The sequence below is a fragment of the Lacerta agilis genome, chromosome 1, assembly GCF_009819535.1.
Source record: "Lacerta agilis isolate rLacAgi1 chromosome 1, rLacAgi1.pri, whole genome shotgun sequence".
Classification (NCBI taxonomy): domain Eukaryota; kingdom Metazoa; phylum Chordata; class Lepidosauria; order Squamata; family Lacertidae; genus Lacerta; species Lacerta agilis.
This window is the reverse complement of record NC_046312.1, coordinates 11,893,363-11,964,402: the sequence shown is the minus strand read 5'-3', so window position 1 is coordinate 11,964,402 and position 71,040 is coordinate 11,893,363. Positions and strand designations below refer to the sequence as shown.

At 47.0% G+C, this 71,040-nt stretch overlaps 2 protein-coding genes and 2 long non-coding RNA genes across 4 annotated transcripts; all 4 read left to right on the top strand.

The window, feature by feature from the left end:
* Positions 1-40,374: 40,374 nt before the first annotated feature.
* Positions 40,375-48,835, top strand: LOC117040687 (inverted formin-2-like). The gene is given in 7 exon segments (XM_033138623.1): positions 40,375-40,446; positions 44,426-44,598; positions 44,601-44,774; positions 44,777-44,833; positions 46,017-46,132; positions 47,438-47,597; positions 48,798-48,835. Coding segments are annotated over 7 exon segments (768 nt in total). The 5' UTR covers positions 40,375-40,396.
* A 5,349-nt stretch (positions 48,836-54,184) lies between these two features.
* LOC117040696 (inverted formin-2-like) lies at positions 54,185-63,483 on the top strand. Its single transcript, XM_033138636.1, has 4 exons — positions 54,185-54,324; positions 55,726-55,871; positions 57,192-57,253; positions 63,386-63,483. Exons 1-4 carry the CDS (start codon positions 54,198-54,200, stop codon positions 63,438-63,440), a joined length of 390 nt encoding a protein of 129 aa, XP_032994527.1. The 5' UTR covers positions 54,185-54,197; the 3' UTR covers positions 63,441-63,483.
* A 2,069-nt stretch (positions 63,484-65,552) lies between these two features.
* LOC117040702 lies at positions 65,553-67,006 on the top strand. Its single transcript, XR_004425892.1, has 3 exons — positions 65,553-65,586; positions 66,654-66,761; positions 66,923-67,006. It is a non-coding gene; the product is annotated as an uncharacterized LOC117040702 (long non-coding RNA).
* A 1,346-nt stretch (positions 67,007-68,352) lies between these two features.
* LOC117040706 lies at positions 68,353-68,763 on the top strand. Its single transcript, XR_004425893.1, has 2 exons — positions 68,353-68,490; positions 68,598-68,763. It is a non-coding gene; the product is annotated as an uncharacterized LOC117040706 (long non-coding RNA).
* The last annotated feature ends 2,277 nt before the right edge of the window (positions 68,764-71,040 follow it).

Below are 71,040 nucleotides of genomic sequence, written 5' to 3'. Positions count from 1 at the left end.
AACGATGCTGGACTGGAAGGACTTTTGGTCTGATCCACCTCTCCTTATGCTCTTAAAACGCAGAGCCAAGTTGATCAAATTTCCCCACAAAAGGGTTTTGCAGCATCATAGGAACCGCACACTTCTGACCCCTGTTAATGCGGATTGTGTGACCTCCATCTAATGTCAAAAAGGTTTGGTTAGCCACAGAATTCATCATGCGTTATGTTACAGATGAAGTCTGCAACATCGCCTTTTTGGAGTCTCACTTCAGCTTTTCCTGCTGAAAAAGAAATGCCCTGGGAAATGCTATGGTGATCCGTCACCCTTTCAAAGGCAATGACTCAGGGGAACTCCGGGTATTCATGCAAACACTGGTTGCCTTAGTGCCTGGTTTGCAACTGCGGAAGGTTCCGGGTTCCCATTCCCACCATCTCCAGGTTTGCCTGGGGATATCTCCAGTCTGAAACCCTGGAGTGCTGCTGCCATACTGTGCAGGCAATGCAGAGCTAGTCCAGCATTCTCCTGTGACATCTGACTTGTGACAAGAAGTCCGCTCACCGCTTTTGATGCGGCGGTGTTGCGGGATGGAGGAGGCTTCATTGGGGCCCAGACGAGGGAATTCAACCTGCAGTGCCCTTCCTGATAGGTGGAGGGGGCATAAGCCCCGCTGCCTATCAGGAACGAGATCCTAGCCTGCACCCTGCTTTGGCAAATGGGGCTGCAGGGTGGGACTTGGGCTGTGCCAGGAGGCGGAGCCGATGGAGCCGGCGGTGGGCTTCCCTCTGATTCACCCCTTGCCCATTTAAGCAGCCTACACCTGGGGCACAGTCTGTTTGTTCCTACGCCTGGTTTCCCCGCCCGCCTGCCTGCCCACGGTTTACACCAATAGTCAATGACTTTGCTGTGGCTACGGTGGTCACCATTCTTTATGGGGCCGGGTAGGAATTTGCCCACTGGGCTAATTGGCACTGACCTGGTGGTTTTCCCTACCTCACAGCAATCGTCACAACTGGTTGGGCATTGGGACAATCCTTTGTTTTGGACGGAGAAAAGGTTGTAGTCTCCGCCTGCCCCTCCACACACTAGGGTATCCTGTTAAAGGGATCCGGGGGGAGTGGCCATGTCTGCATGCCCAGGGGGGCCAGGGCCGAAGGCACCCTCCCAAATAGTGGTTCCTGTTTGGGTCACCCTATTTGATGTAAGTCTTAGGAACCCCCACTTGGATTGACCATGCGGAGGGCCAGAAGTATTTAGATTGTCCCATGCCCAAGCCAAACCTCTTTCATCCATATTCAGTAAAGTTGTGTCCTGTTTTGACCCAAAACCACTCTTATTTGTCTCTTATTTATATGGGTTGGGGTATTGGAAGTCCGATGCCTGGTCCAGCAATTGGAAGGGTCCTCTGTGATGCAGGAATCACAGTTAGATCACACATGTATATAAGGGCCCTTGCTATGTTCCTAAGAATATACTTAATGGGGAAGAAGAAGAAGAAGAAGAAGAAGAAGAAGAAGAAGAAGAAGAAGAAGAGTTTGGATTTGATATCCCGCTTTTCACTACCCGAAGGAGTCTCAAAGCGGCTCACAGTCTCCTTTCCCTTCCTCCCCCACAACAAACACTCTGTGAGGTGAGTGGGGCTGAGAGACTTCAGAGAAGTGTGACTAGCCCAAGGTCACCCAGCAGCTGCATGTGGAGGAGCCGAGACGCGAACCCGGTTCCCCAGATTACGAGTCCACCGCTCTTAACCACTACACCACACTGGCTCTCAGACCCAGGATCTATCTAATCTAGCATTGTACCTGGTGCTTATGAGAATCTGCTTGGACTGGCAGCACCTCTCCAAGAGTTGCTTAGTGGAGCAAAGTCAAGTAGGGATGGAAGGTTGTTTTCTGCTGCTCCAGAGAAGCGGACATGGGGCAATGGATTCAAACTACAAGATTCCACCTAAACATTAGGAAGAACTTCCTGACAGTGAGAGCTGTTCGGCAGTGGAATTTGCTACCAAGGAGTGTGGTGGAGTCTCCTTCTTTGGAGGTCTTTAAGCAGAGGCTTGACAGCCATCTGTCAGGAATGCTTTGGTGGTGTTTCCTGCTTGGCAGGGGGTTGGACTGGATGGCCCTTGTGGTCTCTTCCAACTCTATGATTCTATGACTAGTCTCACAGCTGAGATTCATCGGGAGGCCTGTCACAGAGCTGCAATTCCCGGCACCAAACTACCAGTTCCCAGGATTCTTTGGAGAAAGCCATGACTATTAAAGTGGTCTATAACTGTATGGGATGGATGTGACCTAAGTCAACTGAGAAGGAAGTCCTAATTCAATGGGGGCTTTCTCCCTCATAGGTGGAGCTAGGATTGCAAGCTTAGAAGAGAAAGGGTGACTCGGAAGAAACAGGAGGTGCGTGAAATTAAACAGAGAATGTGGGTCTGGAAGTTGTGATGATTTCCAAGAAGCCTGGGGCCTTTCTGTTAGGTATAACTGGACCGGAGCTTCCAAAGGAATTGTTTAATTTGTTTCTGCGTGTAACGGCGGCGGCAAGACTAGTCTACGTGCAAAAATGGAAAGAGGAGGAAGTGCCAACAAAGAAAGAATGGCTTATGAAGATGATGGAAAAGGTGAGATGGCTAGACTAACCATGAAAATGAAAGAACACAATGGAGAGAGAGAGAAATTTGATGAATGGAAATATTCTGTAGAATATTGGGGGGGGGGGATCCATGGTTATGTTAAAATGTATGCAGGATTTGAAGCACAGCAGCAGATGAGAAGTGGCAGTTTAATCATTTATAATTAGCATATATAATGGGCAAAATATAAGAAATATAGCAGCTTTATAAGGTAAGAAAAGAACAGCATGGAAGGGTGGGCGGGAAGTCAACAGATATCAGATATATGTTCTGGTGGTTGTTTAAAAGAATTTGTAAAATATGAAAAGCTAATTTTAAAATGTTAAAAAAGGAATGTATTCAAGTTATTTCAATTCTACTTAAAGAACTGCTGTCAGATTCTACGCATGGAAATGGATCAGATCCCAAAACCTAGGTTGCCATGCTAACCATGGTCATTTGCACATGGTTAGGATTGTAGTATACGTTGGTTGAAGCCTTGGGATGCAATCCAGACCTCTCTCTCTCTCTCTCTCTCTCTCTCTCTGGCAGATTATTAGAGCCTGGAAGAATTCTAATGTCCAGAAGAGCAGGTGTGATGGTGGTTTAACATTTCCATACACCACCAATTAAATTAACTAAGCCACTGTGAGAACTAGCCTGTGGAAAGAAATCCGAATGAGTAAACCAGTGCCAAGGTGTCTGGAGAGATGCCAGTCCAGAGAATTTTGGCAATGTAAACTTCAAAGCCTACATTCTCCTAAAACCCAGAAAACACATTTTTTTTCCACTTCCAAATGGCGCACATTCGTAATAGGGATGAGGGAGAAATTTTATCTGGCTCACTTTTAAAGATGAACCTACAGGTAACTAATCTGCACTTTCTGAAGCATGTCACAAACTGAAACCCTGCCATGCTTCTAAATCTGCAGTTCTCTGAATTCTGCAATGCCGTTCTCAGGCCGATGCATATTATTAGTGAACATCCTCGGTCTGAAGGTTTTTAAAGTATTTGTTACCAATGGGGTAGGATCTGCTACACCTGTCTTTTATCTGTGTAGATGTGTTTGTTTGTTTTCTAGAAGACACAACACAAAAAGAAAAGGGGATGAGGAGGGGAGAAGAAATAAGCAAGCTCAGGCACTTTTTCATATAATCATAGAATCGTACAGTCCAACCCCCTGCAATGTAGGAATCTCAGCTAAAGCATCCATAACAGCCTCTGCTTAAAAACCTGCAAGGAAGAAGAGCCCACAACCTGCAAAACTTTGAGCACTACTTTAACATCTCAGCTTCTTTACTACTGGCAAAGAAGGCTTAATCATTAGGTTCCTAAGTCACGGAGGCGGGTGTTCAGTTTAATGCTTTTTTTTAAGGGAACTTGAAGTTGTGCAGGTAAAATGGTAGGTGGAGCCCCATAGCGTTGATAATTATTGAAAATTAGGCTTCTGCTTGTTCCTATTAAGAACGCCTGGGGAGCATGGTGACTCTGAATAGTTCCTGGCCCCTTTATTATTGATTTTTTTTTTTTTGCAGGATTTCAATTGTGGATTAGAGATTAGAAGGCAGGAGCCTTGAAAAGCATCAAGAACGAAACAACAAAACACTCTAGCAAGGGACGGGGAGGTGTGCGTCTGCCCACACAAAGGACAGGGCTGGAGGCTTCTAAAGGAAATCACCAGCAGAGCACAATTTTCCCTCTCCCTTCAGCTTTCCTGAGTTTCATGTGTCTTATTCCCACCCCCACCCCCTTCATTGGGAGAGCCAGTGTGGTGTAGTGGTTAAGAGCGGTAGATTCGTAATCTGGTGAACCGGGTTCGCGTCTCGGCTCCTCCACATGCAGCTGCTGGGTGACCTTGGGCTAGTCACACTTCTTTGAAGTCTCTCAGCCCCACTCACCTCACAGAGTGTTTGTTGTGGGGGAGGAAGGGAAAGGAGAGTGTTAGCCGCTTTGAGACTCCTTCGGGTAGTGATAAAGCGGGATATCAAATCCAAACTCTTCTTCTTCTTCTTCATTCAAAGGGCTGCCTCCAGCAGAATAATGCCAAAGGGGGCAGCTATAATTAGCATTCAAGGCACAGCACCCCACATTTGAAGGAGGCAACGATGAGTCATCCTTGGCTCAAAAAGGATTTGACAACCACGTGTGTTCAAACACGCTGCCTGGCCTGTTGACACATCATGGACCGCCACCAAAGCCAAGGAAGTTTAAATGTGCTTCCTTTTGGGCAGGAGTTTTGTTGCAGACATGGGGACGGGGGTGGGGTGGGTGTGATGGTGCAGTTGCATGCAGCTTTAAGAATGTCAACAAAGAGGGTTCGGCCACTTTCGGCTAATTAGAGGGAGCAGGGAGAAATGACTGAATCTGATAACAAGGGAAGAAGATGATGTGACTTGGGTGGTAAAGTCAAACTAGAAGACTGGCTACTGGTTTATTATGCATGCGGCGGAATGAGGGGGTAGAAACCTGACTGCAGACACTTCACAAAGGAGGTGAGAAGTACTATTGTGAAATGTTCTCCCACGTAGACCCCTTTTAAGGACATATCTAGTGGCAGAGAGTTCCATAGTAGGCAGAATGGCAAGGCCTGATATAGGTTCCGTCAGCTAAGACGGCAATTCGAAAGCACATCAAAGTGCAAGTAGATAAATAGGTACTGCTCTGGCGGGAAGGTAAATGGCGTTTTCCCGTGCGCTGCTCTGGTTCGCCAGAAGCGGCTTAGTCATGCTGGCCACATGACCCAGAAGCTGTACGCCGGCTCCCTCGGCCAGTAAAGCGAGATGAGCGCTGCCACTCCAGAGTCGTTCGCGACTGGACCTAATGGTCAGGGGTCCCTTTGCCTTTACCTTTAAGACTGCCTTATTCTGTAGTGGTGCAAAGGGCATCACTGGCAGTGGGGCGGTTATGCTGTGCAGGAACTGGGCGGGCTTTCATTCTCCCCTCTCCCCGATCATGTGTGGTTCAAAACTCCTATGCAGCGCCTCTGAACTTTCTTACTTTCCCTGTGCTGAAGGAGTTTGGAGTAGATGACCCTTTTGGCCCCTTCCAACTCTACAAGTCTATGATTCCATTACTTTCTCCTACAGTCCATTGTTCTGTGGTTAAGAGCCATTTGGGATCATTCAGGGGAACAATAAAGGAACTGCATGAGTTCAGAAATGCTTGCAGCATCTCCGCTGGGGTGGTGGTGGTGATTTGCGGCCCCCTCGATCTTATTGGACTATGGCCTCCATCACCCCTGACCTCTGGCCATGCCAGCTAATGGGAGTTAGAGTCCAGCAAGATCTGAAGGGCAACAGGCTTCCCATCCCAGACCTCACCCAAGCCCTTGCATTCACCCAAAAACATTTTCCAGGGCTGAATCGTAATGAAATCCCAGAATGGAAACCTCCAGTCCCAACGGCAACCCTCACAGTAAACAAGCAGTAAAACAGTGCTCCCACCAAATCAAACAACGTTGTGGTGATAATACAGTGTCAGCGCATGAAACGGCTTCGACTGGCTGGGTGAATCAGGTGAGGACAGCCAACGGGTCTCAAAACCTCGGTGCGAAGACAGTCTCCAACAGATTAAATGGACAAGTCCTTAACCCTAATCTTTGGGAGAAGAAAATGCTAAGGAGTCAACCCTACACAAATCTAGAGTGCGGGCCCTAAAAGTGTCCTTCCAGCAACTCCTGCAGCCAAGCTGGTGCCAAACTTACTGCTCTGCTTTCCTTTGGACCACATCAGCCAGGCCAAAGTGTGTGTGTGTGGGGGGGGGGTTCTTGTCATCTGGCCAGCCCAGGACCTCCACACACTGTTCACACAGTGGTTTGACTTCACGCCTGGAGGTGCAAGACAGACAGATGACAACAGCATGGCAGGCTGAATAAATCACATCGAATTATAGGATTGCAGAGTTGGAAGGGACCCGAGGTTCATCTGGTCGAACCCACGGTCATGCAGGAATGTTAACAAGCGGTCCCCCAACCAGTTTCAAACCATATCGGACCCTGCTTAGTTTTGCTAACGTGCAAGCAGTTTCATCGCTGCCCCAATGACTTCCGACTACCTAAACCCTTTGCGCTGCAGCCAAATAAAGTCTCCTCCCAGCGGGTCGCGCCGTGGGAACACGTCCGCGCCAGCGATTTCCCCATAACTAAAAAGAACGGGGCGTGTTGTGCAGGGTGGGAAGAAAAAATGTGACAATCGGGCCGCTTGGCAAAAAACAAAACAAAAACCAAATCCACCAAGCGAGGCACTTCCGAGGGGAGGCGTTCCTTTCAAGAGCAACCCGCGTGTCAGTCGCCACGTGTGAAGCGACCCTCTGCGCCCTCCCTTCGTAGGGGCCGCCTCCGGAACGCGCCTTTCCCTTCTCTGTAGCAGGCAGGACAAGTCACCTCCGGTGCAGCCGCCGAGCCTGCCTGCCTGCCTCGTAACCGGCTGCCAGGCAGCTCCAGGCCCCGCCTTGCGGGCGCTGCCGCCGGGCGCCCAGCCCTCCTCTTCCCCCGCGCCTTCCACGTGGGAGCGCGGGCAGGGCTCTCCGGCTCCCAGCGAGTTTCTTGCAGGGTGGAGACGCAGCGGAGGGTGGCTGGCGGCAGCAGCAGCGTCCCTGACCGGCTGCGTCTTGATTTCGTCCATCCTACAAGCCTGCCTGCGGGGGGATCCGCTGGATCCCTTCTCTCTCCCCCCCCCCGCCCTCGGCTTGTTATTTCCCCCTGAGCTTTTCGCGCTCGGTCCACGAAGGAGTCGAGGAGGAGCCGGCGGCGAAGGATGTGGCTGCCATCCCCGGCTGGATTGAAGAAGTAAGAAGCGGAGGAAGGAGAAACTAAAGAGGGGAGCGGTGCTCTCTCCACCCGGTAAGATCCCTCTCGGTTTCCCAGGGGTTGAAAAGGGAGCCTTTGGGTGGGAGGGATGGAGATCTGGACGTACGAAGGTTGTGTTTATCGACTATAGCAATTTGCAAATGATTAAATAATGATATAGAGAATAGATCCAAGGAGCCTTTTCTTCTTCTTCTTAATTCTTCTCGTTGTTGTTTTTCTTCCTCTCTTCAGTACTCTTTGTAACAGATTTATTTGCGGAATAAGCTCCCCTGAACTAGAACTCACTTGACCCGCTGTATCTCCTTCCCTTTGCTGCGACTTTTTAAACTCACTCCTAGTTCTGAGCCATCATGGAAGGGCTGGTTTTCCCAGCCTCCCACTCTGGCAGCCAAAGCAACTCCATCACTTTCACAATTCTAGGGCTGTTGCCAACTGTGGAGTTCCCTTGACTTGGATTTAGTTGTGCCTTAGTGCAAGCATGGGGAAATCTGTGGCCACCCTCCAGGTGCTCTAGAACTACAACTCCCATCATCCATGACCCATTGGCTGTGCTGACTGGGGATGATGGGAGCTGGACTCTGACAGCATCTTGAGGGCTGCACAATTGCCCTTGATATATTCACGTGTAGAGACGCCCGGTTTATTGAGCATTCATTCTTATTCCTATGTGAGGAAGTTATGTGGTGTCGTGTCAAGCAAACTGTTGTCTCTTACTTCGCAGTGTCTCTCCTTGTCATTTTCCTTAGCCCAAAAACTCTTACCTTTCTGTGGAATCGGGTTTGACATGCAAGACCTCCGAATCAGCTTTCATTGTGCAACAGGAATTTGCTGGCGTGGGATTGATTCCCGCCCGAAATTTGTGACAGCCTAGAAGTGCCAAGAGCGAGAGAGAGGCGGCACATTTTTCTTCTTCTCATTCATGGGCGTTCTGTTGGTTAAGTGATGACCAGTAAGAAACCTGTAGAGGATATTTGCTTAGTGTCCATTCATTTGCCCTCAAGGCTATAATCTCATGCGTATGGGTTCCAATGAGTATGTACTTTCTCCCACATGCATAAACTTAATGTATGTGTATTTACTTGAAAGTATCACTCACTTCAGCATGGCTACTCCCTCTCAGAATTACAGCCTTCAAATCCTTTCCCACCTTCGCTTTAGGGCAGGTTATGCAAATATATCTCTGAATAACTTTATCTTTGAAACAGCTGCATGAAAACGCTTAGGCTGAGGCCTTGCTCCTGTGTTACTGGGAGAGGTGTGGTTTTTCCACTCACTGCCCTCTGATTGATCCCAGACTGCTCCTAATAACACCTGCAACTTCTGCCCACCTGGCCAGGGCAAAATGTGCGGCTGGGTACACATGCTGCATGGTTGGAAGGGTGGGTTGCTAGTGTGGTAGGCAAGTAACACCGTGATCTTCCCCAAATCACATGGGCAGAAATTGCAGCTGTGACCCGGAGCTATTTATTTATTTAAAAACATGGATATCTCTCCCCTTAATTGGGACTGGTTTGCAAGGCAGCTAACAGTGGTTGTTTTTAAAATAAATCACAGTGCAGCTGAAACAAGAATAAGGTGTAGTTAAATAGGCAGTGGCATTGCCTCACATTTATAGAGTGGGGGATAACAGTATCAGTTAAAAGAGGGAGGAAGCACTGATTTTTGCAAGCTGAACAAACGGAGGAAGAACATTCATTGTGGAGCTGTCATGGGACAGTGACAGTCATGTTGCCCCCTTGCGCATATAGGCCTCAGAGACAGTGACTCAAGAGTATCCACAATCCAGCGAGCTTTGTAGGGATAAGAACAAAAGAGGAGCCTTGCTGGGTCAGAAGATGAGTCCATCGAGGCCTGCATCCTGTTTCCAGCTAACCAGAGAAGCCCACAGAGCATGGAGGTATCAGGCCTCCCCAAGCGACTGATATTTGGAGGTATCCTGCCCCTGAATATGGAGGTTCCTTTAAGATAGCTGATAGGCTTATCCTTCACAGTTTCGTTGAATCTGCGTAATAAAACTGAGTTGAGGCTGCCATAGATTGAGCCAGACCATTGGTCAGTCTAGCCCAGAGTTTTCCAAACTTGAGTCTCCAGCTGTTTTTGGACTACAGTTCCCATCATCCTTGACTATATATATATATAGAGAGAGAGAGAGAGTAGAGATGGACTTTGTGCAAATAGATCGTATGATCTATCACTGAGTTGCAAATTGTCTCCTAATTTTATTTGAACCTGTGTCCCTTGCTCTAAACCCAACACTGCTGTGCTGTGATGACTATTACGTTTTGATTTGCATAATTTGTAATATCACTGCATACTAGGAACTAGATGCTCATTCCAACCACTTCCCTCTGGTAGCAATGACTGGCACCCGAATCCTAAACCTTTGCTCCATCTTGTTGCCCCATATCAGAGCAATGCTTCAATGGTGGTAGGACGTGTGTATGAAGTTGCACAGGTACAATTAATAGCACGCCCTCTCCCAAATTACGAGCTGCCTCAGCGAGTTTTTTTCACCCCAACCATCTCTGTTTCTGACCGATGCAATTGAAATCTAAGAAGAGTGTTATCTCTTCCTTCCAATTTCGGCTGACGCATCTATCTCCTCTCTGCTTCGCACACTTGTGCCCTGAATAAAAGCTCGCATCCCCTTTCAGTTTGTTTTCCTTTGAATATGATCTGTACTTTAGCATGTGTACCAAATTACATCCGTTAGCTCTTATTTAAGCCAGAAATATAAGCCCAAGATTTTTATGATTAGCTTTTATTTTTGCAAAGTTGTTTACGCTGCAATTTGATAGCTGCTTCCCTCCCCTCCCTCCTTTCTCCCCAACTGCCCCTAAAAACACACGGCCTGACCCCAGAATCTACCGTGCAAGGCAACAAAAAGTGGAGAGAATCTAGTGCAAGACCCTTGTGCAGTTGAACACATAGGCTTCTCCATTACCCTGACTTGCTTCCCCGAGGCCTCGACGTTTGCTTGCAGACCAAGTGGGGGGGGGGGCATCAGTGGCAGGACAGGGGGATGGCTTTTGTCTGCACATTCCACCCTTGATGGCAGCAGCATCCCTTAGCGATGTGCACGTGTGAATGGGTCACCACAGATCTAACCCCATAGAGTGGCATGCCTATTCACTTGCATTGTCACAGATAAACCATTTGTTTCAACGGAGGAAGCTTGGCTATTTATCTGCCAGTCATCAGGTGAAGAAATATCAAGCGATGTACATACAGGCATAAAGCAACCCTAAGTGGAATCTTATCAATGTACCGTAAGTGGCCATAAAACATTAAAAGCTTCCTGAAACAGGTAAAAGTAAAGGTTCCCCTGACCGTTAGCTCCAGTCACGGACGACTCTGGGGTTGCGGCTCTCATCTCGCTCTACAGGCCGAGGGAGCCAGTGTTTGTCCACAGAAAGCTTCTGGGTCATGTGGCCAGCATGACTAAGCCACTTCTGGCGAACCAGAGCAGCGCACGGAGACACCATTTACCTTCCCGCCGGAGTGGTACCTATTTATCTATTTGCACTGGCGTGCTTTCGAATTGCTAGGTTGGCAGGAGCTGGGACTGAACAACGGGAGCTCACTCCGTCGCGGGGATTCGAACCGCCGACCTTCTGATCAGCAAGCCCTAGGCTCAGTGGTTTAGACCACAGTGTCACCCGCGTCTGCCTTCAAATGTCTACATTTTTTTTTCATTATTTAACTCATTGGCATCTGCCGTGAGGGCATTCCACAGGGTGGGTGCAACTACCCAAGAGGCCTTTGTACGCAGAAGGTTTCAGGATAGATAATCTGTTCTCAATCCTCCTAGTGATGCAGCAGTAAAACTGCCAGCACATTTGCAAAGCCGTGTCGTGTGTTGAGATTTCTGCAATGCAGGGGGTTGGATTAGATGACCCTCAGGGTCCCTGCCAACTCTATCGTTTTATGAATTCTAGGAATCCTCTAAGCTTCCGCTTCATTGGATAGCTCCAGTTTCTAGTTCTGTATAAGGAGATGAGGTTTGCCCTTGATTACCTTTCTCTGCATTGTGCATTATTTTTTTACACACCTGTCATGGACAGGGAACCATTGCATCCAGCCTTGATCTCCTCGGAGGAGATGCAGAATATAAATATGACGAATGAACATCATCACAATATTCATTACAACAAAAATCCTATACAGTTCTTTTCAACAAAAAACAAAATATGTTTTGATGCAAAAGTTTTCAACAGTTGCCTAATGAAATGGCCTATTAAGGTTCTATTATATAAGTATTTGTATATATGCTTAGTTACTTTTGGAAGAAAAGATTGGAATATTCACTTTGGTTTTTTTGGCCAAGTGAATTTTCATTAAAGAGGATTTTTGCTTTCAAAAAAAATAATATGACGAACGAAGAAATATACCGACACAACATGATCACAAAATGTGAACACGAAGCATGTGTGCGTATCAAGTTCCAAAGCCAATGTCGTCCAATCAGATTACAGGATGTCAGGAACAAGCTTCTCCCCCTTCCATCACTCATCCATTCAGAAGGAATAGAAGCAGCTGCTTGGAGGGTTTCAATGGCCGGTGATTGTAAATATAGCTGGGAAACTAACAAGCTAAAATATATTTTTGTACTTTCTCATGGAAAATGGGGTTGGGCTGCTTTCCTAAAAAAAATCACTTCCTGTGTTCTAAATGTAGCTTGTAAGATAGAAAATCAAAACCAGCAAGAACACTTCCTCCATATGATGGGCTCTTCACCCATATTATGGTTTGTCAATATGGTAGCCTTGCCACATCTGGTTAGAGCCTGGTGCTGTTAACGCCAAGGTTGCAGGTTCGATCTGCAGGTTTGCTCCCCACGGAGGCCATTCTGGTGCTGCTCACGCAGTGGCTTGACTTCACCACTGGAGGCACACTCTCGTGGCAGACGGATGCCAACTACAACAACTGGATGGCCCTCTGTCGTGGATGGTTTAGTTGAGATTCCTGCATTGCAGGGGGTTGGACTAGATGACCCTTGGGGGTCCCTTCCATGCTCCGTCTTTATGATTCTATGAAAATCTGAGGCAGGGAATAAATGGGAAAGGGAAAATGCAAGTCATGAGGCTGGTTGCCCATGATTTTCTCTCGTGGCAGCTGCAGTGGCGGCGGTTAAGGCTTAAGTTCTAAGTAGCTACACACCCAGTTGCCTCTGGCAAGTGAGAGATGACTTGTCAACATCCCGTTGGTGGACTTGGGAGGGACCAGTAAGAGCAGTGAAATTAACAGTGTGTAAAGGCATTGTTTGTGCCATCCCGTCAGGGAGCATGGCACAGCACAGAGTTGCGTAAGGTGGGGGGAATTACTGGGAAGTTTTTTAAAGGTGCAAACATGGACTACCATTGTACAAAATGTTACTCGGTTACTCTGACTGAAAAACTTACTGCCCCGCCCCCCAAACTTTGCACATTAAAAGAAAAGAAACATGGAGACATACACTGCAGATTGGTATATCTTTATTTCTGTACAGTATATTAGCAGAAATGTGAATATCAGAATGTAGCCCAGGATACAGCAGGATATCTGAACTGCATAGCTATATATCTCGATTTCCCCATTTGGACTCACAGATGTTGAAGTTTAACTGCCGTGAGAACTATAATAACCAGTGCTATTTTTCTAGAAAAAGAGGTGCCAGAATTCTTCATGTACAGCCCCTGGTTCTCTTAGACTGACAATGGCACCCGCCTGAGAGGTGCTGAAATTGAGTTCTGGCGAGTTTGGGCTGGGGGGGGGGGGGAAAGCCCCAATGATAATAATAACTGTGTTAAACAAACTGGTCGTATCTTCCTCCTAAAGTTGTATGTGATGAACGTTGCAAAGTTTTCGTTTTGATGAATAGAAAATTACACACACACTGGTACATAACCCCAACCAAATTAGCCAAAATGTATAGAACAGGAAATAAGAAATGTTGGAAGTGTAAGATGAAAGATGGGGACTTCTTCCATATGTGGTGGGGGTGTGAGAAAGTAAAGCAATACTGGGAAGCAATATATAATGAGCTAAAAAAGATGTTGCAATATACCTTTCACAAAATACCCGAAGCCTTTTTATTAGGATTAATGGGAAGTGACATCATAAAGAATGACCAAAAGATATTCCTTTATGCTACTACGGCGGCAAGAATTTTGCTGGCCCAAAAATGGAAAACGCCGGACTTACCTACAATTGAAGAGTGGCGAAACAAATTATTAGAATATTTGGAATTAGCTAGACTAACAGGAAGGATAAGAAACCAGAGAGACCAAAAGGTCACAACAGATTGGAGTAAATTTATTGAGTATTTAAAAAAGTCTGGTAATAAAACGATAACACCAACAGGATTTAACAAAATACTTGCAATGTGAAAATATTCGATAACAGATGTAGATAAGAACAAATTAAGAATGTACATATGGGGAATGAACAATAATTAAAGCGAGAGAATGAGGAGAAGGCTGAAAACCAGGGATGGAAGGGAGGGAAGTCACAATACTCGGCAGAGTATAGGGATACATAAAGAAAATATTTGAATACATAATTGTTTGCAATAAGTCACGGAATTATGTTTAATTTTATGTGAATTCGTTGATGTAATTAATAAAAGCAATAAAAACTTTGAAAAAAAAAAAAAAAGAAAATTACACACACACACACACACACACACACACCCCACTGGCCTAGACAGGTACCTGTCCCCAAGGTGCTCCCAAGTTAAAACAAAAACAAAAACCAGGCAGTGTGGAAAATAACAGAGGGAGGAAAAGGAGAGATAATGCTAAGGTGGGAGGAATGTGGGCCAAAGAAAATTGCAGCTGTGCGTCAGGGCCTTCCCGAGGTAGAGAGGAAGGCCACGGGGTGGGAGGGTGGGGAGTTGGTTGGGCCCGAAGACAGATCCCCACTGTGCCCTTCCCAATCGTGTAATTTCAGAGCAGTGTGTATTAATAACAGGTCCTAGGACACTCAGCCGGCACTGTTGGTTCTGCACTGTCTGTGACACAGAGGAGAAATCACAGACGTCTCCATTCAAAGGCTATTATTCCTCAAAATCAAGCTTGACGAGGAACGCAGGAAGCTGCATCGTATCTGGCCGGGCTCTTTAGTCTGCTTTGACTGTTGTGGGCTCTCTGGGGTCCCAGGGAGAGGAGGGTCTTCCCCAGGGCTATTTTCCTAGAAAAAGAACTCACCATGATGAATGCCTCCCTTGCTTTCTTATAATGTCAATGGCGCCCACCTGAGAGGTGAGTTCCGGCTGGAAAAAAAAAAGCCCTGGTCTTGCCCATCATCTGCCCCCTGGTCTTGTCATCCATGGAGATGCTGAGGACTGGGGTTCACCCCCCCCCCCGTACTTTGCAATTTAGCTACAGCCCCTCCCTAGAGCGGTCTATCATGGGAGCACAGGAAGAAATTGAGTCAGGCAGTTCATCTACCGGTATGTCAGTATTGTCTGCACTGACCGGCAGTGGCTTTCCAGCATTTGAGCCCTACGTGGAGACGCTAGGAATTGAACTCACGACCTTCTGCATGAAAAGCCAATGCTTCCCCCCCCCTTGATGTAGGGTGGGTGGGCAGAGTATTCATCTCTCTTATTCAGAGAATTACAGATTACTTGATTATTCTCTCTTGGATCTCGGATAGAATTGTAGAGGGGTGCCAAGGGTCATTCAGTCGAACCCCCTGAAGTGCAGAACTCTCGATGAAAACATCCGTGACAAGATGGCCGCCTAAACTCTGCTTGAAAATCTCACCCTCCCACTTTAATGAAGGTTATCTGAGGCCTTTGTTCCGCTTTGCCTTCAGAGGGATGGCTGGCTGGGATGTGAGGCAGGGCCTTGTCAGTAGGGGTGCCACAATTGTGGAATGCCCTTCCCCATAATGCCCTGTTGTTGTTGCTGTTGTTGTTTGTTGTTGTTGTTACTGTTATTACTATTATTATTATTATTATTATTATTATTATTACTACTACTACTACTATTATTATTACTATTATTAAAATTTATATACCACCCTATACCCGGGGGTCTGAGGGCAGTTTACAAAATGAAATCACAAAATACCACAATAAATACATAATAAAATATAAAATAATACAAAATAAAACACAGAATACATAATAAAAATAAAAACAACAACCCAGTTGGCTCCCTCCCTCTTACCCTTTGGGTGAACAGTTAATATATTTTTATTTTACCAGGCATTTGGGTTGCTTTAATTTTCTTCTTGCAACTATGGATGGTTTTAGTGTCGTTCCCATTTTTAGCACTTAGTTTCTCTGTGTGTTTCCTTACCGCTTTGATGTAATCGTGTGCTCTGTATTTGCTTTAATTACGTTACCGTGATAGCTCTGTCGTCGGAAGAGCATGAGGCTCTTAATCTCAGGGTTGTGGGTTTGAGCACCACGTGGGGGCAAAAGATCCCTACACTGCAGGGGGTTGGATTGGATGACCTTCGTGGTCCCTTCCAGCTCCGCAGTTTGTGTGATTCTTTGTTATAAGTCACCGAGACAGTGGCAGAGCAAATTCTTTGCACACGGAAGGTCCCAACTACAATCCATGGCCTCTCCAGCTCAAAAATGGAAATATCTCCCCATTCCTGAGACCATGGGGAGCTGTAAAAACAGTGTGGTGTAGTGGTTAGAGTGTTGGACTAGGATCTGGGAGAATCATGTACTTCACCTTATTGCAGCTAAAGGTGGATATAAATGCAATCTGTCAGTGAGTGCATGCAAGAATCTTTTTTTTAAAAAAAGTCTGACAGCTGCATTTACATAGCCATCTAAAAAGGCCAATTAGATCAAATAAAACCGCAATATACCGTTCCTGCTGTCATAGAAGAGCTATTTTAAGTTGAATAGCTTTTCTAACAATGAAGGAATGTTGGGTGAAGGCGGCCTCAAATAAATGGTTTTTTTAAAAAAAAAAACCTGGTTTGACATTTGCAGCATCCTATTTTCCTGTGCCACCCTTGCTTTCAGTTGTAATGGAGTGCTCCAAAAAAGGTGATCAGGGCAAGGAAAATCAAGTCACATTTTGAGACGCCCAAAGCTTTGCAGGATAAAACTTAGCAGCTTTGCACTGCAGCTCAAATCATATTTTATCTTCAATTGAGGCATTTGGGGCAGGGGGTGGTCAGATAACCTCCACTGCAACCCCCCCTCCCAATATTGGAAGAACTTGTGAGGCAGGCTGTGGGGCTGTGCAGACATGTGCGGTGGACATGCCTCCAACATCCCTGCATTCAAAGCACATAAGAAAGGGCTCTAGAGAGCCAGTGTAGTGTAGTGGTTAAGAGCGGTAGACTCGTAATCTGGTGAACCGAGTTCGTGTCTCCGGTCCTTCACAGCAGCTGCTGGGTGATCTTGGGCTAGTCACACTTCTTTGAAGCCTCTCAGCCTCACTCACCTCACAGAGTGTTTGTTGTGGGGGAGGAAGGGAAAGGAGAATGTTAGCCGCTTTGAGACTCCTTTGGGTAGTGATAAAGCAGGATATCAAATCCAAACTCCTCCTCCTCTTCTTCTTCTTCTTCTCCTCCTCCTCCTCCTGGCATGTATACTTCCCCAAAACACATACAGGTAGAGGCTGTGGGTGTGGAACAGGGCTTGCTCCATGTTCTTTCACCATGGAGTCATCATTGTTGTTTAGTCGTGTCCGACTCTTCATGACCCCATGGACCAGAGCACGCCAGGCACGCCTGTCTTCCACTGCCTCCTGCAGTTTGGTCAGACTCATGTTGGTAGCTTCGAGAACACCATCCAACCATCTTGTCCTCTTTCGTCCCCTTCTCCTTGTGCCCTCAAACTTACCCCCAATATCAGGGTCTTTTCCAGGGAGTCTTCTCTTCTCATGAGGTGGCCAAAGTATTGGAGCCTCCGCTTCAGGATCTGTCCTTCCAGTGAGCACCCAGGGCTGATTTCCTTCAGAATGGATAAGTATGATCTTCTTGCAGTCCATGGGACTATCAAGAGTCTCCTCTAGCACCAGAATTCAAAAGCTTCGATTCTTTGGTGATCAGCCTTCTTTATCGTCCAGCTCTCACTTCCATACACTTCCAAACACACTTAACCCACCCCAAAAGAAAACTAAGCTTCCGTTTAACTTGGAAGTTCCATTGAACTCAATGGGACTGACTCCCAGATGAACCTGTGTAGGGATCAAGCTTTGCAGAATCAGTTCAGTGACTCAGGGTGCCATAAGTAAACATAGTTGTCAGGAAGACGATTAAGCTGACCTTGGAGGGGTTGCAACCTTCCCCAATTACAGAGGCTCATAAATCCTAGTTCAACATGCATTATGAAATTATTGCACCATCTGCTTGGTGAACTTGTCTAGAAATGAGCAGCCGACTCTTGACAGTTCAGATCTCGGCCTCGAAAATGGTAGGGCAGTGAAATCTGCAAGGGGTGCCTTAGGCATGGAAACCTCTGAGAAATTACACTGGCTTACCAGGTGGGTGAGGCTCTGCAGGAATATTTCTTTAAATATACAGTCCTGAAGCTTTGGGTGGCAACCAGAGGTTGCTGCCGTTTGCTGAAACAGAATCCTTCAAAATTTGCTCATGTGCTTTTTCAGAAAGTGCAAATTTGGTAGGGTTGCCTGTAAATGCAGTTCTCTGGTAAAGAAATATGTGCAAAAAAATTGCATATATTAAGGTAAAGTGTTTTCATATAACTGTATATATTCATGCATAAAACATGGAAACGTTCATTATATTAGGGGAACCAGTAAGCAAATAAGAGAAATTCGCACCATGGTGCTAATGAATTTTCACAAGGACACTGTAAATAATAATAATCACAAACTGGAGTGGACATGTGGAGAAATGGGAGATGGAGAGATGCCGAAATTGACAGATTCTGCTGTCCCTACTCCCGGAAACCATGCACACACAATGTGAGGGGCTGGACATGACTTGAGGGGCAGGGAGAGACCTGTGTTGCAACACTCTCCTCTTTATCTCCCATCCAAGCAACTCAAGAGGCACCATCATGATTCAAGGACACATTCCAGCCACGCAAAACCACTTTGGGTGTGGAGCAGGACCACATGGTTGTGGTCTAGGGAGACTTCTGGGGGCCACGTGGAGAGGCCCGGAGAGCCACATTCAGTCCCCAACCCTAAAGTTCCCTTCCGCCGGCGTAGTGGGTCAAATGAGTTCCCTATGCATGGAACAGATAAAAATCCGCTTCTCGTATGACCTGGTTTTACCCGTCTCAGTACATTCCACAGGGAGCTGCAGCCCATCGCATGTTTGCTGAGTTCACGCAGTACATTTTGAAGCGCAGACATGAAGCATCCGACAGCCATGCAGCGCTCTAGGGGCAGCAGACATTTGCTGTTTTCATTATTTTAAGGATTTAAAAACCTTTTGGCTTTGCTGCCTGCCAGAGTGCACACGAGAGAGCGGTGGAATTGCAAACATCTTCTGAATTGTTTGGAGGCTCTCACGCAAGTGCAGTGCCCCGGGGGGGGGGGTGGCGGCGGCAGGAAAGTATACAGAAGACTGGCTCAGAAAAAGAAAGCTAGAGCAAAGTTGAGCCTTCTCCCAAGTTTAGCATCCATATTTCTTCCCTTTTAAAAAAGTTCATTAAGCTGGCTTTTCCCCCAGCGGTGCTGCTGTGAGTTGTCTGTGGCCGTCTGGCAACCGGTTCCCCTTTTCCCCGTTTTGTTTAGGTGTCGATGCTGCAGGAATGCTAAAAGGACGAGCTGCGATTTCAAGTTGTTGGGTGTTTGTTTGTTTTTGCACACCAGGAGGGCACAGCAGGATTTGGGTAATTTTTATCCCACTGACAAAGCTCTCAAAGCCGTAAAAGAAATGACTTGCACGTCGCAGACTTTCTCTGTAATGGCTTCCAGATGCCAGTGTCTACTGTAGACGGGTAGCCGATTTGATGGGAAGCGGCTATAGAAAGGGGAACAAAAGAGGGTGTTTCTGAGCGCGCATGGGCATATGTCTGGTCGCCCACTGTTGAGTCATCCTAGCATATGCAAGCGCAAGAGTGATTGCCGTGGAATGTAATTGGAAACGTGGTTTAACGAGCCTGCGCTGCAAATTGGCAGCCTTGTCCCTTTTTTTTCCCTGGGGGGTGGGGAATGAAAGTCAGGGGAGGTTCTTGGTTGGTGGCCTGCCTCCGAGATGAGATCAGCACTGCGCCTACGCTTGCCAAACAGCTTCCGCGACATATTGAAAAGATTTCTTGGTTGCCAAAGTCTCCAAGAGCTAAATGCAACCCCTTCGCCCTCCAAAACAGTATCTGGAGTTGCATGCACTCTACATTGGAAGAAAAAAGAAAACTAAAGTATGCCTGTTGTCTTTGTCCATGGAGTTTTCTTGGCAGGGATACTGGAGTGGCTTGCCAGTTCCTTCTCCAGATGGATCACGTTTAGTCAAAACTCTCCACTATGACCTGTCCATCTTGGGTCGCCCTGCACAGCATAACTCATAGTGCTCACTGGAAGGACTGAATCCTGAAGCTGAGGCTCCAATACTTTGGACACCTCATGAGAAGAGAAGACTCCCTGGAAAAGACCCTGATGCTGGGAAAGATGGAGGGCACAAGGAGAAGGGGACAACAGAAGACGAGATGGTTGGACAGTGTTCTCGAGGCTACCAACATGAGTCTGACCAAACTGCGGGAGGCAGTGAAAGACAGGCGTGCCTGGTGTGCTCTGGTCCATCGGGTCATGAAGAGTCGGACACGACTGAACAACACCAACACCAAAAGTAACCCATATTTTGCATAGAGGTGTCGCCTATGTTTGCAGTTACGCGGTTCTGAAAACAAATTTGCCCGACACATAATTCTCAGGTGCATTGTGAATTAGGGGTCAAACACACACACACACCCCACCAAGTTTGTGTGGGGCTTAGGATGCCATGCAAGGTTCTGCACATATGTTGTCAGGCCAGACCCCTCGGTAGTCAAAGGTGTGAGAGTCCTCTCACGTTGACCCTTTCCTCTAAACTTGTTCAGTGATGTGCCCAGACCACCTGATCAGCAGCGATAGGTTTCATGAATGTCTTCTCCATTGGTGTCAGTGATCTCACTTGTTCTGGAAGGCACTAGGTTGGCGAAGGCTGGCTGATAAATACATTTTACTCTTTTTTCCCCCGGGGTTGCTTTGCCCATTGAGAGAGGTAAAGAGCTATGGCAAATGCCACCTCGTGCCACGCTGTCCTTGAACTCTGGGAATGACTCTTGCTTGTCTGGGTGGAGGGCGGGGCCTGAATTACCCTGCTGCAGGAAGGTAAAACTTACACTCAGTGCTTTTGCCTCGAACCCTGCCCATTCCAGCCTGTGTGTGACCCTTAAAGGGCTGCCCAGAATAGAATGTGCCCCACAGGCTGAAAAGGGTCCCCACCCCCCTGCTTTAAAGCAGGATGAGGAACCCGTCTTCTTCCAGATGTTGTTGAACCACAACTGCTTTTATCCCTGACTATTTGCAAAGCTGGCTAAGGCTGGTGGGCGCTAGATTCCATCAACATTTGGAAAGGCACACGCAGGGCCGTCTTAAGGAGATCGGCCGCCGTGGTGCGGCGATCCCTCCGGCGCCCCCGGTGTACGGCCTCTCTGCCGCCTCCCTCCCATGCTTGCCGCCCCTCGGGAGGGGGGGTGGGCGAGCGGGGAATGAGGGGCGTGGCACTGGAGCGGCACAGGGCTCTGCGCACCCTTCCAGTGCTCCCGGGACGGGAGGCGAGGGTGGCCGGTTCACAGCCTGCCCGGGACTGGCATGGGCAGCAGTGGCTGTGCCGCCGGCGCGCAAGCGCCTGGCTAACAGCCCACCCATGGGGGCGGGGGCAGGTTGGGGAGGGGGGCAGCCAGTATGCCGGTGGGCTCGCGGGGGCGCCCCTGGGGGGGCCAGCGCCCTGGCGCGCCGCATCACTAGCCCCTGGATGAGACGGCCCTGGGCACATGTGTCCTATCCTTGGGTGAAAAAAAGGAAGTTTCTACTATAGCTACAAGACAGTGACTTGAGTGGGAAATGCTTGGTGGCGTTATTCAGAACTCTGAATTCACTCAGAATTGGAAATAATTTTAAAAACCAGATTTCCTAAATCGCCAGAAGCATACCTTTTAGGCATAACAACCCCTGACATACCCAATAAAATGAGGAACTTTTTTTTTTATATGCCTCTGCGGCTGCAAGAATCCTGGTGGCGTCACACTGGAAGAGCGAAATCACACCCAGTAAAAAAGAATGGTTTTTATAAAATCTTGGAATATACTGAGTTGGCTTACCTTTCAGAAAAAAGTAAAAGACAATCCGAGGAATAGATTTATTGAGGAATGGAGTAGTTTTCTGTATTATCTTAAAAAGCGGTGCGACACCAACACGGTTCTAGCGTTGGAATAATCCTTGTCCAATCCCGAAATGATATAGAGGTAAAGTAACATGTGAAAACCTTATGAATGATGAATAGCAACATAGTTGTTGGTGTCAAGTGTCCTATTTTCTCTTATGTCAGTTTATCTATTTTGGCTTAATGGAGAGATGGATTAGGGAAGTCTAATATTAATATATAATTTAGCTTTCTTAATTGTTATGAATAGAATGGTTAAAAGTTTTGATAATTTTTTCTTTATCTGGTTATTGCTGTAATAAGGCATATTTGATAAAAAATATGAATGATATAGGTATACTTTTGTTTTTTGTGTGTTTGGATGTTTGTCAGTGTCAGGAAACCCCCCTCCCCGTGGCTGGGAGAGTCGCGGGAGTGCCTGCAGTATAGGGAACCCCCCAAGCTGTTTACCAGTTCGTCCTCCCCCTCCTCAGCCGGAACCAACCATTCCTCCAGTGGGGAGGGGGAGTCCGAGGCAGGAAGGCGGTGCAGGGGCTCTGAGAGGATCGCAGAGCCTCAGCACCGAAGGGAAAGCGGGGAACGGGGTCAGGTTCCCACGCTCCGAGGGCGCAGGCAGGAAGGACGCGGTAGGGGGAGGCGGGGGTTCAGAATCCCGCGCCTCTTTTGCTGGACAAAGAACCGGAAGGGGTCATTCCTGGACTCTGCAGAGGGATGAGATGGACGTTTGATCTTTTGCTCCACTGTACATAGCTTTGCACAATAAAGAACTTAGTTTTAGAAGTTCACCGTCTGGCGTTTGACTCATGGGCAACCACTGAACGTCCTTACAGTCAGTGTTTGTGGTTGTTGTTAAAAACTCAATAAAAAGATTTTTTTTAAAAAAAACCTCTTGTCCAATTCAAGCAAACAGGTTTTTAGTTTTGTTTTACAATGCCAAGCTGGTTATAGCTGGATAGCAGTTCCCTTCATACTCCTCTTAAATATGGACTTGGAGATGGGTGCCAGATCAGACCCTTGCATTGCCCACCTATAAGCTGGCATCGTTTTGAGATGCCGGTCTTTTATTTCAGAGGTGGAAATGCACCTGCGTGTAGATATAGCTTTGGTACTTCTGCTCATTGGAGCGAGCAGTGTGGTGTAATAGTTAGATTGCCAGACTAGGACCCAGGAGACCAGGGTTCAAATCCCCACTCAGCCACGATGCTCACTGGGCGACTTTGGGCCAGTCACTGCCTCTCGGCCTAACTTGACTTACAGGATTCTTTTCAGGGTAAAATGGGGAGAAAGAGAACTAGGTATACGGCCTTGAGCTCCTTGGAGAATAAGACGGGCTACAAATTAAATAAATAAATAAAGGATAAATACAGGTGAAACTCGAAAAATTAGAATATCGTGGAAAAGTCCATTTATGTAAGCAATTGTTTTCATTAGCTACTGGAGTTTAATATATGAGATAGACTCATGACATGCAAAGCGAGATATGTCAAGCCTTTGCTTGTTATGATTGTGATGATTATGGCGTGCAGCTGATGAAAACCCCAAAGCTGAAATTGTTAATTTGGGGTTCTCATCAGCTGTGCGCCATAATCATCACAATGATAACAAACAAAGGCTTGACATATCTCGCTTTGCATGTCATGAGTCTTATCTCATATATTAGTTTCACCTTTTAAGTTGAATTACTGAAAGAAACGAACCTTTCCACGATATTCTAATTTTTTGAGTTTCACCTGTAGATGTCCCCTCCACATGGCCCCTTTGGACAAGAATTTGAAAATGCAAGCGCTATAGAGAAAACTCACCATGCGGTGACTTTAACACGATTAAGTAACGATGTTGGCCTTTGGCCTTGGTTGTCGTTTTTTAATGGGCATTTCATAGGTGCTTATACTGTATTTGTCTGTCTTTTAATCTGCGTGTGCCTTCCCCCTCTGGTGTAGGCAAACCCCCGGGAGACGGCGCATTATAAGACAGCACACAAATTAAGTTGACTCAGCTGTGTCTGTTTGCCACAACAGTGGGAGGCAACCAGGCTGCTGTCAGTTACGGCGAATTATTTTTAACAAGTGAAACGGGGCTCTTTGCTTCTCTGTGGACCTTTGCTTTGCGCTGGCGGAAATCATCTTGAGGGCTGCTTCCTGCTTATCTCTCCGGGAAGCCTATTCCCCTCTGCTAAGTCATGCACTGCCAGCCCAGGAAAGGACGTCTTCTCCCACCTCCTCCCACCTTGCATTGCGTTTGCATCATCTGTTGGTGCATCCAGATGGAAGAGCGAGTTTGCATTCTGCAAAGCAGGCTGTGTAAATAATATATCAGCGGTGGCTTCGCTCCTGATTCTGAACCCAAGAGCGATGTACCCAAATCCCCATTGAATTCAGGCACTGCTTTTTCTCCTTCCCTTGGTAATCGCTCTCAGGCTCATGGCTACTTCCTTAGTACAGACACCCTGGGGGAAATCTTGCTGCTCATCCAAAAAGGCTAAACTGACATTGTCACTCCCAAGCTGCATCCCCCAATGTCTGCTTCTTCTCTAACCCTTCCAGAGCTGTCAACTTTCCCTTATTTTTTGCAATGGGAAATGGCGCTGGAATAAGGGAATTTCCCGCAAAAAGGGGAAAGTTGACAGCTATGAACCCTTCCCCTGTGATGCAGCTGTTTCTAAGCCATAGGTGACTAACTCTTTTGAGCTTGTTACAGGTAGGTAGCCGTGTTGGTCTGCCATAGTCAAAACAAAATAAAAAATAAAAAAATTCCTTCCAGTAGCACCTTAGAGACCAACTAAGTTTGTTCTTGGTATGAGCTTTCGTGTGCATGCACACTTCTTCAGATACACTGAAACAGAAGTCACCAGACCCTTATATATAGTGAGAGAGTGGGGAGGGGTATTACTCAGAAGGGTGGTGGGAATGGGTGATTGATTGGCTGATGGTTGTGGAAAACCTGTTGACAACTGTTAACGATTGTGATTGGTCTTACAGGAAAAAGCAAGGGGTGAGATGGCTAAAGATAGCTTTGTCATGTATAATGAGATAAGAATCCAATGTCTTTGTTCAGACCAGGTCTCTCCATGGTTTTAAGTTCAGTAATTAGCTGCAATTCAGCAACTTCTCTTTCCAGTCTATTTCTGAAATTCCTTTGCAGTAAGACAGCTACTTTGAGATCTTGTATAGAATGTCTTGGGAGATTGAAGTGTTCTCCTACTGGTTTCTCTGTCTTGTGATTCCTGATATCAGATTTATGTCCATTTATCCTTTGGCATAGGGTTTGGCCTGTTTGTCCAATATAGAGAGCTGACGGGCACTGTTGGCATTTGATTGCATACACAATGTTGGAAGATGAGCAATTAAATAGTCCTGAGATGGTATGTTTGATGTTGTTGGGGCCAGTAATGGTGTTGTCCGAGTGTATATAGCAGCAAAGTTGGCCTCTGGGTTTATTGCAGGCTCTGGTACCAGTGTCCATGTTAAGTCTGGTTGTTGCATTATTGTGGGTGAGGAGTTGTTTAAGATTGGGTGGCTGTCTGTAGGCGATGAAAGGTCTTCCTCCCAGAGGAAGAGGGCCATACTGGCCTATGAGCATCCCTGCAGGGCTGCATGTAAAACGATCCTTGCCAAAGTGTAAAAGTGGGCCTGACCAATTTCTTATCCCCCCCTTTCTTTTACCCCCAAAGAAAAAAAAAACATTTGGGGGGGGTGTCTTGTGGGTTGTCACAAAAACCTTTCGGCATCATGACATCCTATTAGAGCACCTTCAGGAGGAGTCAAGAAATTAAAGATGAGAAATTCAATCTCAGGGGCCGCAAATAAATTCTCAGGAGGCACATGCGGCCTGCCTACCACAGGTAACCATCTCTGCTCTAAGGAATGCTAAGCATTTTTCTTCGGGCCCAAAATGTTTGGAAGGTTGTTAGTACCTCTGGTGAGGGACACACCATGCTACTTCTGGAGCAGTTTCTCCATCTTTGATCCCCACTCTGCACTCAGCTCTCACCTGTCTCACCTGTGGCTCCTAGAAGCTGTCTGCATGTGACAGCGGCCACACCCCGGGAATGGCCTCGACTGGCCAGCTAAACCAGGTGAGAGTAGCTGCTGGGTCTCGAACCCTCAGTTAGTTAGGGACTTTCCCTGCATTCGAAGACAGGCTCTGGCAAATGAGACCAATAGTGGGTCCAACAGCCAAGAAGGCGGTTTCTGCATGTGCTGTAGAGGAGGAGGAAGAAGAAGAAGAGTTTGGATTTGATATCCCGCTTTATCAGTACCCGAAGGAGTCTCAAAGCGGCTAACATTCTCCTTTCCCTTCCTCCCCCACAACAAACACTCTGTGAGGTGAGTGGGGCTGAGAGACTTCAAAGAACTGTGACTAGTCCAAGGTCATCCAGCAGCTGCATGTGGAGGAGCGGAGACACGAACCCGGTTCACCAGATTACGAGTCTACCGCTCTTAACCACTACACCACACTGGTGTAGAGGGGAGTGAGGGGCAGGGCTCGTCAACCTGGGAAGTTAGCTCATCTAGGAGAAGGAAGACTTTGATCCTAAACCTCCGCTGCCTTGCAGGATATATTCGGGAGAAGAAAAGCCTAAGGAGTAAACCCTACACATATCCGGAGTGGAGTCCCTAAGATGGCTGGATGGTGTCCCTTGTACACCTCCTTCCAGCACGTCCTGCAGCCAAGACACACCTGGTGTCAAATGTCTGCTTTCCTTTTGACCGCATACGCTTTGCACCCCTGCGAAGTCACTTTGGTGCTGCTAACACAGGGGTTTGACATTACCCCCAGATGTGCACTCCAACCTCTCCACTGACGTAGGGGAAAGGTCTCTCCCTTGCTTACTTCCCCCTGGATGCTATTTTAGCTTCTGTTGTAGTTCAGCAACAGAGCATCTGCTTTGCACGCAGAAGGTTCCCAGGCTCAATTCCTGGCGTCTGTAGGTAGGATTGGGAAAGATCCCTTTCTGGAACCCTGCTGCTGTTTGGTGTACACAGTACTAAGCTAGATGGAAGCAGTAATGGCAGCTTCCTATGTTCCTCTGGATGTCCCAGAAAACCAGGAGCAAATGGGCCCATTTGGGGGTAGTCCACAGGTTAGTGGTAGAACATCAGTCCCTGGCATCTCCACCGGGTAGGGTTGGGAAAGAGCTGCTGCCAGTCAGTGCAAACAGTACTGAGCTAGATGGACCAATATAAGGCAGCTTCCTATGTTCTTGATAATTATAATGAAAAATTATTATTACTGTCAATTATTAATATCAATGAAAAAGACAGGCTAGTTTCATTGGATTAGACTGGCTAATCTCTTTTGGTATAAGTAATATGCTACATATGTTCCTGCCAGTCCAGCAATAAAAGGATAATTTGCAGGTTTTCCGTGACCTCTCTGAGTTTCTTCCTATAATGAAGTCTGCAATATCGACGTTCTGTCTTGTGCATCCTTTGCTGTTGTCCATTGACGGCGTCCTGCGAAGTGAATGATTATTTGTTCTAAGAACGAAGCCCAGCAGCAGCAAACTCTTATGAGGATTTATGGATTGCACCTCCGAAAATAAGCCTAACAGAAAACGCTGTTAGAGATGTGAAATCCATAACAAATTATGATGTCTCCTGTATTACAGAAACAGCGCTTCAGTCTCCTTCCCTTGTTAGAGAAAGTGGATCGGGAGATAACGTTTTTTGGAGGAGGGTGGCTCATTTCCCAGACCAGTGAACACAGCCATCCGTCAGGATGAAGCTCTGTGCCTACATGGAAAGGCCAGGTGGAGGGCATTCAGCCCTGGGGAGAGCAAAGCAATGATAGAAGTCAACTTACCCTCATTCTTTGCTGATTTAAACCAGCATTATGCTGTGCGTGCACATTACAATCACACCAGATATTTAAAAAGCACACAATTTCCCCCAAAACATCGATAGAATTGTTGAGTTGGAAGGGATTCCAAAGGTTCATCTGGTCCAACTCCCTGCAAAACGACAGATCCCAGGATTCTTTGGGGGGAAACCATGTACTTTCAATGTATGGTGTGGATTTGACCCAGGTAAACGTTTTTTCTACCCAGAACTACAGTTAATAATATGTTTTTGTACTCCCACCCATCTGACTGGGTTGCCCCAGCCACTCTGGGCAGCTTCCAACAGAATATACAAAAACACAACAGAACATCACACCGTAAAAACGTCCTGGTACAGGGCTGCCTTCAGATGTCTATGGAAGGTTGTATAATTATTTCTCTCATTGACATCTGACTGGAGGGCGTTCCACAGGGAGGGCGCCACTACTGAGAAGGCCTTCTGCCTGGTTCCTTGTCACTTCGCTTCTCACAGTGACAGAACCAGCAGAAGACCCTTGGAGGAAGACTTCAGTGATGGAGGTGTAGAAGCTCCTTCGGGTATACAGGGCAGGGGCTGTTTAGGGCTTTAAAGGTCAGTACCAACACTTTGAATTGTGCTCGGAAATGTACTGGGAGCCAATACAGCGGTACCTCGGGTTAAGAACTTAATTCGTTCCGGAGGTCCGTTCTTAACCTGAAACTGTTCTTAACCTGAGGTACCACTTTAGCTAATGGGGCCTCCTGTTGCCGCCGTCGCCGCACAATTTCTGTTCTCATCCTGAAGCAAAGTTCTTAACCCAAGGTACTATTTCTGGGTTAGCAGAGTCTGTAACCTGAAGCGTCTGTAACCCGAGGTACCACTGTATAGGTCATTTAGGACCAGTGTTATATGGTCCCGGCAGCCACTCCTAATCACCAGTCTTGCTACCGCATTCTGGATTAATTGTAGTTTCTGAGTCACTTTCAGAAGTAGCCTTCAGATGACTTCTTAAAGTCTGATTTTTGTTCATTTCCTTGACATCTGATGGGTGGGCGTTCCACAGGGGGGGGCACCACTACCAAGAAGCCCCCCCCCCAACCCCACAGATCTGTTCACGAAGGGGGTAAGTGGAGCTCAGACAGAGATGGTGCCATAAGGCAGAAGAAAAAAGGTTGGAATGGATCTGCAGCTTCTGTCTGTGATGGAGGGGTCACTTCTCCCTTACTGCCACCGCTGGAGCCAGTCGCCCCACTGCCACTCCCAGACAGAGAGAGATGCAGACAGAAGCTTCGGGTCCATTCCAGATCCATTCCAGCCTTTTTATTCTGCCTGCATCTCTGTCTGTCTGCTTTCCATTGTTCCTGTTGTTATTTTTTTAAAGCATTAGGGAGTGCCTGGGCACACCACCCCCTCATGCCTATGCTATGGATAGCCTTATCCTCTGTGAATCTATTGAATCCTCAAAGTCACAATCACTTGCTGAAGGCAGCCTTGCTGAATTTTCCCCATTCCCCTTCCCCACTGCAGCCATCTGTGCAGCACCCCACCCCAATCCAGGGGCTCCGTCTACCCTCAGGAGCAGCTTTGAGGGGCATAGGAGGCAGGAGTGAGAGGAAGAGCCCACTCTGTATGACAAGCACCCGCTTTCCCTCTCCAGAGACATTTTAAGACTGATGTTTATATAACGTTCGCACTGACATCCTGTTGAGCTTTCCGATACAGCGCAATTCGTTGACAGGATAATGGATTTAAAAGCCTTCTTTCCTTCCTCCACCCTCATTTTTTTTAGCAAGCAGTCCCTCATTGCAGAGCAATAAAAATGATGGAAGTGCAACATCACACTGCTGTTTTAGTCTCGTGGTTTTCCTCAACAGCCAGTTGGGGGGGGGAGCGGGAATCTACTGTGAACAGTCCAAGAAATCAACACCTCGGTCCTGTATTTTTGCTTATCTGGGAGTAATCCCCATTCAACTCAATGGAGCTTACCTCTGAGAAGATAGTACAGGATTGCACTGTTAGCATCATAGCCTGAGATGGAGTAAAGTTTGGAGCTGCCACGTCCCTTTAACCAGCTCATCAAGTGCTGTGCCCTTCCTGTTATTGGGCAATGAGCACATGAAACCGTCTTATCTTAAGACTGACCATTGGTCTCTCTAGCCCAGTCTTCCCCAATGTGGTGCTTTCCATTTGTTTTGGGCTACAACTCCCGTCAGTCCCAGCCAAGGCCAATGCTGCCTATTCTGATTGGCAGTGGCTATCTAGTGCTGTGGTCTAAACCACTGAGCCTCTTGGGCTTGCCGATCAGAAGGTCGGCGGTTCGAATCCCCGCAACGGGGTGAGCTCCCGTTGCTCTGTCCCAGCTCCTGCCAACCTAGCAGTTTGAAAGCATGCCAGTGCAAGTAGATAGATAGGTACCGCTCCGGTGGGAAAGTAAACGGCGTTTCCGTGCGCTGCTCTGGTTTCGGTGTTCCGTTGCGCCAGACGCGGCTTAGTCATGACCCAGAAACACTGTCTGCGGACAAACGCCAGCTCCCTCAGCCTGTAAAGTGAGATGAGCACCGCAACTCCAGCATCATCTGCGACTTGACTTAACTGTCAGGGGTTCTTAACCTTAACCTTTAGATCTAGAGTCTCAGGCATAGGATGTTCCCATCACTCGCTACCTGGTCATTTAAGGCAAACCTGTAGCCTTCCAGGAGATGCTGAACCACAACACCCATCAGCCCCAGCAAGAATGGCCAATGGCCAGGGATGATGGGAGTTGTAGTTCAGCAACATCTGAAGAGCCAGAGGTTCCCTACACCTAATACTAAGGCAGTGGTTGGGAAACCTGCTCTCCATTGTCTCCATTAGGTCTGCCAGGGCCCTCCATCCAGCCAAGCAGGCAGAGCCATGGCTGGGCCAAAAGAAGACTTGTGAGCAAAACCTTGCAAAACCCTGTGGGAAGCACTGTGCCCCTCCCTTCACACAACCCGACAGTCAGCTGATAGCTCAGTTGGTAGAGAATGAGACTCTTAATCTCAGGGTTGTGGGTTCGAGCCCCACACTGGGCAAAAGATTCCTACATTGCAGGGGGTCAGACTTAGATGAGCCTCTTGGTCCCTTCCAAGTCTACAATTCCGTGATTCTAGGATCATCAGTGCTTTGCAGGCTGTGTGTGCAGGCAGAAAGTGCAGGCAATTGGGTGAGTGACAGGTGGGTAGCCAGTTCCCCACAGCTGCTTTAAGGGGAGACATCAGCTGTTGCATCTGGAACTTTCTGTGGGCATTTGCCATTGAGCTATGCTGCCTCCTTGAAGTGACCATTGATATCACAGTTGTCAAGTTGTCCTCTGGGATGTTCCTGACTTCTCATTATTCATTTAAAACAGCAGAAAGTCCTATGGCTCTTTGAAAGCTAACAAGTTTGCTGTTGTGCAAGCTTTCATGGTTTAGGTGAACGTTTGATGAAATTTCTAAGGAAATAAGCCAATGACTCACAACGTATTTGTTACTCCTTAAGCCGCCCCGGGATTCTTTTCAAGCTGCAGCAAACTAATGCAGCTTCTTGGAGTGGTTTGCTGACTCCCTTTGTATCCCCCCTTTTCCCATTGAATGCATCCAGTTTAATGGATTCAAAGTGGGTTAAGCAATGTATTTTTAAAAAATTGTATAGCGCAGGCTTCCGTTACATCAAACTATAATAATAACATGCATTGTGAGCAATGTTAGTCTTACTCTGAGTAGACCCATCAAAATTAATAGCCCTAAATTAGACCGCTTGCAATGAATCTACTCTTGAGTAGAACGAGTACAGTGGTACCTCCGGTTACGAACAGGATCCGTTCCGGAGGCCTGGCTGTATCCCGAAAAGTTCATAACCGGAGGCGCCCTTCTGCGGACGCACGCGGCGTGATTGAGCGCTTCTGCGAACGGCACGCAGAGCGTTTCTGTGCATGCACACGTGTTGAAACCCAGAAGTATACACTTCCGGGTTTGCCGCAGCCGTAACCCGAAATTCCGTAACCTGGAAGTTACGCAACATGAGGTACCACTGTATTGCATAAAACTCCATGGGCTGTATACATATACTGAAAGCTCCCATCCACTCCCCCCCCCAAAAAATAGTGGTTGAACTGATATATTTTATTAAGAAAATAAATAAATAGAACCCACTTAATATGGTCCAAATCAGGGTTTCCCAAACTTGGGTCTCTCCAGCTGTTTTGGGACTACAATTCCCATCATCCCTGCCCACTGGTCTTGCTAGCAAGGGAGGATGGGACTTGTATTCCGAAAACAGCTGGAGACCCAAGTTTGGGAAACACTGGTCTAAATGTATTCAAACAAATTTAAAGCTTTACTTGAACATTGGAATATATATATATATATATATATATATATATAGATAGATAGTTCCTGACTATTCTTAAACCCAATAGGCATATATTTCTTTTACCCTGTTTACATCTGGGGGGGAAACGAGGCAGGACCGAAAATTGTTCACATGCTCATTTTAGTACATCAGAGCCAAAGGGCAGCCTACTCTGGCCCAGGGGTCAGAAACCTTTTTCAGCCGTGGGCTGGTCTACCATCCCTCAAACCGTGTGGTGGGCCAGACTATATTTGGGGAGGAAATGAACGAATTCCTATGCCCCCCAGAGATTCATTTTAAATAAAAGGACACATTCTATTCATGTAAAAAAACACTGATTCCCGGACCGCCCGTGGGCCGGATTGAGAAGGCGATTGGGCCGCATCCAGCCCACATGCCTTAGGTTGCCTACCCCTGCTCTGGCCTCTACTGTTCCCCACTGCTTCCCACAAGGAGCTGAGTTGGGCACATCCGTCAGCCAGAGAAGGAGCAGCTGCTAAAAAGAATATTCTGCAGCAACCACTAGGTACTCCAAGGGTGTTCACACATGTCACATTCAGCGAGTGTACAATCCTGGTACCTGTGCATGGAAATAGTTGAGCAGTACACCCACACAGTTATTTGACTCTGATGTTCAAGGAGTGCAGGCTGTGTGCACAATTAGCTGAGCTGTACACAGATGTACCCTTGTTGGGACCTTAGCTTACATCTGCTTTGCATTCAGAAGGTCCCAGGTTCAGTCCTTCACCTCTTCTCCCTATAGACCTGGGAAAAATCCCTGTCTGAACCATTCGGGGATGCTACAAGTCAATGTGGACAATACTGAGCTAGATGGACCAATGTTCTGATTGGTGTAAGGCAGTTTCCTAGGGTTCCCTTTTCACACAAACACTCATGCCTGTGTTCAGTGAGCAAACGTTCTGTAACTGCAGAATTATTAAACCACTCCGGGTTTAATGGTAGTTCTGTGAAAGAAATCATAGCATTGTAGAGTTGGAAGGAACCACAAGGGTCATCTAGTCCAGTCTCCTGCAATGCAGGACTCTTCTGCCTCAAGATTGGGCTCGAACCCCAAAACCCTGAGATTAAGAGTCTCGGGTTCTACCAGCTGAGCTGTCCCAGCAGTTGTTGTTGTTGTTGTTTAGTCATTTAGTCGTGTCCGACTCTTCGTGACCCCATGGACCAGAGCACGCCAGGCACTCCTGTCTTCCACTGCCTCCCACAGCTTGGTCAGACTCATATTGGTAGCTTCGAGAACACTGTCCAACCATCTCGTCCTCTGTCGTCCGCTTCTCCTTGTGCCCTCAATCTTTCCCAACATCAGGGTCTTTTCCAGGGAGTCTTCTCTTCTCATGAGGTGGCCAAAGTATTGGAGCCTCAGGGGTCTCGTAACAACTCTCAACACCTGTAACAAACCATAGCTCCCAGAATTCCTTGGGGGAACCATGACTGTTGGAAGTGGTGGAATAGTGCTTTAAATCTATGGTGTGAATGTGGCTATAGTGCCAGATACTGGGGAGCAACAGCAGGCGTAGATCTACATCAAGGGTAGGCAAGCTGTGACTCTCCAGATATTGTTGGACTCCAAATCCCATTAGCCGCAGCCAGCATGGCCCATGGTCAGAGATGATAGGAGCTACAGTCCCAACAGCATCTGAAGGACCATAGTTCCCCCACTCCTAGTACTGTTGCCTTGATGCCCTGCTTACGGGCTTCCAAGAGGCATCTGGTTGGCCATGGTAGGGGGGGGCAGGATCCTGGACTCGGTGGACCTTTTTTTGGTGTGCTCCAGCAGGGCTCTCCTTCTGGTCTCCTTACTGTAAAACAGATGGTCTTGGGAATGTTTCCTGAATCCGGATGAACATTGATATTAAACAGGACCAGAAGAAAAGAAAAACGAAGTGTACTGAGTACATACTGTACATATCCTAGCAGGGAAACAAAATAGGGATGGTGAGAGCTATTATTGAACTGATTTCAGCCGGAAAGTGAATGCAAGCTTTCACTTTGGGTTTTTTCAGAGCTTATGTTGACGCTGGGAAGTGGAAAAATACTTGAAAGAGAGCTTCAAACTTGCATACTCCTTGACCGCCTCCATGTGATGAACTGGGTGCAGAGCAAGTTCAGTCAGCAAATGTGTTCGATTTAGACCAGGTGTGGGGAAACCGTTCTCCCTCCAGGTGTTGCTGAACTATAACTCTCATCACCCCTGACCATTGGCCAGGCTTACTGGGGCAGGTGAGAACTCTAGTTCAGCACCACCTGGAGCATCTAACATTCCCAGTATAACTAATTTAGACAAATCCCAGAATCCAGTTTTTCTGGCGACAGAATCCCTTTGCCGCAGAATTTTATCCAGCTTAAATCTGCAACTCTTAACTTTGATCCAGCTCAGCTTTCCCTGACCCAACATCTTCTCTGCGTTGATAGCTCAGTTGGTGCTGATAACACCCAAGGTTGCAGGTTCGATCCCCATATGGGACAGCTGCATATTCCTGCGTTGCAGAGGGTTGGATTAAATGCTCCTCTGGGTCCCTTCCAACTCTGCAATTCTTTGATTCTATGACAAATAACTTCCTGCCATTGTTGCTCTCCCTATTCAAATAAAAAGGGGTGTTTGTTGTTCAATGCTTTCTTTTTGGGGGGGAATCTTTATTGGGGCAAGGACTCCTCATACTGCACAATAACGTGCAAATTGATGGCACTGTATAAATAATGATAAAATAATGGTTCAGTATAAGGCAACTTAATGGAGGCAGTGAGAGATTTCACTTTCTTGGGTTCCATGATCACTGCAGATGGTGACAGCAGTCACGAAATTAGAAGACGCCTGCTTCTTGGGAGAAAAGCAATGACAAACCTAGACAGCATCTTAAAAAGCAAAGACATCACCTTGCCGACAAAGGTCCGTATAGTTAAAGCTATGGTTTTCCCAGTAGTAATGTACGGAAGTGAGAGCTGGACCATAAAGAAGGCTGATCGCCGAAGAATTGATGCCTTTGAATTATGGTGCTGGAGGAGACTCTTGAGAGTCCCATGGACTGCAAGAAGATCAAACCTATCCATTCTTAAAGAAATCAGCCCTGAGTGCTCACTGGAAGGACAGATCCTGAAGTTGAGGCTCCAGTACTTTGGCCACCTCATGAGAAGACAAGACTCCCTAGAAAAGACCCTGATGTTGGGAAAGATGGAGGGCACAAGGAGAAGGGGACGACAGAGGATGAGATGGTTGGACAGCGTTCTCGAAGCTACTAACGTGAGTTTGGCCAAACTGCGGGAGGCACTGAAAGATAGGCGTGCCTGGCATGCTCTGGTCCATGGGGTCACGAAGAGTCGGACACGACTGAACGACTGAACAACAACATAAGGCAACTTAATGTGTTCCTCCAATATTCTTAAATGTGATGTCAGGTGCAATGATGCACTTAATTTGCCATTTCTTGTTATGTGTGTAGCAGCCTTGAGGAAGCTTGAGCAGATTCCTGAGCAGGGTGAGGAGGTGGAATGTATCTCTTTCCTTCCCTGCCATGGTACCAGACAAAACAAAAGCCCACTCCACAGCTGCTTTTTGCATTTCCTTGAAATGTAAACAGCAGCTTCAGTGGGGATTCCCCTCCCCCCAAGGACCAGCTGCTGTGGGTGGACTTTAAATCTTTCCTTCCCTACTTTAAGTCTTTCCTTCCCAAGACATTCTATACAAGATCTCAAAGTAGCTGTCCTACTACAAAGGAATTTCAGAAATAGACTGGAAAGAGAAGTTGCTGAATTGCAACTAATTACCAAACTTAAAACCATGGAGAGACCTGGTCTGAACAAATACATTGGATTCTTATCTCATTATACATGACAAAGCTATCTTTAGCCATCTCACCCCTTGCTTTTTCCTGTAAGACCAATTGCAGTCATTAACAGTCGTCAACAGGTTTTCCACACCTATCAGCCCATCACCCATTCCCACCGCCCTTCTGAGTAATACCCCTCCCCACTCTCTCACTATATATAAAGGTCTGGTGACTTCTGTTTCAGTGTATCTGAAGAAGTGAGCATGCACACGAAAGCTCATGCCAAGAACAAAAAGGTTGGTCTCTAAGGTGCTACTGGAAGGAATTTTTTTTGTTTTTGTTTTTTCTTCCCTACCATTGATACTTAAGAAAAATCTCCTCTCCAAAGCAGCTTATCACATTTCAAAAGAAAGCCTCCATTGGCATCAATGGAGGCTTTCCTTGAAATGCAAATAGAAAATTCGAAGATGTGTTTTGTTGGTTTTTGTCAGAGCTCATTGCTTAGAGAGAAATAATTAAATTCTTCCTTCCCAACACATGGCAGTATCGGTATCAAAGTTGCTCGACCTGCCCCTGAGCTGCTATTTGTGAAGCAAGAAAGCATGCATGTTAATTGTATTTGTGCAATTAACGTCACACCTACTTTCACCCTGAGATGCAGAATGAAGTAGCAGAAATGCAAGGTGTTCCCCCCTAATTTGGGGAGAATTAATGCATTCACCCAGCATCCACTCCTCTTGCCAATTTCCGTGAAGAATCAATAAACTGCTTTTGAGTCACAGCTCATTACTGAGGAGAGCATGTCAGAAGCAGAAAGAAAATAAAAACATTCCTTCCAGTAGCACCTTAGAGACCAACTAAGTTTGTTATTGGTATGAGCTTTCGTGTGCATGCACACTTCTTCAGAATTTATTTTTATTTTATTTTTTATTTTGTTTTGACTACGGCAGACTAACACGGCTACCTACCTGTAACTAGAAGCAGAAAGAGTCCTTCAGAGTCATAGAAACACCCTTTTGGGTGGGGACGTGCTATTAAAGCAGGAAAGAACTGTACCACAGCGCATATTATGAGTCTGCCTGATTCAGGTGCAGTGCCAGATTTACATATAAGCTAAACAAGCTATAGCTTAGGGCCCCACTCTCTTGGGGTCCCCCCAAAACATTAAAGGGGGGGGAAACTGGATGTACTTTTCCAAAATATAAGATAAAAAAACAAATAAAATCTACATACAGCAACAGTGGCAAATGGTTTCAGATACCTATTAGGTCCATAAATTACCATACAGCATATAGAAAATTCTTTCCAGTAGCACCTTAGAGACCAACTGAGTTTGTTCTTGGTATGAGCTTTCTTGTGCATGCACACTTCCTCGGATACACTGAAACAGAAGTCACCAGATCCTTAAATATAGTGAGGGAGTGGGGAGGGGTATTACTCAGAAGGGTGGTGGGAATGAGTGATCAGCTGATAGGTGTGGAAAACCAATGGCTGCAATTAGTCTTGCAGGGAAAGGCCAGGGGTGAGATGGCTAAAGATAGCTTTGTTATGTATAATGAGATAAGAATCCAATGTCTTTGGTCAGACAAGGTTTCTCCATGGTTTTAAGTTTGGTGATTAGTTGCAATTCAGCCACTTCTCTTTCCAGTCTATTTCTGAAAATTCTGGAAAGAATTTTCTATTTTGTTTCGACTATGGCAGACCAACACAGCTACCCACCTGTAACTCATACAGCATATATTCAACACAAAAAACAGCAACAATTTGTTGTTGACAAAGGACAGCTGGACATATAAAGGGCCCCATTACCTTCAGTAGCTTAGGGCCTCATGAAACCCAAATCCGGCCCTGTTCAGGTGGCAACCCTATAGACCTTTGTTGGGGAGCAAGCTCCACGGAATTTAAGAGGGCTTCCTTTTGAGGTGACGTGCATAGGGTCGCACTGCCAGTGGCTAACGTGTTGGCCTTGAATCCAGGTTTCAGTGCCACTGCGGGTGGAGATTTGAACCAGAGATCTTCCTGGCCCTAGCTCGGTTTCCTAGCCACTCTCCGCTCTCATAATCACACCCCTTCCATGGAAACCTTCAATGTGTAATTTTGAGTGAGGAGGTGATGCATCACTGTCCCAACATGAGTCAGCAGTTAGTATGCCAGAGGAAACATAGCAACAGCCCAAAGGCCCATTTAGTCCAGCATCCTTTTTTATCACAGTGGCGGATCAGATGCGAATGGAAAGTCTGCCAGCAGGACCTGAGTGCAAAAGTGCTCTCCCTAATTGCAGTCCCCCAACCCCCAGTATTCAGAGACATTCGGAGGGAAAATGTTATCATTGTGGCTAGTGGCCACTGGAAGCAGTACTCTCCGTGAATTTTTGCCTAATCGTTTTTTAAAGCCATCCCAGTGGGAGGCGATCCAAAAGGTTGATATCTCCCCCCCCCCCAAGTTAAAGACTCAACTTTCAAGGGGGAAGGGAAAGTCAACTAGATCTGTTCACCGATTTCCTCTCCACCATGCGCAAAGCCACAATACACACCTATACACACACCTTAATCTGCACTGAAAATGTATTGTTTTTGTTTGTTTGTTTGTTTGTTTGTTTGTTTTTAACTGAAAGGGTAGATCCTGGGAGTAAGTGCATAGTGCAAAAATCAACTGACAGGAAAAGCAGAACAAGTAGCATAATTAAAATGCAAAATATTGTATATTATTGAACTATTAAATGGGTAATGTTCACTGTTTCTGTGAAACTTTGGAACCATGCAGCTAATTTCTTAAATCTAATCCTCCTTGATGTCTTTATTTGATGATTACCTCATTCCAGCTGCTGTGTGTGAAGGAGAGAGAGAGAAAATGGATACAGCTGGTCTCTGTTCTCTTTCCAAAGGCAGAATTAAACTCTCTATTGCACACAAAGGCAAAAGAACAGTTAGCAAACATACCACTGCTAGTTTTAATTCTTTCAATAGTTTGCAAAGTGCTCATTACCTACTAATGGCCCATTATGCCCAACCCATTGTCTGAGTCATTTACCTGTTAAACTCGCCTTGTGGTCAGTTTAAAAGCGATTAAAAGGATTGCAAGAACTGCTGGTGTTTGTGGGGGGGCAGGATTGTGGCCACTTGTGGCAGTATCACACCTTATTGGCATTCACTATTCCATTTATCACTCTCCGTGCTGAAATGGGGACATTTTGGCCCTCCAGATGTTGTGAAACTGCAGCTTCCATCCTTCCTGGCAACTGGCCATGGTAGCTGGAGGAAATAAAGAGAAACCTTTTGCTCCCTCTTTCGCAACGTCAGAACTCGTGGACATCCATTGAAGCCGAATGTTGGAAGATTTGGGACAGATGAAACACTGGGGCTGGGGTGGAAGAAATGGAAAGGACGCAAAGAGGAGCAGGAAAGGAGGAAGGGAAAGGGACAGAAAGCGAACGAGAATCAGGAGGAGGCTGAAGGAGACCGGCAGCGCAAAAGGAAGGGAATATGAGGAGCGAGGGGAGAGAAAAGGGCGAGAAGGGGAAGGGGCGAAGGCACGCAGGCACCCGATGGAGGGGCAAGGGAGAGAGAGAGAGAGAGAGAGAGAGAGAGAGAGAGAGAGAGACGGCCGGGAGGGGAGGGAGGTGCGAGAGGGAAGAGCGAAGCCTGACACAACGGCGGCAGCACAGTAAGCAGAGCCGTCCCCACCGCAGCCCGCCACTGTGAGCGCGCGACAGGCGCTCCTCCTTCGCCTCTGGGACAGGAGCTGCTTTGGGCAAGGGGGGGCAAAGGGAGGAACTCGGGCGGCGGGGACAGCAGCCTCCTCCTCCTCCACTGCCTCCCCTTCTTCTCCGCTCCTCTCCTCCCGCCCCGCTTCTTCCTCAGCATGACGCCGATCCTTTTGCTCCGGGGGGGGGGCAGCTGGCTTCTAGGGGGGGGCAGCTGCCCCCTGCTGCCCCCCCTTGGGTACGCCCATGACACAGCACATAGTTAAACTATGGGACTTGCTCCCGCAGAAGTAAATGATGGGATTCTGCTGGCATACCTGTCAGTGGAGATTGGGGAGAGATTTGGTTTGATTCACATTTCAATTTGGACGTATTTATTCTGCAATTCCTGATACAGCTCCTTTTCCTCAACTCTCACCTCATAGCATCCATTCCTACAAGCTGTCACTGGGACAGAGGGGAAGTGGTAGGAATAATGGAGAAATTCACTGTTGTTTGCATTTCAATAAGGAACTACCCGAGGCACATTTTTGAGCCAGTAGGGGAACAGAAACACAATTATCCTTCAAAATTCACACTTCTCTGATTTTTGCAATGTGGATTTTGGAAAAAATGAGAACTGAGAGAAAACACAATTGAAAGAACATCTTTGTACATTATGAATGTTATGGTTGTGATGGTGATAGCAGTTTTCATTACGAAATAAGCTCAGCCTAGATCTTTCCCCCCCTCCCTTGGTGATACTACAACAGCCATAGGCTTTCTTAATTCCACACAGTGTCTACATGGATTTATTCCAAAGAGCTGCCTACACTGAGGACTTTTAGATGCAGGTGGAGAGGAAACGCTTAACTCAAATGTTATTACTTCAAGAAAAGTGACAAACAGGAAACCGAGTCCAGGATTTCCTGCTTTACTTTGGTACTAACCCTGCATAGACGTGTTAAATCAACAAGAATGACAGCATCGTTTATTTTCAGTTTTGTGCGGCGGGGACTCTTATATTGGCTTGCAAGCCTGTCTTCATTATAACCAAGTGAAAACAAAATGGGCTGTGTCACTGCATGGCTCGCTTCACAGCTTGGTTTCACCATTCCTGGATGAGTATTAAGTGGTGTGCGTTTCAAATAGCAGACATAACTGTGTTCATTGTTTGGTTTACTTTCAGCTGTGATAACCTTGCCTTCAAGAGACTTGGGTTTTTATTATTCTCCTGAAGAATTTCCTCTCAAAGGAGTGTTAATGCCAATTGAACAGATAAGCTTGCTGTCATTTGTGGTTTTAAAGCAGAGGCTTTCAAACCTTTTATAGGCCTTCAGGGAATGCTTTTTATTTATTTATTTTCATATATATATTTGACACGCTATTATTCTTCCAGACAGTAGATTTTTACTGGTGGGATTCAATCACATCCATACTGTCAAATTCAGGTCGTGCAATTAAAGTGAATTCAGCGCTCTTCCACAACAAGCTCACTTCTTCTCAAAATCAATACTTTTTGCGATCACTAAAAATGGCAGGAAAACATAAGTGTGTGGGTAAACAATTAATCGATGTTGTCTAACATCCCTGCTGTGAGATTGAACGCTCCATAAAGAGGCAGTTTCATCTTAAAACCACCTAAAGTTCGTGAAAACAAATCTAGATGAATATGCATAAAACAGGTTGTCAGGAAGCAGCGCCTGGCTGACCTGTTGAGGAAACAGAGAGCACTGGGCAGAGAATTAGGAACCATGTTGTGGCTGGTTCATGTTTGACTCATGTAGGCATGTTAAGAACGTAAGAACCAGCCTGCTGGTTCAAGCCACTGTCCCATTTAGTCCAGCATCTTGTTCTCATGGTGGCCAACCAGTTGTATGGGGCAAACCCGCAAGCAGGGCCCGATCCTAAGAGCACTCTCCCCTGCTGGCTCAGAGCCTTGATTTCCTTCTCCGTTGATTTCTCCAACCCTCTTTGGAGCTATCCAAGTTGGTCGCCACCGGGGCCTCCTGTGGAATCGAGTTCCGTGGTTTAACTCTCTGCTGTGTGAAGAAGTACTGCGCTTTATCAGTCCTGACTATTCCAATAATGTTAGATCACATTACTGCGAATGAAGAACAGGGCCTGCTCTAGCATATGGTATAGCTGTCAAGTTTCGGATTTGAAAATAAGGGATCAACAGTCTCACCCATCCTGGGGACAGTCACATGTCAGTGGTGGGCGGAGCCAGAAGCAAAAGTGGGCGGAGCAGCAATGTAAACTCCAAGCGGGCTCGGGCTCGGGCTCAGAGCGGAGCAAAGAGGACGGCAGACAGCAGAGAGGAGGGCAGCCATGGAGCCCCATTGTCTTCTTGTCTGATCCCATCAAAACAGGACAGGAAGCAGCAGCTGCTCAAAGGCAGCCAGGCTCTGCCCACAGCTAACCCTATTGGCTGGCTGAGGGGCCCGGCGGCAACGGATAGGGGCTGGTGTAGGGGGAGGAATACCCCCCCATAAGCGCGGGAAACGGCTCCCACTTGCTTTGAGGGCTGAGGCTTTTCTCTCCAAGTAGGCGAGGTCTTCCCACCCAGTCCCTGGCCAGCAGGGGAGGAGCTGCTTCCATTAAAAACGGGAAATTTAAGGGAAATAAAAATAAGGGAGAGCAGCGGGAAACTGCTTGAAATAAGGGAGAATCCGGGAAAACGGGATACTTGACAGCACTGGCATATGGCCAAGTGAAGTAGCTGCCTCTCAGGCGGCAAATGTTAAGGGATGGTGAGCTGTGGGGAGGGTTTGGAGGACGGAGCTGTGTGTAACCATGCGGTCTGCCGTTGCTCCCTAAGCTAGCTTCAGGTGCGGTGGAGAAATGTTGTATATGAAGTACGATTCGACTGCCAGACCAGCTGCCTTCTGCCCAGGGAAGGAGCGGTGAGCAGTGCCATCTTTTCCTTCGCCTCAGGCAGCAAAATGGCTTAGGCCTGTCCTGATCGTGTTCCTTAGAATGTACTTCTCTGCTCTGTTAAAGCTCATGTGAGGAGCTAGAAACTTTTGAAACTTGTGTGTGTGTGTGGTGTGTGGTGTGTGTGTGTAACAGAATAAAGCTATTTCATTGTTTTTCAGGCTCTTGCTAAATTTTATTAAATTATCTTTGCTCTAAGTATCAAACTGTTGACAGCTACGTATTATTTGTTAGTTGACCAGAAATTCATCCCGCAAAGCTGCCCTAGAATATCCACTCCCACTCAGGGAAGTGAAGATCACGAGACATTTGATTTATTTCTCTCTCTCAGCGTTTTCTCTCTCTAAAGGGTTTTTTCAGAAGAGGCAGCTTGGAAGCGTTAACGAAGCCTTTTAGTCACTGCTTAGCATTCAGGCTTGAGGGAGCAGAAGACAGATTTATCTCCCCCTGCCCCCACAAATTCCTCATCCCTCTTCTCTGCCAAGGCCAGAAGGGCTTGGCTCAGAAGGGGGTCAGGAGAAGGGCTTGTTTCCAGAGCTCCTTGGAAGAAGCCAAGGAGTTATTCTGCTGGAATAGTTGCTCCTCAACATACCCTTCGCTCCCTGATGATTTTATTTGCCATGTGCATTTTCTCCTCCTAAGCTTCAACGGTACGCGCACAAAAAGCTTATTCACTGTTTCACATTTCCAGCAACGCTGCCCTGCTTCTTTTCCTTTCCTTTTTTTGTTAGCCAGCAGAGCGGTTTTAGCAGCCGGGCCGTTGTCCAAGCTATTTGGAATTCAAGAGTGGCAGAGAAGGCGGAAAACAAAGAGCCTAATGCTTAACCCCTGTTTTCACTTATTGGACATTCTCATCCCACCCTTTTTCTGCAAGGAATTCGATGCAAGCAGGATAGGAAACTGCCTGGGACCAAGCCGGACCAATTGTCCATCTGGCTCAGTGTTGTCCACTCTGACTGGTAGCAGCTTTTCCCTGCATGTATGGCTCTAACCCCTCCAACCTATTTTATCTTAACTACAACCCTGTGAGGTAGATTAGGCTAGAGAGATTGACAGGCCCAAGCTCACCCAGTGGTTGGGTGGGTTTTTTTTTTTTACTTGAGTCTCCCCAGTCCTCAGGGATGGGGATTGGGAGGATCTTCAGGTCTCATTGGGCTCCGACTGCAACCTCCAAGAGCTGTTTAGCAATAGAACAGCCTTCCTCGAAGGTGATGGACTTCTCCTCCATGGGATGGCCATCCATCAGGGATTATTTAGCTCTGATTCCTGCATTGCAGGGGGTTGGAAGTCCCTTCCACTTCTACAATTCTGTGAGTCTTCATCTCCCGATTGACCATGCCAGCTGGGAGCTAATGGGACCCTAGACACGAGGAGTTGTGTTGCTTATTTGACATTGTAGCTGGTAGGTGTGCCTGAGGATTGTACCACTGCATTCCACGTAGTGATTGCCGCAGAAAGATGGAGTTTCTGCCCCCCCCTTCCACACGCACCCCAGGCACTTTTTGAAGACTTCTGTTGAGTTGTTTGGAAACCCATTCGGTGGATTTGAAGTGTGTTGCCTGCAGTAGCTACAGGAGCTTGATCACATGGATAAGGCTCGCGGAGAGAAACTGGAAGTCCAGCACATTCCTTTGTGGTGACACATCTGTATTGTGGGGGAGAGGCTTTTGCAGCAGCCGCAGAGTTTTATCTGAAAGCTGTCAACATTTTGAAAAGTTGAGGCACTTCTTGTGGTCCCCCATGCCCCTGAGGTTTGGCTGAACGTCATCAGGGGCTGAACCTCCGGTGGAGCAGCACCTGCCCTGTGGAACTCCTTGCCACTAGAGGTTCAGCAGCAGCCATCTCTACTCGTATTCTAAGAACTGTTATTATTCAGGCTGGCTTTTCGCACCTGAGATTCTTTGCCACCCATCTCTTGCTGATGTGTCTGACATTTTTAGATTTGTAGAGTTGGAAGGGGGACCCCATGGGTCATCTAGTCTTACCCCCGTGTGATGCAGGAATCTAAACTAAAGCTTCCATGGCCGGTGGCCATCCAACCTCTTATTTTAATGCGGTGTTTTATGGTCTGTGTGTCGCCTTGGGATGAGTTATATAAAAGTGCAGTTATGGATATTTAAGTAAACAAACCACAATAAATAATGCCTAAGCTTCTCTCTTTCTCTCTCCCACTTTAGGAGTGACTGGCCAACATGTCTCTCAAGGAAGGAAGGTGTGCAGAAGAAATGGGCTGCCTTGAAGGAGAAGTTGGGTTCTCAGGACTCCGATCAGACGGAGGCCAACCTGGAGAACGCAGAGCCGGAGCTGTGTATCCGCCTCCTGCAGATCCCATCCGTGGTGAACTACTCAGGCTCAAGAAGCGGCTGGAGAGCAGCGACGATGGCTGGATGGTCCAGTTCCTGGAGCTCTGCGGACTGGATCTCCTGCTTGAGGCCCTGGACAGGCTTTCCGGGAGGGGGGTCTCCAGGATATCGGATGCCCTGTTGCAGCTGACATGCATCAACTGCGTGCGAGCAGTCATGAACTCTCAGAGGGCATTGAGTACATCGTGAGTAATGAAGGCTACGTCAGGAAACTCTCCCAAGGTGAGAGAACGTTTTTTCCCTCGTTCGTTCCACACGGCATTTGCAGGCACAGAAAACACGTAGTTGCAACGCAACGAAAGTAGACCTGGACAATAAATAAAATGTTTAGATACGCAGTGCTGTTTCCTTTTTTAAAAAAAGTTTAGGCGTACTCTCATTTTATAATAATAATAATAACAACAACAACAACAACACAACAATTTATTTATACCATGCCATCGGCTGGGTTTCCCCAGCCACTCTGGGTGGTTTCCACAAAAGATAAAAATACAATAAAACATAAGTCATTAAAAACCTCTCTAAAAAGGGGCTGCCTTCAGATGTCTTCTAAATGTCAGATAATAATAATAATATAATAATAATAATAATAATAATAATAATAATAATTTATTAGTTATACCCCGCTCATCTGGCTGGTCTCCCCGGCCACTCTGGGAGGCTTCCAACAAATATTAAAATACAATACAAAGTCACTGATTAAAAACTTCCCTAAACAGGGCCGCCTTCAGGTATTTTCTAAATGACAGGTAGTTGTTTATTTCTTTAACATCTGAGGGAGGGCGTTCCACAGGGCAGGTGCCACTACCGAGAAGGCCCTCTGCCTGGTTTCTTGTAACTTCGCTTCTCGCAGTGAGGGAACCGCCAAAAGGCCCTCAGAGCTGGACCTCAGTGTCCGGGCTGAACGATGTGGGTGGAGATGCTCCTTCAGGTATACTGGACTTACTTGACTCAAGAAATCACCATTATAGTAATTTTCCTACTCATATTGAAATACTGCCCCTCAATGAGGCCAAACGTTCATCAGTAAAACACCACACATCCACATTCCACACTGCTCCACACATTAACACTCGCTTCCCTCTGAGACTCAGGAAACACCGTGACAGGAAATGCAGCCGCCATCGGGGGATAGCAACGGAACTGGCGATTCACTGTGCTGGAGAAGAAACCTAGAATTTTAATTTTTTAAGTTTCTTCTCCCGTTAGATTCACAAAATGTTTAGGGGCATGCGTACCCCCAGGGGAAAAAAAGCCCTGGAAATACGCAACCAAACTGAGCAGGGGCACACTTTCCCCCAAGTAGGTGGGATTTGTGCCTTCCTGAACCAAGCCATTTCCTAAGTTGTTGTCTCGAGGATTGACGTGCGCTTATTGCTGACCTTGGTCCCTCTGTCCTTTGCAGCACTTGACACCTCGAACGTCATGGCAAGAAGCAAGCGTTTGAGCTCCTGGCCGCTCTCTGGCATTTACTCAGTGGATGGTCACGCTCTGGCGTTGGACGCCCTGGATCATTACAAGGCAAGCAGAAAGTCAGGTTATGTTAAGGACACAATGTACACACACGTACGAAAACGCTCTGCTGAATCAGATCAAGGTTATCTACTCTAGTGCCTTGTTTCCCACAGCAACTAACTGTATGTCTCTAGGAATCCTGCAGGCAGAGCTTCACATAGGGATGGGTGGATTGGCTGCTTTGAAAGTGGTTTGAAGTTACCTAGCAAATGTAAATAGATAATAAAAATAATGAGATTTAGTGGAGGAAGATAGGGGAAGGGCTGTAGCACCTTCTGCACGCAGAAGGTCCCTGCAATCTCCAGCACCACCAGGTAATACTGGGAATATCTCCTGCCAAAAACCCTGGAGAGCTGGTGCCTGTCAGTGTGGGCAGCAGTGAGATGGACCAGTGGTCTGACTCTGTATAAGGCAACTTACTGTGTATGTAGGCTCTTCATATAGAACGATATGGGGAGAGCTGTAGCTCATCTAGCAGAGCATCTCCTTTGCATGCAGATGGCCCCAAGTTCAATATTAACATTAATATCAATATTAATATCAGTGTTTATATTAATGTTAATATTAACCCAGCTGACTGGGTTTCCCTAGCCAGCATGTACAAAAACAGAATACAGGTGTACCTTGGAAGTCGAACGGAATCCGTTCCGGAAGTCCGTTCGACTTCAAAAACATTTGACTTCTAAGGCGTGGCTTCTGATTGGCTGCAGGACTGTCCTGCAGCCAATCGGAAGCTGCGCCGGATGTTCAGCTTCCAGAAATAATTCGAAAACCGGAACAATCGCTTCCGGTTTCCGATCGTTCGGGAGCCAAAACGTTCGAGTTCACAGGCGTTTGGCTTCTGAGGTTCCACTGTAAAGCATTAGACGTTAAAAAGTTCCCTATACGGGGCTGCCTTCAGATGTCTTCCAAAGGCTGTATAGTTACTTATCTCCTTGACATCTGATGGGAGGGCCTGCTGGAGAGCCACTGCCAGCCAGTGTAGACAGTACTGAGCTAGAATAACCAATTGCCTGATTCATTTTAAAGCAGCTTCCTGTGTGCTGCTGTTTTATTAAGAGGCTATAGCCAAGTTGTAAAGCACTTACTCTGCAGGAGGGAAATCCCAGGGTTGGTCCCTAGCATCTCCATGGATGGCAGTTGATGGGGAGGAAAACCCTTCTGTGACCCTGGAAAGCCCCTGACAGTCAAAAGTAGGCAGTTCTGGGCTCGATGTCCGAAGAGTCTGGGCAGTTTCGATGCAAGCAGCTTCCCGTGTCGCTCTTGATTTTGAAGCTTGATTTGACGCGCCTGCGATTTCTGTGTCAACAGACGGTGAAGAACCAACAGTACCGTTTCAGCGTCATCATGAACGAGCTCTCGACCACAGACAACGTGCCCTACATGATAACACTCCTGAGTGCCATCAACGCGGTCATCCTGGGGACGGAAGAACTGAGAGCTCGGACGCAGCTCCGCAATGAGTTCATTGGTAAGGACGGCAATCCTAAACCTATGGTTCAACGTCAATGACAGAGCCATTCCTTGATCCAGACAGGGGTTCTAGGATGCTTTGCTCTAGGTATAGACTAGTGCACTGCAAGACATATATCTGATTCTATGTGTAACTGTGAGCAAGGGAAGTACTCTAACATTTAGAGTGGAGCCTTCCATGTGCATCCCTGTCGCCTTCTGCGCTTTGAGCATTTGAATGTTGAGGCACATGCCTTGACACACCTTTCCTCTACTGAACCACACTGGCTCTCAGTCATTTGAGTGAGAACTGAACTCCCCCCCCCTCTTGTTTAACTTCTAGTTTGTGATTTTCTTTCTGTATGTTGCTTAGCAGTTTCTAGGGCATGTCTGTTTCAGAAAAGGCTTCCCCTCTTCCATCATTTTGATACAATCAAACCTCGGAACTCGAACGTAACCCATTCTGGAGGATCCTTCAACTTCTGAAACGTTCGAGTTCCGAGGCACTGCTTCCGATCGGTTTCAAGAGCTTCTTGCACTCCAGCGGAAGCCGCGTCAGACGTTCAAGTTCCGAGGAATGTTCGAAAACCGGAACACTTACTTCCGGGTTTTCGGTGTTCGGGAACTGAAACGTTTGGCAACGGAACCGTTTGAGTTCCGAGGTTTGACAGTAATTAGCTACGAGACAAGGTTCTGGTTTGGGCTCGTAAACAAGTTGGGACCAGGAGACCTGTAGGAATCAGGTCGTCAGTGTTCCGGCTCCTGCCTTTTAGAATTGCTCCCCGTTAAATATTAGACAATTGTCATCTCCGTTGTCTTTTGATCCCTACTAAAGGCCTTCCTCTTTCAACAAGGAAGGAAAAAGGAGAAAGTGAATTAAATGGATATATAAGAATATTCAGGTGGGAAAATCAAAGGAACCAGGGAAGGGGAAGAAGGGAAGTCATTGAATGTTTTATTATAAAAAGTTATTAATAGTGGAAATGTATATTTGAATGTGATTTTGGAAATGGTGTGTGTATATATATATGATTTGCAATATATGCAAGGTCAGATATTATGAAACCAATATCACAGTATGGACTTCAAACTGGTTTTGGAGGATATATTGATATATCGCCCAGCCCTATTTGCTAGTGATTGTGTTCTTTTTTACGTCAGCAAATCCTTGGGTCCATTAGACCATCTCTTCAACACATTTTTAATTCCTTCTTTCCAGGTCTCCAGTTGTTGGATATTTTAACCAAGCTGAGGTGAGTCATTTATTACCTCTCTGACTGCATATCCGTTGAGATTTATTTTTCTGCAGCACGTCATTTCAGGATGATCATTCCCTTGTCGGTACAAATCTTCAGGCCAGCCATTATGTCTGCGGTTATTTCTGTCTAGCGCCAACCACTTTGCATGACAGACGTATGCATCAAGAGATTCGGGCTTGAATAGACTTGTACCACCATTACATTTCCTTTGAAACAGCTGTGCTGTGCTCACATTTAGGGACTGATGGATCACCATATTTAGATCCTGGAAGGAATTTCCCCCCTAGTCAAACTGACTAATAACACTGGAGCGTGTTGGAGATTTTTACTATCTCCATCCATTTTCTAAGACCCCTCAATCTTTTCTTACAAATAATGACAATAAAGGTGTGCATTTTCAGGTTGATTTTTGCTACCATGATGTCTAGAAGCATGCTTTTTCCAAGCCCATCAGATTCTGCTATGACCACCTAGGATTTCTTCAGACTCGAGCCAACCAACTCCAGGCCATAGCTGCCAACTTTTCCCTTTTTTGTGAGGAATCCTATTCGGAATAAGGGAATTTCCCTTTAAAAAGGGGAAAAGTTGACAGCTGTGCTCCAGGCCCAGGTTGAGACAATTGCTCTAGGCGGGTGGCCCAGTTTCATGATGAAACACTGGCTTAATAAACTCCTTGGTTCCCACTTCCAAATTCTAGCTCATTTGGAAGCCATTAACTGCAGTTCCCAGTTCATACATAATGAGAAGCAGTAGTTAACAGTATCCAAGGTTATTGAGCCAGGATTTGATCCATAAATGTCTCTAGCTACACCCAACAGTAGGGAAACCCCCATTTATTCCTTCTTCTCATTTATTTTTGGTTCATGGGTGCATTTTAATGGAAGAGGACACTAGTGGCACTTGTAACGAGACAGAGCCATGGGTTTGCCCTCCTGACCCTGGTGTAGCAATGGCTTACCAGGGCTGGGTTGAAACAGGGCAGTGATGAGGTCAGAGTCATACAGCTGCACTGGTTGGAGAGCTGGATTAGCAGCAGCAGTCCTGCCAGCATGGCTGCATTGGCCCCAACCTTACCACCACCTGCATCCCCACCCAAGTAAACACCAGTGATGCTGGGGTCTGGAGGGTAGCTGGGCCCTGCCCCAACTAAGGGCACTGCTACTAAGAAAAGTCACAGGATTTGCAAATTGACCTGCCCTCCAAAAATGTTTTGGGAGGCTTAAAATATGAAGAGGTTTCCCTAAATATGTGTATTTCACCTTCTCAGTACAGTGGTACCTCGACTTACGAATTACTCGACATACGAATTTTTCAACTTACAAATGAAAAAAGCGCCCGCACGCCTACGAATTTTTCGACACCCGAAGGACATCCGTTGGCGGTTTTAGATGGGGTTTACTCGACTTACGAATTTTAGATGTGGTTTACTCGACTACGAATTTTTCATTTCCAATGCACTCCTATGGGGAAATTGGTTTTTTCCGACTTACGAATTTTTCGACCTACGAATGTGCATTCGGAACGGATTAAATTCGTAAGTCGAGGTACCACTGTATAGATGCTTGTATTAAGGAGAGCAGGAAGTAGCTGAGATTTGGGGACACCCTCTCATACCTGTATGTAACGCAAAATGAGCTCAGTTTTTTAACGGAGGGTTTTTGCAAATATGTACTGTTGCGGGTTCTCTGCAGAGATATAGAGGATGAGGACTTGCTTATCCAGTGCGAAACGTTTGAGGAGGCCAAGTCCGAAGACGATGAGGAATTGCTGAGAATATGCGATGGGATTGACATGAGCAACCATCAAGAGGTTTTCTCCTCCCTGTTTAACAAAGTGAGTGGGGGGGGTCTTCTTTTTAAATGCAGCTTTAAACATCTTTAGAACATTCCTGTTCTGTTCCCCCTCCTCTTTCCAAAGCTAATAACAAGTATCCATTAAAAAACCTAATAATATCAGATGTAAAGCAATAAACAATAACAAAGGAAAGCCACTCGACCCATTAAAACAACCATATCAATTATTACTGTTATTTTTATTATTATTAAATATCTATACTGCCCTTCATCCGAGGATCATGGAGCAGTTTGCAATATAAAACACAAAAATGCTGCCATAATAAAGACAAATAACCCCTACACACACATACACACACACAGAGAGAGAGAGAGAGAGAGAGAGAGAGTTTAAAAGGCCATAGACTGTATAACAACAAAACAGCAGCAGCAGCAGCAGCAGCGCAGCAGCAGCAGCAGCAATTAGAAATGTCCCAAAACAAAAAATCAAAAGCGAGTGGAAATATGTGGAGGATTACTTGATTAAAGAAGGTATAAAAACAGAATTGGTGATTTGTCTAGAATGAGAGACATAAGGGAATATATAGATGGATAGTATATTATATGATAGATTGATGCATTGCTAGATGGTTGTATGTATGGTAAGGAAAAGTAAGAAATGTTAAAACGTAGAGGGAAACGATATACAAATGACAGGGACTCATTGTTTTGTTTTTGTTTTTAATTTTTTGCTGTTTTTTGGGGGGGTTGGTTATCTTTTTTTTCCTTTGGTGATTGTTTGTATTGTATGATTTGCATTTTTTTGTTGTATATTTGTGTGTGAGTGTATTTTTAAAAAATATTTTGAAATAAAGATTATTTATATTCTAATAATAATAATAATAATTTTATTATTTATACCCCGCCCATCTGGCTGGGCCTCCCCAGCCACTCTGGGCGGCTTCCAACACAATACTGCATCATGGAGGTTCGTGAGCAAGGTGCCCATTTATCCTGAGGTTTATACTTCCCTCGTGCAGAGGTGCCCTCTGTCACACATGTGCACAAGCATTTGCCCACACGTATCCTGTGACTGCTTCCACAACTGGGAAATTTGGCTTGGCCCTTACATCCAGCATCAGCAAGGAATAACTTGACAACCCTGGGCTTACAACAGAGTAGGTTTTAATGGTCAGATGGGCACCCTGCCATGTAACAATGACTTACGATCTGGGAAGCTTAACTTGTGGTGGCTGCTTTCATTTCAGGTGAGCAGCTTTCCAGCCTCCATCCAACTGCTGTCCATTCTCCAGAGCCTCTTGCATCTCGAACCTTCCCATCGCTCCAGCCTGTTGCTGTGGGAATCCTTAGAAATAGTAAGCAGAGCCATCTTGCTTGCAAATGACAGTAAGTGGAAGCTCACTGTAACCTATGATGCAGTCTCAGTGCTGTATTTGTGCCTCCTCTCCTCCTCTCCTCCTCCTCCTCTCCTCCTCCTCCTCCCCTCCTCTTCTTCTGTGATCATAGCTGAGTAAGATTGTCTTCCATGAACATGGTTTAACAGTGAGTCCATAAGTGACTGTGGAGGCCAATTCTGGACCCACACGTCCTTCCTTGGTGGGGCCATAGGTTTCCAGGCAGGAGTTGGTCACACGGTGAGGGTTTGCCAAACGTGCGTTCCTCTTGGCATGTTTCTCCCTTTTGTGCTTATTCGAAGTCCATGATGTGTTTGGTAAAGGCTGTTCTCCAATTGGAGCAGTCGCAGGCCAGTGTTTCCCAGTTTTCGGTGTTTATACTACTTTTTATAGATTTGCCTTCAGAGCATCATTAAACGCTTTGTTGCCACCGGTATTTGCTTTCCATTTTTAAGTTTGGAATAGAGTAGTTGCTTTGGAAGACAATAATCAGGTATCCCACAACATGACCAGTCCAACGAAGCTGATGTTGAAGAATCATTGCTTCGACATCAGAATGTTGAGAATGTTTGTACTGGTTAGGACTATTTCTATTTTTAAAAGGATATTCTACAAAGAGAAACATTCTCTACAGGGGAAACATTTCCCTGCATATTTATATTTATATTTATGATGCCTTTTTCCCTAACAGGGATCAAGACAGCTTACAGATAAAATAGAAACAGCTTTAAAAATGGTGGTTGTGGTGGTGGGGAAATCATTAAAAAATAAACATTAAAGAATTAAAACTGGTATATAAATACTAATATTATGATGTATTTATGTATAGTTTTAATTGTATGAATGTAAAACATACAGATAATTACAGATAATTTGTACCCAGATGGGCGGGGGTACAAATAATAAATTATTATTATTATTTTGTTGTTGTGTGTTGTTGTTGTTGTTGTTGTTGTTGTTGTTATGACAGGATATCAGCCCTTCTGTTAGAAAGCAGTCAGTTCCCCAAAGCCAGCAGAAGGGCAACAAGGAGGCAGACTGTCTTTTGGTCTGCCTTCCTACGTTCTGTGGCAAAAAAGTTGTCTAGCTGTCATCTGAACAGAAAGTGCATCTAACAAACCCCTGTGATACCCATTATTTATATTCTCATGAAGGAATGACAGAGCTTCCGGCAGGGTGTAGGGTAATGACATCATTTGAAAACCACCAACCCAAAGCACCTCTAATAAAGCTAGGGGGCTTGTCCATCATTTTTGATAGATGTGTGCAGCCAAGGAGATACTTGGCTCTTCCACAGTGGTTTTCTACGGCCATCCCAAAATCTCCCTCCACCAACCATTGGACCGGGTATCCCTTGTTCTGCAATAGTAGTCGTAGTAGTAACAGTTGTTGTTTGTGCAGAAAGAGGCTTTGAACTGGTTCTAAGGACGCCTTAGATCTTCTCCCCTTCATTGCAGTACAAGGCAACAGCGTGGAAGAAGTCATGGAGAGGCTGTTGTCCATCAAGAAGAGGCCAAAGAAAAGAAGCCCAGACTCCCGGCGAGGCGCCAGCAAAGTGAATGAGAGCACTCAGACCAGTGAAGCTTCTGAGGGTCTTCCAAACGCCTGCCAGAAATGTCCTCTTCCGGCGACTTGCTCTTCCGGCAGCCCACCCAACCCAGAGGCGCCGAACATGTCTGAGAGCATTACGCCATCCCACCTACTGACCTGCTCAGCATTGCCTGGGCAAAGCTCCGCTCCATTGAGTGTTCCTCTGCTGCCACCACCTCCCCTCCGCTTCCTGGAACAGCTAGCATGGCATCGCAACAGCTGCCAGCTCCACCTCCACCGCCACCTCTCCCTGGCATGATAAGTGCACCACCTCCAGCTCCCCCTCTGCCTGGCATGTCGGCGGTCCCTCCCTCCCCCTCTGCCTGGCATGGCAGCGATCCCTCCCCTCCTCCCCCTCTGCCTGGCATGGCAGCGATCCCTCCCCCTCCTCCCCCTCTGCCTGGCATGGCAGCGATCCCTCCACCGCCCCCACTCCCAGGCATGCCACCTCCTCCACCCCCTCTGCCTGGTATGACTGGGATTCCTCCACCACCCCCACTCCCTGGCATAGGAGGTGTGCCACCCCCTCCCCCGCTCCCTGGCATGGGTGGTGTGCCACCCCCCCCCCTCGGAGGCAACGTGGATGAAATTGTGGTTGCCCGTGTCGAGGTCCCCTTGGGTGCGGCAGGCCCTTCCAAAGAGGGTGAAGACTCCGACACTAAGGATGAAGAAGCTGAACTGGCAGAAGCTGCCCTCCAACGTGGTGAGAGGTAAGTAGTGTTAACACTACGTCCCGTTCGCTTTGTCGCCAGGACAAATTCTCTCCCAGTGCAAGCCTACCTGCATGTTAAGGTCCTCCTTGCAGGTCCTTTTCCACACGCCTACTCCGCCTGAAGCATAGCAGGTAGGTCTTCTTGGTGGTAGCCCCAGTGCTATGGAACTCTCTCCCCAAAGATGTGTGCCTCACTTTCCTCCCTGTCGTCTCGACAGCTGCATGTGGCCACCTTGTCCTGATAGGCTTTTGAGCTGCCATGATGCCTGGCTTGAACTTGGTATATTTATTTATATGCTCTAAAGGTAAAGGGACCCCTGACCGTTAGGTCCAGTCGCGAATGACTCTGGTGTTGTGGCGCTCATCTCGCTTTACTGGCCGAGGGAGCCAGTGTACAGCTTCCGGGTCATGTGGCCAGCATGACTAAGCCGCTTCTGTCGAACCAGAGCAGCGCACGGAAACACCGTTTACCTTCCCGCTAGAGCGGTACCTATTTATCTACTTGCACTTTGATGTTCTTTCGAACTGCTAGGTTGGCAGGAGCAGGGACCGAGCAACGGGAGCTCACCCCGCCGCGGGGATTTGAACCACCAACCTTCTGATCGGCAAGCCCTAGGCTCGTGGTCTAGACAGCCAAATGTTCTTTCTTTCTTTTTTACAAACACACCAAAATAGCAGCATTTATATGCTCTAGAATGCTGCTATTTTGACGTGTTTGTAAAAAAAAAAAAAAAGGATTTGGCTGTCTCTCATTGGCTCTTCTGCTGAGATTTCTTTTTAATGCAAATTGATGGATTGCTGCTACGGCCATGCAGATTCTTTCTGAGGACAATTTACCCCAAACAGTATTTAAAACGGGGCAGCAAATATCTGCCACACAACGAGTACAGCTGATCCTTGATGCACGATAGGAAGGACAGCTGGAGAGGCCCTCTGTAATTCAGTCCGACCTTACACTACCAGGGGTCCCTAAACTAAGGCCCGGGGCTGGATGCGGCCCATTCGCCTTCTAAATGCGGCCCGCGACGGTCCGGGAATCAGCGTGTTTTTACATGAGTAGAATGTGTCCTTTTATTTAAAATGCATCTCTGGGTTATTTGTGGGGCATAGGATTCGTTCATTATTATTTTTTCAAAATATAGTCCGGCCCCCCACAAGGTCTGAGGGACAGTGGACCGGCCGCCTGCTGAAAAGGTTTGCTGTCCCCTGCACTACATAATCCTTAAAGATTTCAGTGCCATCAGCTTTTTCATTTTCTACTGTACTTTTTTTTTTTTGCATCCAATATCTAATAATTTTCCTGCAGTGCAAATACTTGCGTAGGTGTCATCATTTCGAGGGGATATATGTAAGGAGAACTTTTTTGGGTGCGCCTGCCATAATGCCTTGTGTCTTGCAGAGGGACACTCTATGTGGGCTTCCGTGACAAGCAGTAGCGAGGAAATCATTGAGCCGGACTACACAAGCATAGAGGAATTGTTTTGCTTCCCACAAACGAAGCCCAAGGAGAAACAGGCAGCCCCGGTCAAGGTGGAACCGAAGGAGGTAAGAAATGTTCGATCTGGATAACTGCGCAGTCTGTCCCAGTGATACCAGTAAGACTGCCTTGCAATTAGCCACTCGCCTAAGTGTGGTGTAGTGAGCCAGTGTGGTGTAGTGGTTAAGAGCGGTAGACTCGTAATCTGGGGAACTGGGTTCGTGTCTCCGCTCCTCCACATGCAGCTGCTGGGTGACCTTGGGCTAGTCACACTTCTTTGAAGTCTCTCAGCCCCACTCACCTCACAGAGTGTTTGTTGTGGGGGAGGAAGGGAAAGGAGAATGTTAGCTGCTTTGAGACTCCTTCAGGTAGTGATAAAGTGGGATATCAAATCCAAACTCTTCTTCGCCTGCGATGATGAGAATCTCCTTTAGGTGACAAGGCAAGGAAGGTTTCGAAGTTGGGGAGGAAAGTTGCTTGTTTCTTATCAAGAATTATAGAGTTGGAAGGGACCCAAGGGTCATCTAGTCCAACCCCCTACAAAGCAGGAATTTCAACGTCCCTGACAGATGGCCATCTAACCTCTGCTTCAAAACCTCCAAGGAAGGAGAGTCCACCACCTCCTGAGGGAGACCACTGTCAAACAGCTCTTTCCCTCAGAAAGTTCTTCCTAGTGTGTAGTCGGAATCCTTCCTTGTAACTTGAAGCCATTGGTTCGAGTCCTACCCTCCGGAGCAGGAGAAAACAAGCTTGCTCCATCCTCCATGTGACAGCCCTTGAGATATTTGAAGATGGCCATCATAACTCCTTTCAGTCTCCTCTTTTTCAGATTAAACAAACCAGCTCCTTCAGCCTTTTCTCCTTAAGGAAACCAGGCCAATAGCCCATTCTAGTCCAGCGTCCTGTTCTCACAGTGGCCAACCGAATGTTTCAATAGGAAAACTGCAAGCAGGACCCAAGCACAAGAACACTCTCCTCTCCTGTGATTTCCAGCAAGTGGTGTTCAGAAGCATGGCTGCCTCCAACTATCGCGGCAGGGCAGAGCCATCGTGGCTAGTAGCCATTGATAGCCGTCTCCATGAAATTGCTTGATCCTCTTTTACATCCTTTTAAATTTGTGCAATCTTCTGCTTTTCTTGCGGAAGGGCCATAGCTCAGTGGTAGAGCACCTGCCTTCCATACAGGAGGTCCCACATTCAATCCCATCATCTCTAGGTTGGGCTGGGAAAAGAGACCCCTGGCTGTAACTTTGGAGAGCTGCTGCCAATCCGTGTAGGCAGCACTGTGCCAATTGGACCAATGGTCTAACCATTAAGAAAAAGTGGCCGAGTAACCTCCGTGCGCTTATTTGCAAGAATGACCAAAGATGTTTTCCTTTTCCAAAACAGATCACGTTTCTGGATTCCAAGAAGAGTCTCAATTTGAACATCTTTTTGAAGCAATTCAAGTGGTGAGATCTCGTTTCGCGATTGAAAAAGAGCATTAAGGTCAAATGTTGATGAAAAATTAGCACTCCTTAGCAATCCTAGTAGATGCTGCAATCCTGTGTGTGTGGGGGGGGGGTTATTCATGCAATTCCTGTGGATTTCAATCGGATTTAAGGACGTATGGTTGTCTGAAAGATTGTAACCTGTAAATTTGTGCAAATTTTGCCCTGAATCCAGAACCTCATACATGCACACAAATAATTCCCACAAGCAGCCATCTTGATTCATTTAAATAACAGTGATGGCATATTTTGACTAGTTTTTAGCTGAAGTATTCAGCCCAGATCTCTTTTTTGGCATTGAGGTGGTGTGAGAGGAACAACCCCCAAAGACTGTAATAATTGTGCCCCAACGTGAGCCTGCACCTGTCTGAACACCAGTTAAACTTACGTTACTTTTATTTCTAGGCAGTAGCCTTGAGTATGAAAGACTCAAGTGGAATCTAGACACATTAAAAAAAAGTTGCGGAAAATGATTTTTTAAAGAACGTTTTTAAAAAATATTGCTTTAGCCATAGCTCACCATCGCCATCTAGTGTCACATTTGTATAATGCACTTTACAACACTTAAAACTGTTTTATGTGCAGCTGTATAGCTGAGTCCCCATTTTGTTGATTGAGCTTAGCAATAGAAATTCAAAGCTAGACAGTGGTTAATAGCCATTGGTTGATCTAGCTTCCTTGAATGTGTCTAATTCTTTTCTGAAACTGGCTTAGCTGGTGACCAGCACTACAGCTTGTTGCAGTGAATTCCATAAGACAATTATGCACAGAATGAAGAAGAGTTTGCTTTTGTTAGGGGCAGGGTGGGGGGAGATTTGATTCAGTTTGCATTTAGATGTGAACACACATTATTCACACTTTCTGAAGCAGTACAGGAACCAAAACAGGAATCTACACTACTCTGAATTTTGCAATGCAGTTTTTCAGTCAAGTAATGTGTGTGTGCATTCTGAAGAAAAGTGTGCATAGAAACGCACATATTATATTAGCGAAACTAACATACAATATAATAATAATAATAATAAAAATATTATTTGTACCCCGCCCATCTGGCTGGATTTCCCCAGCCACTCTGGGCGGCTTCCAACAGAAATCAAATACAAAAATATCAAACATTAAAAACTTCCCTAAAAAGGGCTGCCTTCAGGTTTTTTCTGAATGTCAGGTAGTTGTTTATTTCCCTGACCTGTGATGGGAGGGCGTTCCACAGGGCGGGCGCCACTACCGAGAAGGCCCTCTGCCTGGTTCCCTGTAGTTTTGCTTCTCGCAGTGAGGGAACCGACAGAAGGCCCTCGGCGCTGGATCTCAGTGTCCGGGCTGAATGATGGGGGTGGAGACGCTCCTTCAGGTATACAGGACCGAGGCCGTTTAGGGCTTTAAAGGTCAGCACCAACACTTTGAATTGTGTTCGGAAACGTACTGGGAGCCAATGCAGATCTCTCAGGACCGGTGTTATGTGGTCCCGGCGGCCACTCCCAGTCACCAGTCTAGCTGCCGCATTTTGGATTAATTGCAGTTTCCGGGTCACCTTCAAAGGTAGCCCCACATAGAGCGCATTGCAGTAGTCCAAGCGGGAGATAACCAGAGCATGCACCACCCTGGTGAGACAGTCGCGGGCAGGTAGGGTCTCAGCCTGCGTACCAGGTGGAGCTGGTAGACAGCTGCCCTGGATACAGAATTAACCTGCGCTTCCATGGACAGCTGTGAGTCCAAAATGACTCCCAGGCTGCGCACCTGGTCCTTCAGGGGCACAGTTACCCCATTCAGGACCAGGGAATCCTCCACACCTGCCCTCCTCCTGTCCCCCAAAAACAGTACTTCTGTCTTGTCAGGATTCAACCTCAATCTGTTAGCCGCCATCCATCCTCCAACCGCCTCCAGGCACTCACACAGGACCTTCACGGCCTTCACTGGTTCTGATTTGAAAGAGAGGTAGAGCTGGGTATCATCTGCATACTGATGAACACCCAGCCCAAACCCCCTGATGATCTCTCCCAGCGGCTTCATATAGATATTAAAAAGCATGGGGGAGAGGACAGAACCCTGAGGCACCCCACAAGTGAGAGCCCAGGGGTCTGAACACTCATCCCCCACCACCACTTTCTGAACACGGCCCAGGAGGAAGGAGCGGAAGCACTGTATAACAGTGCCTCCAGCTCCCAACCCCTCTAGCCGGTCTAGAAGGATGTTATGGTCGATGGTGTCAAAGGCCGCTGAGAGATCCAGCAGAACTAGGAAACAGCTCTCACCTTTGTCCCTAGCCCGCCGGAGATCATCGACCAGCGCGACCAAGGCGGTTTCAGTCCCATGGTGAGGCCTGAATCCCGATTGGAAGGGATCCAAGTGGTCCGCTTCTTCCAGGCGTGCCTGGAGTTGTTCAGCAACCACTCGCTCAATCACCTTGCCCAAGAATGGTAGATTTGAGACTGGGCGATAGTTGGCCATATTGGCCGGGTCTAAAGATGTTTTTTTAAGAAGCGGTTTAATAACCGCCTCTTTCAGCGGGGCTGGGAAGGCTCCCTCACAGAGGGAAGCATTCACCACCCGCGCAACCCATCGCCCAGCCCTCCCGGCTAGCTTTTATAAGCCAGGATGGGCAAGGATCAAGGAGACAGGTGGTTGGTTTCACTCGTCCAAGCAGCCTGTCCACATCCTCGGAGGTAACAGACTGAAATTGATCCCACGCAACTGGACTAGACAGGACTCTGGCACTCTCCCGCCCTGGCCCTGCTCCCACGGTGGAGTCTATCTCTTTCCGAATCTGAGCGATTTTATCCGCAAAAAACTTTGCAAACGCATTGCAGGAGATCTTGGGGTCCCTACCAGGCCCCGATGACGAAGGTGGCTCCGATAGATTCCGAACCACCTGAAAGAGTCTCCTGCTGCTATTTTCCGCAGATGCAATAGAGGCGGTGAAGAAAGTCTTCTTTGCCGTCGCTATCGCCACTTGGTAGGCTCGACGTTGAGCTCTAACCTGTGTTCGGTCGGATTCAGAATGGGTTTTCTGCCACCGGCGCTCTAGCCGTCTCAACGATTGTTTCATCGCCCTCAGCTCCGGGGAAAACCACGGGGCTGTCCGGGCTCCATGCAACCGGAGAGGGCGCTTCGGAGCCAAACAGTCAATAGCCCTGGTTAGCTCCACATTCCAGCGGGCCACCAGGGAATCGGCTGAAAGGCCATCAACATGGGATAAAGTATCCCCTACCACTCTCTGGAAACCATTTGGATCCATTAAATGGCGGGGGCGGACCATCCGAATTGGTCCCACCTCCCTGCAGAGGGGAAGGGTTGCGGAGAAGTCCAGTTGCACCAGGAAGTGATCTGACCATGGCACTTCTTTAGTTTCACTTTTTTTTAATGTCAGATCACCAACATCCATAGAGGTGAATACCAGGTCTAAGGCATGTCCGCGGCTATGAGTTGGACCAGACTTATTCAGGGTCAGCCCCATGGAGGCCATGCTTTCCACGAAGTCCCGAGCAGCCCCTTGTAAGGTCGTGTCGGCATGGATGTTAAAATCCCCTAGGACGACCAAACTAGGTGACTCCAGGAGAACATCCGCCACGACCTGAAGCAGCTCGGGCAGGGAATCCTTGGTGCAGCGGGGAGGTCGGTACACCAAAAGGAATCCTGTACTGCCCCTATTGCCCAACTTCCAGAACATGCACTCAGAGAACTGGGTCTTCCCAATAGGACGCCTGGTGCAAACTAATGACTTCCTAAAAATCACTGCAACCCCCCTCCCCGCCCACAAGGCCTGGGTTGCTGTGCGTAAGAGAAACCTGGTGGACAAGCAGCGGCAAGGACAGGCCCATCTGCCTCGTCCAACCAAGTCTCTGTTACACATGCCAGGTCAAGTCCACCATCCACAATCAAGTCATGGATGGCAGTGGTTTTATTCAACATTGACCTGGCATTGCACAGCAGCATCTTCAGGTCATGTGGGTATCCCTTGCTGAATCCAGTATCCGTCCGGTCAGGACCAGACCCGGAGGCAGGAATAGTCCTCAGACAACGACTAAACCTGCCTCCTCGGCAATGACATGGTCTGGTCTTAGCGTAACTCCTCCTCCTGCCCATGATCACTGAGATCGGTTGTCCCAGTGCATCCCACCCTGTGGAACCTGCCCCAGCCATTTTGTTGGCCGGGACCCCCTCCCAGGCAGCCCTGACCCCACCCCTTAAGAACAAAATTAAACCTATAAAAAACAGAAAACAAAACACAATAATACAAACCAAAAACTATAAAAATTACAAGTAACCAAAATTAAACAAAACTCAAAACCCCACTAAACATCTATCCCACCCCCACAACAAGAAAACTTAAAAAGATGAAAAGAAATAATAATAATAGAAACATTTTAAAACATTTAAAAAAAAAAAAAAAGAGCTGGACAGCAGCAGCACTCAGGCACTCAGGCAGGGGAGCCCTCCTGGGCAGCAGCAACCAGCAGCAGTGCAGAGGCAGCAGCAGTCCTTTTGAAGCCTTTTCAGGCCCCGCCCTAGGCCAGATGGTGAGTGGCAGGAACGGGGCCCTCAGGCACTCAGGCAGGGGAGTCCTCCTGGGCAGCAGCAACCAGCAGCAGTGCAGAGGCAGCAGCAGTCCTTTTGAAGCCTTTTCAGGCCCCGCCCTAGGCCAGATGGTGAGTGGCAGGAACGGGGCCCTCAGGCACTCAGGCAGGGGAGTCCTCCTGGGCAGCAGCAACCAGCAGCAGTGCAGAGGCAGCAGCAGTCCTTTTGAAGCCTTTTCAGGCCCCGCCCTAGGCCAGATGGTGAGTGGCAGGAACGGGGCCCTCAGGCACTCAGGCAGGGGAGTCCTCCTGGGCAGCAGCAACCAGCAGCAGTGCAGAGGCAGCAGCAGTCCTTTTGAAGCCTTTTCAGGCCCCGCCCTAGGCCAGATGGTGAGTGGCAGGAACGGGGCCCTCAGGCACTCAGGCAGGGGAGTCCTCCTGGGCAGCAGCAACCAGCAGCAGTGCAGAGGCAGCAGCAGTCCTTTTGAAGCCTTTTCAGGCCCCGCCCTAGGCCAGATGGTGAGTGGCAGGAACGGGGCCCTCAGGCACTCAGGCAGGGGAGTCCTCCTGGGCAGCAGCAACCAGCAGCAGTGCAGAGGCAGCAGCAGTCCTTTTGAAGCCTTTTCAGGCCCCGCCCTAGGCCAGATGGTGAGTGGCAGGAACGGGGCCCTCAGGCACTCAGGCAGGGGAGTCCTCCTGGGCAGCAGCAACCAGCAGCAGTGCAGAGGCAGCAGCAGTCCTTTTGAAGCCTTTTCAGGCCCCGCCCTAGGCCAGATGGTGAGTGGCAGGAACGGGGCCCTCAGGCACTCAGGCAGGGGACCTCCTGGGCAGCAGCAACCAGCAGCAGTGCAGAGGCAGCAGCAGTCCTTTTGAAGCCTTTTCAGGCCCCGCCCTAGGCCAGATGGTGAGTGGCAGGAACGGGGCCCTCAGGCACTCAGGCAGGGGAGTCCTCCTGGGCAGCAGCAACCAGCAGCAGTGCAGAGGCAGCAGCAGTCCTTTTGAAGCCTTTTCAGGCCCCGCCCTAGGCCAGATGGTGAGTGGCAGGAACGGGGCCCTCAGGCACTCAGGCAGGGGAGTCCTCCGGGCAGCAGCAACCAGCAGCAAAGCAGAGGCAGCAGCAGTCCTTCTGAGGCCTTACCAGGCCCCGCCCTGGGCCAGATGGTGAGTGGCAGGAACGGGGCCCTCAGGCACTCAGGCAGGGGAGTCCTCCTGGGCAGCAGCAACCAGCACAATATATTAGGGATTACAAAAATGTGTATATTAAGGGGAAATTCAAACACGTTGTAGCATTATAATGCTAATGACTTTACATGAGGACTTTAAAAAAACCAAAATAAATTAAAACTTATGTAGAAATTTGGAAAACTGAACTTAAGCTGGAAAAATGAGAAACTGAGAAACACCAAAATTGGCAGATACTCCCATCCCTAACTTTCATCCATGCTGAACTGACTTGCCAGGCAATTTCATTGGGCAACCTTCAAAATCTAACATTATCAGAAGAGGTCATATGATTTCCCTGCCTCCACTCCCAGTTCATAATTTCCAGTTGCATCTAACCAACTGTCTCTTTCACCCGTAGCCCAAATGTGGAGGTGATTGACATGATCCAGAAAGGCGGACCGAACAAAGTTTGATGTGGAGGTTCTCAAACAGCTGCTGAAACTCCTACCCGAAAAGCATGAAGTAAGCTGTGTCCTTTTTTCTAAACACACATAAGCAAAGTCTTATTTCAGTTCTTCTCTGTGTTGCAGTGAGTATGTAAACGCAGTGATACTCTTGGAACTTAACCCTTCTGCTTTCTTCTCAGATAGAAAACCTGAAATCCTTCAAAGAAGAAAAGGACAAATTAGCAAATGCAGATCAGTTCTATCTTCTGCTCCTTGGGGTTCCTAGGTAATGGAAAGCCTCACATCTTTAAACAGAGGTTTTCAACGTAGTGTATGTGCGAGGTTTTTGTGTCAGTGTCACTTTTTCTGTTCCAGCTACCAGCTGCGGATCGAGTGCATGCTCGTGTGTGAAGAGACATCTGTTCTGCTGGAGATGCTGCAGCCCAAAGCCGAAACCATCAGGAGAGCCTGTGAAGGTAAACAAGGACTTAACCCCTAGGTAGATCTTTTGTGCTTCCCGATGTCTGGACATTCTGTCTCAGATGGCGATGTCCAAAGAAATCAAACTCAACTCCCAGGGAGAGTAGACCCATTGAAGTTAATGACTAACTTGGGTTCATTTATAGGGTAGGACTCGGTCGAATGCAAGAGTTGGCTTTTTAAAAAAAGACCAGGTCATGCATAGATCTGTGTTTATGCCAGTGTGGTGTAGTGGTTAAGAGCAGTGGACTCCTAATCTGGTGAACCGGGTTCACGTCTCCGCTCCTCCACATGCAGCTGCTGGGTGACCTTGGGCTAGTCACACTTCTCTGAAGTCTCTCAGCCCCACTCACCTCACAGAGTGTTTGTTGTGGGGGAGGAAGGGAAAGGAGAATGTTAGCCGCTTTGAGTCTCCTTAGGGTAGTGATGAAGCGGGATATCAAATACAAACTCTTCTTCTCATGCAGGAAATGCAAACTTTAGCTATTTTACGTACTCGGTGCCTCCAGATTAGGCTAGCACAGATCAGCCGAGTGATGGTGAATGGAATGGAGCCATGATCCGTTCAGCATGCAGTGTACTAATCCCATCTGCATAGCAACAGTTTCCAAAGAAACCTCAGCCCATAAATTAGCTGTAGGTGCTGCTGCCCTTAACTTGAAAGCCAGCTTCCTGGGTTATAAATCTGTTCTCCTCCATACCCCCCAAATTAAGGCATTTTGCTTACTCACGCAAAGATAACTCTGCAAGGGAGGATTGGGGGCACGATGGCAGGCCTCACCTATTTGTATGTTTCCTAACCTTTATTTGGGAACGGCTGTAGCTCAGTAGTAGGGCATGTGCTTTGCAAGCAGAAGGTCCCAGGTTCAATTCTCCGCATATCTAGGCATTCAAATGTCTCCTATTTTGAAACCCTGGGGATCCGCTGCCAGTCAGGGTTAACTGCACTGAGCTAAATGGACCAGTGATATTTACTCGTCATAAGGCAGCTTCCTAGACTCCTGGTTCTAAATCTGATATAGGAGTCTTCCATGGCTGTGCACAAAAGAAAGTACTTTTCCACACAATACAAACTGTGGAACTCACTGCTGCAGGAGGCAGTGACGGCCGCCGACCTGGATGGCTTTAAAAGAGGACTGGGCAAATTCTTGGGGAAAGGGCTTTCCATGGCTACTAGCCACAATCAAGGAATGGTAGTTGAAAGGGACCCTGAGGATCATCTAGTCTAACCGTCGGCAATGCAGCTGTCCCATACAGGGATCGAACCTGCAACCTTGGCATTATCAGCACCATGCTCTAACCCAGTGTTTTTCAACCACTGTTCCGCGGCACACTAGTGTGCCGCGAGATGTTGCCTGGTGTGCCGTGGGAAAATTACTTTATATATAGTCAATATAGGTACAGAGTTAAATTTTTTAACATTTTCTAATGGTGGTGTGCCTCGTGATTTTTTTCATGAAACAAGTGTGCCTTTGCCCAAAAAAGGTTGAAAAACACTGCTCTAACCAACTGAGCTATCCACTCTCAGAGGCAGTTGCTTGGAATCATAGATAGGGAGAGGGCTGTTGCCCTAAGGTCTTGTTTTCAGGCTTTGTACCAATTTATTTTTTATCCTCCCCCAGATCTCCTCACCAGCCAACGGTTGCCTGTTTTCTGTCAGTTGATCCTGAAAGTTGGAAACTTCTTGAACTACGTAAGTGATAGTTTAAAGCATGCGTTTTAGAAGTGGCCTTAGTCTTTCCCTTCCTTCCCCTGCAGTTTAGGGACGGGACAGAAATTTGTTTCAGTTCAGTTTTAAAGGCAAACATTACATACGTTTGTGCTTCTGCAAACCAAAACATAGCTATCCCTCCAAATTCACACTCCTCTGAATCTTGCTATGCAGTTCTTCAGTTGAGTAACGTTTACAGAAAAGGCACAGCCTAGGGCAAAGTGCGTGTAAAATTTATTATTAATAATATTTAAAATAATAACAAACAAACAAAAACCCATTCTATTTGGGGAAATCATTTGCAAAAAAACAAACAAAAAACCCATGTACCGTATTGGCCTGAAAAGAAGCCTCGCTCCCCCCCCCCAATTCCGACCGTGAAAAGTTAATGTGTGGCTTATATTCGCGACCTTACGGTATGCAGCCAAGAGCTCGGGCAAACAGTGCCAGGAGCAAAGCAGTGCCCACCCGGTGCGTAGTCCCCCCCATCCTCTCCCCCAAGGCTGGGAAGGGAGAGAACAAGGAAGGGGAAAGGCCACTGGCAATGCAGTGCAGCTCCTCCCTCCCTAGTATATAGCCAGGAGCAGCAAGGAAGGGATGGGCTTATATTTGGGTTTTTTTCTTTCCTCCCCTCCAATTTTAAAGGTGCGGCTTATATTTGGGTGCAGCTATATTCGGGTGCGGCTTATATTCGGGCCAATATGGTATATTTAAGGCAAAATTTTCCATGAGTTTTTTCATTTAAGAAACGCACAAACTGATGCAGAAATGTGGTGAACTGAATTTAAAGATTGGAAAAATGAGAAACCGAAATGGGCAGCTTCACGTATCCTTACTGACTCTGTCGGAGGCAGCATTTCTCTAAATGTCAGTTTCTAGCAATCCCTTGTGGGAAGAGTTCCATTGCATTCAGAACCTGCTTGCAGACAACCCATAAGCAAATGGCTGGTTAACGTGAGAACAGAATGCTTGTCTAGATGGGCCTTTTACTTGAACCAGCAAGTCTTTTCTTACGGGTCTGTTTTGGTGTGTTTTTCTTCTTTCCGCAGGGAAGTCACACAGGAGATGCCGACGGCTTTAAAATTGGCACTTTGCTCAAGCTAACAGAAACTAAAGCAAACCAGACTCGCATTACGCTGCTCCACCATATTTTGGAGGTATTTTCTGATATTTCGTGGGTTTTATATAATGTAATTTTATGTTGTATGAACCGCCCTGAGATCTGCGGATGAAAGACAATATACAAAGTTTAATAATAATAATAATAATAATAATAATATAATAATAATAATAATAATGTTTTCTCTTTTTTGCTTAGGAAGTAGAAAAGAATCACAGACTTGCTGCAGCTTCCCAAAGACATTGAATACGTTTCAAAGGCAGCAGGGTAGGAACGCATTGTGTGCATGCATGCATGTGGGCGGGTGTCTTTTAAAAAATGTAAAGTTGTTGCCAAGGAAAATAGAGACCAGCAAATAAACTGCCAGGGCTTTGGTCTTTGAACTTCATACTTCAGAGCAGGAGTGGGGAACTTGCAACCCCTACAGATGTTGTTGAACTGCTGGGTCACATCAGCCCCAAACAGCATTGCCAATTGTCAAGGATGGTGGAGACAGTAGTCTAAGATTTGGCTAGAGGTCAACAAGTCCTCTATTCCTGTTTCCAAATGTACTGTAGTGAACTTCCTCATAGTTTTTAATCCTCTGCCCAAGACCTACAGTTGCCTGACGCTCATCTCTGGAAAGAGCTTTTATGTAAAATTGGCAAGGGCATTTATGTACAACTTGTTGGTGCAGGGTTTCTTTATTTTTAATTATTTTGCTTTTAATTTTTCTAAAAAATTACTGTATGGTTGTAAGTCTCTCAGTTAGTTGCTCATAAGTAAGCAGCCAGGACTACGCTGTTTCCTTTAAATATTTTATTGTGCAAACTATGTACAGTGCAGAGCTAAAATGTTCATGTCTGTATCAAGCGGTGTCCGAATCTGGGAATGGCCCCTTCCAGTTCTGACCCCAACAAAAGAGCTAGGGATATGAAAACCCACGCCTGCCATCCTTGGTTTACACCCCACGGCGCCTTTGGGGCGAACGGACAGTTGCCGTTCCCCCTGTATCACCCACGGGACTGTGGGCGTGTGGGTCCTCTTGCATCCCCAGAGCCCATGACTCCCTGTCCCCTGAAGAAGCATCCCCCTCCTCGCGGAGGTCTGCCGCCCACACGTTCCTCGCTGCCAGAGGAGGACTGGGGGCTCTCTGTAGCATCCGGAGAGCCCTTCCACCACCTTGCGCTGCGTCAGGGACAGGTTCCATGAAATGGTTTTACGTTTTTCCATAGTAAACTGCTGTGATATATTTCATATTGTCAGGGAACTGTCCTCGGCTCAGCGCAGGGGTGGGAAGGGCTCTCCGGTATGCTACAGAGAGCCCCGGCCCCCCCCGAGCTGCATGCCCCTCTCACTAGAGACACGCTGCTTCCTCCGCTGGAAGAGGAGGGTGCTGCTGGTCAGGTGGGGCCGGGGCTCTCTGTAGCATCCGGAGAGCCCTTCCACCACCCTGCGCTGAGCCGAGGACAGTTACCTGAGACATACACACACACACACACACACACACACTACATTTTGCCTTGGGATTTTGGGGTGCAAATATCTCCTATCAATAAATAAACTTCCAATGGGAATTTTATCCCACACAAGCCCACATAACTCCTAGTTCTTCCCCAGGATTAGCAGATGCAGTCGCCAGAACTTGTGGCCTCTTCCTTTTCAGGATTCAACCTTGATGTGATCCGTTCTGAATCCAGTTCCAATCTGAAAAGCTGCAGGATCTTGAACGGAAATTGTTGTCATCAACGGAAGACATGAGAGTCCAGTATGGAAAAGCCATTCAGGTAGGTTCCACTGCGCTTAGAGGCCTCCGCCATTTTACCAGGGCAGTTTGCTGCAGTGTTGTTGTTTTTTTGGTTTTAATTCTGACCCTAAATCCAATGTCTTTCAGGAGAGCATCAGCGCAAACAAGAAGTTGGAGGCCGAGTTCGAAGTCATTGAAACGAAGAAAGTAAAGCTTGCCAACTACCTCTGCGAGGACCCAAACAAGTTGTCTTGGAAGATATGTTTAACACCATGAAAACTTTCCGGGATCTCTACATCAAAGCGTTTAAAGGTTTGAATTTGAGAATGAAATAGTGGGATCCTAAATATTGTAAGGAATAGGAGATAAGGTAGGGAATCTGTTTGTGAACTGCATCATCATCATCGTCGTCATCATTATTTAGCATGGATGGGATTGCAATATGCACAGAAAAGGATGCACGGGGGAAAATCAGATAATGCTTCTGGCAGTGGAGATAGAATTAGCCATCGTGGTTAGTAGCCGCTGTGGCATCTAATAATAAAGCAAACCTTTGTTTTTGTCAAACAAAATAAAAATTCTTTCCAGTAGCACCTTAGAGACCAACTAAGTTTGTTCTTGTATGAGCTTTCGTGTGCATGCACACTTCTTCAGATACACTGAAAACAGAAGTTTCAGATACACTGAAACAGAAGTTGGTCTCTAAGGTGCTACTGGAAAGAATTTTTATTTTGTTTTGACTATGGCAGACCAACACGGCTACCCACCTGTAACTTTGTTTTTGTGTTTTCGTTTTGGTTTAGAAAAACGGAGTAGGGTTTTGTCAGGGAACTGTCTCCGACGCAACGCAGGGTGGTGGAAGGGGTCTCGGATGCTACAGAGAGCCCCGGCCCCACCTGATCAGCAGTACTTCGTCTTCCAGCGGAGGGAACAGTGAAGCGTCCAGTGGGAGGAGCAAGCAGCTCAGGGTCCTGAGAGCAGAGGCTCTGGGGATGTTAGAGGACCCTGCATTCCTCTCGCCCAGCAGGCGAGCAGGAGACGCGCCACTTCCGGCACCCCAAGAGCGCAGAGGGTGTAAAACGTAGGGATGGGAGGCGGAGATTTGGGATGCCGAAATTCTTATGTTGGGGTCCCAGCCGGAAGGGGCCACTCCCGGATTCTGCAAGTGACTGATGCAGACATGAACTTGTAGCTCTGCACTGTAAATAGCATGTGCAGTAAACCTGATAAGAGACAGGTTGGAGTCTTGCCTGGTTACTCGCGAGCAACCACCCCACGGACCTTACAGGTTTTGTTTTTCTAAGGCAGAGCTCTACCAAGAGGTATAAGAGGGGAACGATTTAAAGTTAATGATTATTATAGACAGATAAAAGAGATTTACTCTACCTGATTATGTTTGTGGATATGTTATAATAATATATAGAAGTCTCAGCAGAAATTGGTACTTGTACAACCAAAGTGCAGGGAGATGGGATGAAATATTATTGTAACAAAAAATGTGTTTAAGTGAACATTGAAATGAATGTTGGGAAAGCTAATGTATTTGGAGCAGCAATGGAAGGATGGAAAAAGATAGGAACATCTGGGGGGTGGGAAGTCAGTTTTTAAATTTGTATTAGTTTGGTGACAATTTGTTTGTTGTTTTAAAAAATTGAAAAGCAGTAAAAACTAATTTGCAAATAAAACTAAAGCAAACATTAGATATGTCTTTTACATGCCAGTGTCTCCTACCCACAGGAGAACAAGGACCGCAAGGAGCAAGCTGCAAGAGCTGAGAAACGGAAGAAGCAGCTGGAGGAAGAAGAGGCGAAGAGGCAGAAAGGAGAAAATGGAAAGATCAGTGAGTATCCGGATGGGCTTGTTGATGTAATGCGGTAGGTGTTTGAGCAAGAGTGCTCTTGTTCATGGAAGTTCTGCTCAGTGCCTTGCTCCCTTCCCAGGTGATTTTTACAAACATGGAGCCTGAATGTATGTTCCAATACTCACTGGTGCAGTGGTTTCTCAGACTTTTATTTCTCTGGGCCACACTTTCAGATTAAAATATGCTTGTGCCACACTGATATTTTTTTTTAATTGATAACAAATGCATTGGAAACAAAAAGAAAGTACTCCTAGCAGTGCTAGATTTATAAGATTTTCAATTGTTGCTCTTGCTCTCATTTTGAAAAGATGTTGTTGTTGCTTAGTCGTTTAGTCGTGTCCAACTCTTCATGACCCCATGGACCAGAGCACGCCAGGCACTCCTGTCTTCCACTGCCTCCCACAGTTTGGTCAAACTCATTGTAGTAGCTTCGAGAACACTGTCCAGCCATCTCGTCCTCTGTCATCCCCTTCTCCTTGTGCCCTCCATCTTTCCCAACATCAGGGTCTTTTCCAGGGAGTCTTCTCTTCTCATGAGGTGGCCAAAGTATTGGAGCCTCAGCTTCAGGATCTGTCCTTCTAGTGAGCACTCAGGGCTGATTTCTTTAAGAATGGATAGATTTGATCTTCTTGCAGTCCATGGGACTCTCAAGAGTCTCCTCCAGCACCATAATTCAAAAGCATCAATTCTTTGGTGATCAGCCTTCTTTATGGTCCAGCTCTCACTTCC

What these genes read in the sequence shown, in the direction of transcription:
- LOC117040696 (XM_033138636.1), top strand. Translation starts at nt 54,198, where the DNA reads ATGAAATTGTGGTTGCCCGTGTCGAGGTCCCCTTGGGTGCGGCAGGCC. An exon ending in GCCCTCCAACGTGGTGAGAG is followed by an intron (nt 54,325 to 55,725) that starts GTAAGTAGTGTT and finishes TGTGTCTTGCAG; the next exon opens with AGGGACACTCTATGTGGGCT. An exon ending in TTTTTGAAGCAATTCAAGTG is followed by an intron (nt 57,254 to 63,385) that starts GTGAGATCTCGT and finishes TTTCACCCGTAG; the next exon opens with CCCAAATGTGGAGGTGATTG.